The sequence below is a fragment of the Ammospiza caudacuta genome, chromosome 7 (assembly GCF_027887145.1).
Source record: "Ammospiza caudacuta isolate bAmmCau1 chromosome 7, bAmmCau1.pri, whole genome shotgun sequence".
Taxonomy (NCBI): domain Eukaryota; kingdom Metazoa; phylum Chordata; class Aves; order Passeriformes; family Passerellidae; genus Ammospiza; species Ammospiza caudacuta.
Window position 1 is genome coordinate 19,429,282 of NC_080599.1, and position 70,666 is coordinate 19,499,947.

The 70,666-nt window shown below is 48.0% G+C and overlaps 2 protein-coding genes across 3 annotated transcripts in view; both read right to left on the reverse strand.

The window, feature by feature from the left end:
- Nucleotides 1-238: 238 nt before the first annotated feature.
- PRRX1 (paired related homeobox 1) lies at nucleotides 239-39,058 on the reverse strand. The gene is made up of 4 exons (XM_058808778.1): nucleotides 38,722-39,058; nucleotides 8,072-8,247; nucleotides 6,827-7,008; nucleotides 239-1,425 (listed from the first exon to the last, which is right to left on the reverse strand). The coding sequence occupies exons 1-4, from the start codon at nucleotides 38,960-38,962 to the stop codon at nucleotides 1,287-1,289; spliced, it is 738 nt and encodes a 245-aa protein (XP_058664761.1). The 5' UTR covers nucleotides 38,963-39,058; the 3' UTR covers nucleotides 239-1,286.
- Nucleotides 39,059-62,068: 23,010 nt separating this feature from the next.
- Nucleotides 62,069-70,666, reverse strand: part of GORAB (golgin, RAB6 interacting) — a 9,493-nt gene continuing 895 nt past the window's right edge. Inside the window, exons 2-5 of one of the 2 annotated variants that reach the window (XM_058808790.1) lie at nucleotides 69,982-70,333; nucleotides 68,565-68,666; nucleotides 66,771-66,911; nucleotides 62,069-63,684 (exon numbers count right to left, since the gene is read on the reverse strand). In XM_058808790.1, the coding sequence (XP_058664773.1) occupies nucleotides 63,228-63,684; nucleotides 66,771-66,911; nucleotides 68,565-68,666; nucleotides 69,982-70,333 (1,052 nt within the window). In that variant the 3' untranslated portion in view covers nucleotides 62,069-63,227. Of the gene's footprint in view, nucleotides 63,685-66,541; nucleotides 66,912-68,564; nucleotides 68,667-69,981; nucleotides 70,334-70,666 lie in introns of those variants that run through there. The other variant, XM_058808791.1, reaches the window with a different exon arrangement.

Below are 70,666 nucleotides of genomic sequence, written 5' to 3' on the forward strand. Positions count from 1 at the left end.
ACAGCAGGTAGGGGGAATGGTTAAGGTGATGGGACAAGCCTTACTGAGCATGTTTAGGCATCTTTGGTGGGATGCTCCCTACTGAGACATCCCTTGTGCCCAGAGGGATTTCCCTGGGATATCCCAAAAGCCACATGAACCAGCAGGGGAGAGCCTTGCTGTGTTCTGGGCAGCTGCCCACGGGGAAAACCTGCAAAAAGGGAGTGTGGCTTCCCTCCAGCACCACTCCTTTGGGGCTCCTCATGGAAACTCCCATGAGCTGCCTTTCCCAGAGCTGCCCAGGGAAGAGCTCTGCCAAGGCTGAGAGAGGCTGTGGCTGGAATTTCAATGCACAGCTCCACCTGGATGCAGCACAAACATCCTGAACGTTTTCAACGGGTTTTATTTCGTTTAATAAAAAACACCAACCAAGCTTGCATGTATTATCTTATATATATAAATATATACAGTATATATAAAACAAATGCATCTGGACAATGCCTTTCCCTGTGGCACAAACTGTAAGGCATAGGAAGGAGTGTCCTGACAGTCCTGATCTTGGCACTACAGAGAGATCCCCCTGCTCACACACCCCCCATGTTGGCTTTGCTCTCTTCTTTGGCTTTTTGAGGCAGCAGTGCAGGGAATACCCAACCAAACAATGGAGCCCTGCAGAGCCCAGGGAGGTTTTCCAGGCAACTCAGCCAGCAGGAATCCATCTTGCTGCACTAAATGGGCTTCTGGCAGGCTGAGAGGAACGTGCTGCCTCTGTGGCACAAGGGACTGGAGGGATCAGGGTGGGGTGGGAATCGGTGACCAAACAAATTCTTCTTCTTCTAGGGTGAGCTGGGGCAGCGGGGAGATGAGCAAGCTTTGGATCTCAGCGTGCTGGGGCTGGGACTGCTCCGTGGGCTGAGACTGGCAGAGGTTTCTTTGTGCAGTCCCTCACAAAAATGGAAACCAGCAAGGGTGAGACTGTCCTTTACTGAAGAAGCTCGCAGTATATTGAGCAGAAGCAATAAACCCGACGATAACAAGAAAATAAAAAACGGTGGCATTATCCCAAAAGGAAGGAGGAACCTGATCACTCACAGGTTCTGTTTGCTCCCCGTGTTCAGTTCTGGGTGAGGGTTGGCTTTTTTTTCCTTCGTTTTATTTTTTTCTTTTTTTTCTCTTTTATCTTGATGGTGTTTTCTTCTTGTTGTTGTTCTCTTTTCCTTTTATTTTTTCTTTCAGCACAGACAAGTTGCAAAGCAGGACGGGTGCTGCTGTGTCTTCTCCTTCTGCAAGGCAGCTGCCCCCAGCTGTTAATTGACTGTGGGCACCTGATTCCTCTGTAAACTATATTCCTTTGCCTTCAGTCTCAGGTTGGCAATACTGTTGGCCATGTTCATGCCCTGTGCTGGGCTGGTGTTGGTACACGTGGCAGAGTAGGTGGCCATGGCACTGAGGGATGGAAAGAGAAACATCACGTCAGACGTGGCCTCCAAACCACAGCAGAGCCTAAATTCTGGGGTTTTTTCCATACCTGTGGGATGTAATCCTGCTGTGGTGTCAGCAGGGAATTGCCACTCCCCTTTATTTAGCAAATCTTTCCGCTGCTCTTCGCTCACCCAGCACCAGAGCTCAACGGGAAAAATTTCCACTTCCTATTTTCTAACCCAAAAAAAGGTTTGCAATGAGGTCAGCCTGCCAGTTAGACCATTGTCCTTAAAAGTATTCCCAGTGGAAGCAGTGTCTGTTAGATGAGACCAATTGCTGGTTTTACAGCCTGTGAAATCACGTCACTTCTGAAACACATGTTACATTAAAGCAACACTCTGGGAAAAACCCCTTTCAACAATTGAGATGTTTTCTTGTTTCAGCCTTTTGGAATGAAAATTTCCACATTTTTTCCCCCCTCAAAACTTCAGCTGATTATAAAGAGCATGTCCTGAAGGCTGAAGGAAGAAACCCAAAACATAAACCACTTTGTCTCCCCTTCAAACTGCGACTTTATTAATGAAAAACATCACTTCTGACAGCAGAGCCTGAACAAAGATCTCCAACTCCTTTCTTATCCTACCAAAAAATCTGCAAAGCTGCTTTCCAGACCACTGGAAAACTTGTTCAATCCATGTGTCCCTTGGGTTTCTGTGAAAAGCAGCTCCCCCTGCCAACTCCCCAAAACCCAGCACAGTGTTTGACCTGCTGCATTTCCTTTGCATGGCCCACAGATCACAACCAGCTGAGAAGCACCACATGAAGTGGAGGTGCCCATTTAACACAGAGTGCTCAGGAGGAACCCCCAAATGCTCTGCTGGAGGCCAGCTCAGCTCTGGTGCTGACCTTTCCCACCTGCCTGCCCTGCTGGTCACAGCTGAGCCTCCGGGAAATGCTCTGCTCCATCCACACACCAAAACACCAAGATGGGCTGGCATTTTTTGCCTTTTTGTCTTTTCCTTTATCTGTTTTCATTTTATTTCATTTTATTTTATTTTATTTTATTTTATTTTAATTTTTTAAATCGTTCCAGCACCGATCTCCACCACTGGAAATGCAAACAGCAAATCTCCCTGCAGGCACTGCTGCACAGACCCAGCCTGGAGCTGTGCCTGCTCACCCCGAGGTGCTGCTGGTATTTCTGACCTCCCAGAAGGTCAGAAAGCATTTCTGGAGTATTTCAGGAGTATTTCTGACCTTCTGGGAGGTTATCTGCCAGGAGTTTATCTGCCACCCGGTGCTGTGTGAACCCTCAGTCTGCAGGAGATCCACAGCAGGGAATATCTGCATTTCACCAGCATCCAGAACATGTGGATGTGTTGTTTCTGGAGCTCTTCTGAACCAGCTGCACCCCCTCATTCCCTCTCCATGGCTGGACTGGTTCTCTCCTCACCCCCAAGTGCTGCCTGCAGGAGGGTGCAAAGCTCCACAAGGTCTCCAGTTAATCCCCCATGCCCATCTGCTTCCACAGGGTGCATCTCTGTCACAGACATCTTTTATGAAAAATCCTTTCCTTAGGATTTTTCCTCCTGAGAAGCTGGGAGGCCTCAGGAACAAAATGTAAACAATGGTTATCTGCTGCTGTGGAATGCAACAGGTGCATCTGTGATTGGCCCACGTTGGATGTTTGTAATTAATGGCCAATCACAGTCACCTTTGTTATCATTCCTTCCTATTCTATCCTTAGCTGGCCTTCTGATGAAATCCTTTCTTCTATTCTTTTAGTATAGTTTTAATGTAATATATACCATAAAATAATAAATCAAGCCTTCTGAAACATGGAGTCAGATCCTCATCTCTTCCCCAATCCAAGAACCCTTGTGAACACAGTCACACATCTCTCCCATGTTTTTGAGCTGGAAGAAATTTGGAGACCTTCAAGGGTACTCCAAACTGGATAAAATAGGAGTTTTCAGTCAGGGAAACTGTCCCCATTCTAAACCAGGTTGCTGGCCTGAAGCTGAAACTCCAGGGAGGCTCTGGGAGCTCCCCAGACGGTGTGAGGATGGTTTCACTTACAGATGCCAAGTGAAATCCCTGCTAAACCAAAAATCTCTAGAAGTGCTTCCTTCCATCAGGTTATTCCAGCAGGAGCAGTGCACAAGAAGGCTGTGTCAAACACCAGAACAGCCTGAGGGTTGCTCCAGAGACTCTCCAGGGCCTAACAAGGGTTGAAGTCACCCTGCTGCCCCCTCCCTCCACCCCATTCACGCAGAGAAAATTCTCCTTCCTCCACTCAGCTGCCTGGTTTCATGAAACACAGAGGAGCATCATGTTTCTGAGGACTAAAATCCTTCTTTCAAACAAGGTTTTCAGTGGCCCATGGAGCCAAAGGTCGCTGGAGTGGGAAGTGTGGGCTGCCAGTCCTGTTTTCTTAGGAACCTAGGCTGAAAAATGCCTAAGTAAAACATTTCTCAACTTCAAAAACAAAAAAAGCATAGTATCTACTTGGCTGTCTGTGTGACAGAGATCTGCAAATAGCTTTGGTTGACCTGTGGCTGAGTGTATTTGGAGAATAAACACAGGGACTGAAAACTTTTCCCAGATCTGAGAGGGAAACCAGCCCTGGCCACGCTGCTCTGGGCGCTCCCCAGGAGTGGCTGCTAATCGGGGGCTGCTCCAGCCCTGTTGGGAAGATGGGCAGGGGGCAGGGGCCATGCAAACACTCCACATGGCTGCAGGGTTTCACTGTTTGAATGTCTGAATGACCTTACTGCAAAGCTTTAATGAGGCTGAGACCCTTCCAGATGAGCGTGATTGCCAGAAGAGGAGCAGAAGGATCAGAAACCCAGGGGAGCACGGAGTGTCTGAGGGTGCTGTGCACCCCAGAGTGTGGAAAGCAGCTGCTCAGCTGCAAATAAATGCCTTTGCTGAAGTATCTTGGCTGCAGACAAGACAAGGGCAAAGTGTGTCTGCATCCTGGACGGGCACAGCCTGGAGCTGAGGGGCTTGAAAACCATTCCTGAGGCTGGAAAACCATCCCTAAGACTGGAAAACCATCCCCAAGGCTGTCCCTTCTCCCCTGTTCTCATTAGCACATCCCAGGTGCTGCAGGTGACCTCAGACAGCCCTTCCCAGGTACCCTTAGGAGCTACCTTTGCAGGGGCTTCTCCTAGCAGTGATTATGGATCTCCTAGTTCATGTTCTCCTAGCAGTGATCATGGATCTCCTAGTTTATGTTCTCCCAGCAGTGATTATGGACCTCCTAGCTGATGTTCTCTTGGCAGTGATTATGGATCTCCTAGTTGATGTTCTCCTAGCAGAGATCATGGATCTCCTAGTTGATGTTCTCCTAGCAGTGATTATGGATCTCCTAGTTGATGTTCTACTAGCAGTGATTAGAATCTCCTAGTTGATGTTCTCCTAGCAGTAATTATGAATTATCTCCTAGTTCATGTTCTCCTAGCAGTGATTATGAAGCCCCCTGTGTAAACATCATCTCAGGAGGGAGGATCTCTTTTTAGAAGTGTGAGAGGTGGAAATAAGCCATGAGCACTGAGTAGGGATCTGGTGCTGTGACCAGTGCAGTCCCACTGGGCTGGGGAAGGAACTCACTCCCTTCCCTTCCCTGATCTCACCTCCCCAGAATGCTACAGCAAGGAGCACTGCACAGGGAGAAAGCCTTAATCCATAAAAGAGGGATTTTGACAGCCAGCAGTCAACAGAAAAAAATCCATAGGATAGGGGCCATTTCTAAGATGCAGCTGGTGGCCACCAAAAGCATCCTTTCCCATATCTGCAGTGGGTGGGTCTATGACTTGTTCTTCTGGACATAAAGAGTGGATGAGGAGGACCCCCCAGACCTGAAGCAGCAAGCAGGAAGACCAGACTATGTGTTTGCAGCTCTTGCTGTGCAAACAATGCTTGGAGCAAAAAGAGGGTCAAGGTGACCCAGCAAGAGAGGTCCTGAGCATGGTGTGGCTCCTGGAGGGCAGGGGGAAGCTGGCAGTGACCAGGCCAGATGAACAGGAAGAAATCCAGCCAAAGACTTCATGGGCCTGACCAACAATGAAGCCACTGTGCTAAAAAACACCCTCCAAGCTCCTTTTTAACTGCCTGCGAGCCAGCTGGCTCCCCACAAACCAACACATCCTGTGGAGCTCGTGTCCCCACCCAGCTCCTGCAGAGCCAGCGATGGCATGCATGGAGAGGACAGGCAGCACTGTGATGGCACAGACATCCCAGACCCTCTGAGGCTGGCCTTGCCACATCCCTGCTCCCTTCCTGCCATCCCTTGAGCAGCACTGAGCACAGGGGGTGGACACTGAGCTCCAGTCTGTCACCTGGCCCTTCCTGCAGGGTGACCACAGTGCAGTGCTCACACACACACCCCTCTGTGCTCAGGGAATAAAAGATCTGCTCAGCAGCCCTGTGCTGAGAGCTCCACAGGGATGGAGTGAGCTCCCAGCCTTGCTGCCATCCCCAGCAGAGGGACAGCCACAGAACTCCCTCTTCTGGCCACTGTGCGCTGGCTGAGCCACTCCAAGTGCTCTGAGCCCCCTCTCCTGGATCTGTGTCCCATGGAAAGGTTTCCTCCTTGCTATAAACCCGATGCACTGGAGAAAACCTTCTGTTTCCATGCATTTCTACCTGAGCTTCTCTAGAAACTCCCTGAATTGCAGAGAGAGACCCCCAGAAGCTGCCAGAAAGACACAACAACACCGAGCTGGGACCACACTGGCAATGGGATGGTGTCACATTCATATTTTCTGGAAAAATCCCTTTGCCCAGGATTTTTCTCCTGGGAAGCTGAGAAGCCTCAGAGAAAAGGGAAAACAATAATTATCTAATTTGCTTCTCCTGTGTTTTGCTGCTTTGGATTGTGTTTGGGGATTGTTTACCCACAGGTAATTGTTTCATTGGTTTCTGCATTGAATTATTTTGACTTATTGGATAATCAGTGCCAAGCTGTGTCAGGGCTCTGGAGAGAGTCACGAGTTTTATTATTATCTTTTAGCCTCCTGTAAGTATCCTTTCTGTATTCTTTAGTATAGTTCAGTATTCTTTAATATATTATAGTATCATAAAATAATAAATTAGCCTTCTGAGAACATGGAGTCAGATTCATCATTCCTTCCTATTCCTACATGAGATTCATCATTCCTTCCTATTCCTACATGAGATTCATCATTCCTTCCTACATCAGATTCATCATCCCTTCCTACGTCTGGGGCAACCCAAATACAACAAGATGGAGTGGGGGCAGGTGAGGAGAACCAGTGGGGTGGTCAGGCTGCTGTATCCTCCAGGTGTGGATGCATCAGAGCTGTCTGAGGGTGCTTTTGGGGTGGTGCAGTGGGATCAGTCAGTCAGTCAGTCAGTCAGTCAGTCAGTCCCTCCCTGGGTCCCTGTGTCCCTCCCTCACCTGTAGGGCGAGGCAGTGCCCCAGGACAGGTAGTCGGTGGCCCTGGGGGCGGGCCGGGGTACGATGGGCTGCTCCACGGCCGCCACGTCCCCGGAGTAGGATTTGAGCAGCGAGGCGTTCTTGCTGGCCAGCATGGCGCGCTCGTTCCGGCGGAACTTGGCTCTCCTGTTCTGGAACCACACCTGCAGGGGGACACGCAGGGACACCGACCATCACATCTGCTCTGCCACTGGCCATGTCCCCATGGGATCCCATCCCCATCCCCAAAGCTGGCTGCATCCCAGGCTGCCCCTGGGAACCCTAAGGATGGGATAATCCTGGTGCCTGCTCTGATCAAGCCCTCAGGTGAGGGGCTGGCTGAGGGACATGGCTGTGTCCCGTGCAGATGGCTGTGGCAGTCATCTTTTCTGGAAAAATCCCTTTGCCCAGGATTTCTCTCCTGGAAAGCTGAGAAGCCTCAGAGAAAAAGGAAAACAATAATTATCTGATTTGCTTCTCCTGTGTTTTGCTGCTTTGGAATGTGGTTGGAGATTGTTTGTCCATCAGGTGCGTATTTGATCAGTTTCAAGTGAATTGTTTTGACTTATTGGCCAATTATGATCAAGCTGTGTTGGGGCTCTGGAAAGAGTCACAAGTCTATTTTAGAATCTTTTAGCCTTCTGTAAGTATTCTTTCTGTATTCTTTAGTATAGTTTAGTATTCTTTAGTATAGTTTTGGTATAGAATTCTTTAATATAATAAATAACATATAGATATGATATGATATGATATATAAAAATATATTATATATATGATATATATTATATATACAAGTATATGTATATATTATATCTTAAAATAATAAATTAGCCTTCTAAGAACATGGAGTCAGGTTCATCATTCGTCCCTTCCTCTGGGAACCCCACAAATACAAGAGATGGCAGCAAGGCCTGGCAATGCTGTCCAACACACCGTGATCCACGGTCTGCTGTCACCTGCAGAAGGTGCAGGCCCGCAAGCTGAGAGATCAAGGTAACATCAGCAGCCTGAGCATTCAACAGCCTGGCCCTATGGACACAACTGGTGGGGCAGGTGGTGCATGGAGGGGCAGGTCAGGCCTGGCAGTCTCCCTCAAGGCACGGTGGAGCCAGGAGCTTGGTGACCCTGGTGTGCCACACAGACAGACCCCAAGGATTTCTGCTGCCTTGCTGGAGCGACCCAATGATCCCCTAGGTGAGGTGGGAATCACCTCAATCATGGGATTACCTGAACTCTGGCCTCAGTGAGGTTGACTCTGCGTGCAAGGTCCTCCCGTACGAAGGCATCGGGGTAGTGAGTCCTCTCAAAGACCCTCTCTAGTGCCTGCAGCTGGCTGCTGTTGAAGGTCGTCCTGTTCCTCCTCTGCTTTCTTTTCTTCTTCTCTTCTGAGTTCAGCTGATCATCTAGGAGAGACAATTGGGGATGGGAAAAGTGAGAAAGCCAAGAGCCCACAGCCACCATTGAGGGGTGAACAATCTTAATGGTTTCAAGAGGGAAAGGGCTTAGGAAGGGGCTTGCACAATTTTAATACATTAACCATGCTGGGTTACTCCCCACATGAAGAGGAGGTTGAAAGCACACCAATCTCAAGCATTCATTTTTCAATTCCACTGTGTAAGACTTGTGCCAGATCTCTTAAGCTACCCCAGCTCTCAGCTTCCTTATCTCTGAAAAGCAGCAAAAAAAGCCCAAAATGCTTCTCCCCATTCCTCACAATCCCAGAAATCTTTTCTGATGGCAAAGAATCACAAAGCCCTGTTCTCTCTGCTTCAGATTTCCAAGGAGTGCTCTGACTGGGACGTAACACAGCTCTCTGGGGTAAGAGCACACTCTTGGATGCTGCTAGTGAGGAGCAGCTCTGCCCTCTGCAGCATCCTCCTTGCCTTGCTGAGCCCAGCAAGGTGATGAACAACCACCCATAAGAGCACTTATTGTTTTGTACCAGGTTTGCATTTACTCAGAAATTAATCAACATACTGGATCACACCAGTATGTGTGGGGTGCCACCAAAAATCCACGTTACCCTGGGGGGACCTGAGCCAATACTCATGTCAGCATTAAAGTGTATTGATCCCATAATCCATAAAAATGCACAAGCTAGGGAATCATATTCTAAGTTCATCCTTGCACACCTTGGTGCAGGTGACAGTGTCACCACTGAGAGTGCTATGTACAGAAGAACACCCCCTCAACAGTCACTCCTTTTGCCATGGACAATTATGACGGCTCCCCTTATCCCTCTCTTCTCCAAGGGGGTATGTAAGGCACAGGGAGAGGCTGACAGGGAAATTAAAGTCTGCAGTTGCTGTCCTCACCACCTGTTTGTGTTGCTTTTCACAGCCCATCTGGTACCAGTTACTGCACCTGAACACCTTTGGAGCAAGGCCCATCCATTTGAGAACAAAAGGACATTCCTCTTAAATTAAAGCATGGCTTTCAAATTCTTTCAGGTTTACAGTGCCTCCATCCCTAATCCTCCTCCAACAGCCTGATGATCCCCAGAAGGTTCCTTTCCAGCCTAGGGATTCCTGGGTGCAAAAACACACCCTTGGGTTTTCCCATATCCGAGAGGAAGCGTTTGGAGATCAGTTTTTAACAGGATTGCTGAGTCGTAAAGCTGAGCTGGGAAGGGACTGGCAGAGGCAGTAATGTGCAAGGAAAACAAAGGTATGAAGGAATTAAAGCAGGGCTACAGGTGAATCTATCAGCTCAGAGGGATGGGATTGAAGTGCTGCTTGTGCAGAACGCCCTGCACACGTTTCTCCTTGCTGGGGGTTTAACGCCATCACAAGCTCCATCCCTTATAAAGAAGGAGAAAAACCCTGCATGTCCCTCTCTTGACTCATCACCAAACCCTTCTCAAAAGGGGTCAGCTATTTCCCCCTGGCTCTGCTGTGCTGCTGTGCACCACACAACACAGAAAACAGAGCCTCAGGGCACAAACGTCCCTCCAAATGCCACAAACACCGCAAGGCCAGCTGCTGGAGAGGCCAAAGACAACACGGCCTCCTTTGGAGTTACCCACTTCATGCTATTCTCTAACCTAAACCCTGCCTATGCAGAGCATATGAACAAATCAATAAAAGCCTTTGGGATCCTTTCAGAATCCCATCCAGGCCTCTGAAGCATCATTTCTGCCCAGAAGAAAACACGCGGCTGCACGGAACACGAGTTCAGCCCTTGCTTGGCCCTGCGTGACAGCTACGCATGAGGAGGGGTGAGCACATCCCTCTGGGGAGCAAGAAGAAGGGCCAAAGTCTGTAAAACACCAGAGAACAAGAATAATTCCCCCTGCCAAGCACGTTAGCACAATTTGCCTGGTTTCCTCCCGGCGTAAAGCGAGACGCCGCCGGTGATTCACGGCTCACCTCGTAATTACCGAGCCCAAAAATAGCCAGCACAGAAAGTGTCCGCGCTGGGTGACTCATGGCTGGGTCACTGCTGGCTAAAGCACCCCCAGTCTAGGCTGCCACGGAGCAGGGATGTCAGTCACCCCCTTTTTTCAGGACAGAGGTGACGGCAAAGCACGACCTGTGACAGGCAGCTCTGGAATTTTGGGATCTCCCATCACCGCACCTCTGGAACAGCACAAAATCCAAACCTCTACAGGAGTGATTTGGGTAGCAGGGGAAAAAAAAAAAAAAACCAACAGGATATTAATCCAGAGCAGCATGGGGTTGGTCAGTCCTTGTGTCTTGCCCTGTGCTGCTAAGGAGGGACTGCACACACCTAAACCCAGCCTGCCTGCAAATGTCAACTTGCTCTCAGCGCTCCCCGGCTGCCTCCAGCACATCAGCAGGGTGTTTCTTCTACTCTGCCATTATTTCTTCATCAGGAAACAACCCTGAACACTAGAAAATGGTATTCCTGAAAAATGGTATTCCTGGAAAAGGGTATTCCTAAACAATGCTGACAGCATGAGTGACTGGGGTCAGCAGAAACGGAGAGGAGAGGGAAACAGCTCTAAAGATTTTTTAGGTAGGTCAGAAGTCTTCTGTCAATGTTCTTTTAAGCAGAAAAATTTTATTACATGCAGAGTTCTCAAAAGCTGAGCAGCTTGCAAATGTGCCTCACAGAAAGACTGAAACATGTGTTCTCCTCTCAGGAACCCAGTGCTGGAAAATCTGGGAATTCCATTGCCAAATCCCAACCTTCCATGCTGGGACTACGTTTCCTGTTTCCACATTTGCCTTTTCCTGTGCTATTTCTACATTTCCAAATAACACGCAGGTCCTGGTGTCATACACAAGTGCACCAAAGCATTTTCAAGTGCTCCTAAATGATTCAGCAGGAAACATCCGGTTCTTTTTTCCTCTTGCAGCGAGGCAGATCCACACTTGCACACACTCCAATCTCTTCTCCTCACCTCACAGTAACTGTCCCAGTGCCTGTAACTATTGCTGGGGCACCACCAGGCAGCTCCTCTTGGGATGCCACATTGAAAAAAAAAAAACGCCCAAAAATACCCCCCAAAAAAACCCCTAAAACCAAAAAAACCCACAAAAATTAAATTAAATTAAAAAAAAATCAGAGTTGAAAACTAAATGCCTACGTAGGAGTTTCAAGATTGGTATTTTTTTCATCAATACTTACAACCACAACATATTTTAGATTTCCAGTTTGCAGGAATGCTTGTGCATACTTGCATTCATTCCAGGTCAGAACAAAAGCTCATTTCCAGATGGGATTTACATTGTGTGGGCAGTTTGGAAAAGTTTTGACCAGTTCTATTAAGTCCAGAACCAGCTATTATAGTTCATTAATTGGATCCGAATCGAAAGTAAACCATTGGATTTAATTAAGGGTGGGACAGAGACACTTAACCACAGTATAATGTATGGTAAGGCAGCAAAGATTTGTCACGTCAGCTATAGAAACTGTAAACTGAGAAAGGATTCCAGGAAGAAAATAAGGAATCACACTCTAATCACAGCCTTCAAAATAAGAAGCTAATGTTTGAACACAGATTTAAGAACAAGCAAGACAAATGATTTCACAGTGAAAAAAATAAACAAACTATAAATTATAAAGGCAACAACTCAAAACTCTTAAAATATAAAAAAATACTGCAAGTAAGCGAAAGTTTTATTCAGATTGGTGGAGAAAGAAAGGAAAAGGGAGAATAGAAGGGAAAGGAGCAGGACTCTTTATTTGGTTTAAACTTCAATTTCATGAAGCTTGAATATAAATATTTCTGGGTGTTCCCCCAGCTCTGGGTAGGCTTCTCTCCCCAGCATCAGCCATCCAGTTTTTAGCCCATCACACACTTCCAGTCCACTTTAACTCACGCTCTGCTTTGCTTTCGATTCGTGGCATCCCTCTAAAAACACTGCAACGCTTTGCGTGCAGGGCAGCTTTGTCAACTGGCATCATAAAAAACTCAAAACCAAAACCCAGATATGTTTAATCAAAGCAAAACCAAGGCTCCAAGCAGAGGAATGGGGACACAAAGAACCCACAGTGTGACAGAGCCCTGCCCCGCTGATTTGAGACAAAGTTCACTGATTTTCCACCCCGCTCATCCCAGGGGCTCCTTGTCCACCAGCAGCATCCATTGTCTTTGCCAGATGTGAGCAGGGCCAGAAGAGGGGCAGGGGGCCATAAATGGATAAGATTTCATGCCCAGAGCTGCCTGAAGTATATTCCTTTCTAAAATCTCCCAGGAGAGAATGAACTCCAGCTCGTGCGGATTTCTGCACGCAAGAGAATTATTTCTGAATAAGTTAAACAAGGTTTAACTTCAGGGCACACAAATGCTACAAAAAGAAGGTGTAGGGATCCCACAGCAGCCATCACAAATGTAGGCAATATGGAATGAAGGTAACAAATAAAAATAAATATGTTAAGGTAGGAGATGCCTGTTAAGTCATGTACTTCACTACAGCAGCGATAGCGAGCCCAGCTGTACAACAGTGAAAACAGCAAGTTTTTATTCTGAGTACAGGTCAGACTATAGAGATTTTTGAGCTATCATTTTCTTCTCATTACACAACACCAGCTGAGCTTTTCTCCTCACCTCTACTGGTTTTTATTTCTGCACTATCTCAATGTTTAAATTATTTCAATTACACAGAAAATTCAAGTATCCAAAGTTCCAGTCTTGTTGAGAGCATCAGGAACACAGAAAAAAAAAGTAACAAAGAAACAGATGCTCTATTTCCTTTAAGAGCCATCTCTTGTGATTATCTCGCAGTCAGGTTCAAGTTTTGCACATAAATAAGAAGTTGTTCTGTGCATGAGCACGAAGCTTCAGAAAGGCAACACCGAATTTTTCATACTAAACCTGAGTTTTAATGTTAAACAGAAAAACATGCACATTTTCAGTGTTACCCGTGGGGCTACAGCACTTCCTCTCCAAAGGGTCTGCAATGTGGGACCTATCAGGGTGATTTTTAGCTGCCTGCACACAAACAATTACAGATCATTACAGAGCCGTGAACGGCTGGGATAGCAGGGAGAGCCCTGTATCCTTTGGAATAGGATAAAAAATACCTACTTTAATAAATACCTACTTTATTCCTTTAATAAAGGAATAAATAATTTGATAAATCTCTGCTTTATTCCTTTAACACTATCTAGCCTCTGTTCTAGGTAGCCTCTCAAGGCATCACCTTATTGAATTTGGCTCTGCCTGCCAGGAGCTGCTGAGGTCCTGCACAGCCACAGCCTCACCAATGGGAGGATGAAACCCTGGCTGTCCTCCCTCAGGAGCAGAGGGAGCTCCCACCTGCACCGTGGCCAAAGGAGACATTCCCAGGTAGGATTTGAGGCACAGCACAGTCAGTGACTCTTGGCCCCTGGAATGAGGTCTTGGGGTTGTCACTTTCCAGGTGGAGAGTCTAGAGATGCCTCCAAGCTTCTGAGAAGAGTTTCCAGCATGCAAACAGTCTTCACCCAAACTTACCAGGTAATGGGGGCTTGAGTGCAGAGGCTTTCCCTGTGTTCTGGTCTGCAGGGATAGGGTCCCACCAAAACCCCAAGCTGCCCTGCTCCTGACCCACAGACAGGGCAGCACAAGAAGCCAAGAGCTCTATCCTATCTTATGTAAGCCAGAACTCCTTTTCAGGGTGGTTTCAGCTCTGGTGCTCTGTCTCTCATCTGGTGGCAACCTGTAAAGCACATGGGCAGTTACAGCAGCTAAGATGTGAGCCCTCTCTAACCATTTCAATGTTTCCACTTGCTGGAGCTGACAGAAGAAATTATATTTGGGGATAAAAAAAAAAAAAAAGAGTAATCATGATCCCGTGGAAATCCGGAGAGTCTCGCTGGAAAGACTTAACATTCAGTGTTAATTATTGGGCGAACAACATTTGTGGGGGCAGAAGTTTACATCCTCCTCCAGAAATTGGTACAAAGCCATGGAAAGTCCCCCTGCATCCCACAGACCAGTCTGAGCTCTGCTGCAACAGTTCTGCTTTTATATTCACTGGAGTTTTCCTTCTGGGCTTCCTACAGCTCATAAGGCACACGGCTTAGTCCTGCTCTTCTAACAAGCCTTTCTGATAGGTCTTAGGGTCAGAGTGTTCCCATAATACAATAAGCACTGTATGGATCTCATAAGCTCCAAGGCACAGTATGTTATGTGTTTGGAATTTCTTGTATGCTTTTATACTTTGTTTTACATATTGTAATTTTTATATGCATTACCGCATTGATCCTTGGAAAATTAATTTAGGAAAAAAAAAAAAAACCCAAACCCCAAAAAAAAACAACAGACATAATCAAAAGCAAACACATACATTTTAAAGCCTGCCAGAGGCAAATCATGTTCTGTGAGGCTGCACTTTGTAAGTGACAAAGAGACCAAACCACCAGGCCGTGGCAGAGCTCCAGCAGTGTGGATTCACCGGGGGAGCTCCTCCATGTCCCCCCCAGATCAGCCCCACAGTGCAGAGCCCTGGCACAGGAGCAGAAATGCAGAGATTGGAGCCATGGCACAGGAGCAGAAATGCAGACACAGGAGCAGAAATGCAGAGATTGGAGCCATGGCATAGGAGCAGAAATGCAGAGATTGGAGCCATGGCACAGGAGCAGAAATGCAGACACAGGAGCAGAAATGCAGAGACTGGAGCCATGGCACAGGAGCAGAAATGCCCTCACAGGGCTGTGCCAGCCAAACCCTACCATCACACCCCAAAGTGTCACACCCCAATGTCCCTGAGCTGCCACAGTGCCAGTGGCACCTCCAGAGCTTCCCGAGAGCCTCTCAGCCTCCACAGCCCCTCCCTCACTCCTGGTTTTGATGTCTTGTCAAGGCTGACCTACAATAGAGGCTAGAAAGAGTTAAATAATAAAGTAGGGATTTATTAGAAGCCCTCAGTGGATCCACCTTGGGCAGCACAAGAGCCCAGCCAGGGCTGCACCCAAGATGAACCAAAATGGTCACAAAATGCATGACTGCTCACAGGGTCCCTCACTTTTGTAAGTTCTGCTCCAGTGGCATATTGGAGTTAATTGTCCAATTCCAGCTCCAGCCCATGAAGTCCCAACTTTTTTGCTTTTCTCTCTTCAGCCCATGTTGTTTGTGCTCTTGGGCCTGAGATTTGGATCATTTGTCCTTGGTGCCCAGCTGGAGCAGGAATTGTTTTGTCTCCCTGCTCTGTGCGCAGAGCTCACCATCCCCTGATATGAAGACCAGATCTACACACTAAAGCAGCACAGAACCTGAAAAGTAGAAAAGCTCAAACCTGAGGCATTAGTTTCAGATCTGGATCAGTGCTTGAACGTGTGTGAACTCACGGCCTTGCAAGGTCAGGGGTTTGGCTTCCAACACCTCTTCCCATCAGCTCCCCTTCCTGTGTCCCGATGTTCCATCTTAGGAATGGCACAGATTCAGCACAGATCAAACTTCCCAACCTCCGCCCTGCTCCATCCGTATCTTCTCACTCCCAAAGACGCCTCTCCACGTTCTTGATCCCCTCCCTGCCCCAGTTCATTCCAGGAAAAAAAAAACCTTAATAAAAATTTCTCCTCTCTTGCTGAACATCCTTTCCCTTCCCTTCTCCACAGACTCAAAAAGCCAAGCTGTGAGACACTGCTCCCTTTCATGCACATGTGGTTGCTCCAAACTAGCACATCAGAGTGTCCTCCAGAGCCACCACTGCTCTCAACTGGACCACACAATTAACCCTTTCCATGCAGGAGCAGACTGAGGAGTCAGGAAGGCCAATATCCACATCCACCTGGATATACCCCACAAGCTGCCTCAAAGACAGGGGCAACAAGCACCACTGCAATTAGGACGAAGAAGTTACTAATTTTCCACACTCATATCCCCCTGGAGTGAGCTCCATGGGGTTACACATTATGCAAAAGGCACACAGGATTATTTCCACCCACTCCCTGTTGGATTTTCCTAGTGTCCCCTTCTCTTTATGTACAAAAGTGACCCCCCAGACCTATAGCTTGCCATGAATCATGAACAGGTGGAAGCCATGAAGTGAAAACCTGGCACCTGAACTCTGGACTACACTGCTTTTAATAAATTTATTCTCACATTTAGAGATAGTGGCAAAAAAATCCTCGTGAACTTCAGCTAGAAAAGCTTTTAACCAAGGAAAATCAGATATTTTTGCAACAAGCTGACTAGTGCAAAAATAAAAAGGAGGGTGGGGGAAGAAAAAAGAAAGGGTTTTTGTGAAGACAGAAAAGAGCTGCTTGGGGGGGGATTTTTTTCCTGTCCACATATCCCTTGAAGATGAGGCACTTGGCATTTCAGCCGGCTCATTTCCAAAAGTCTGCAAACGCTCCCTAGCAAGCTCTTCTCAGGGGGAAAGACTGACTCAAGCTGAGTGGCTCCATGAGCGTCTCTGCTTGTCCAGGTCCCCAGTGTGCTGCTGAGAAGTGCCATTTCCAGACTGGATCTGGAAATTCACTCGGATGGGGTTTTTTTGGGACCTACACAAACAGACTGACGATGACCAGGGGGATGCAAACGCCAGCTGGCTGCTCTGGTAGGCAGGAACACTGCTCCCAATGGATATTTCATCTGTGTATTCCTGGAACATCCAGGAGTGCAAACTGCATGGCACAGAATGGCTGTGCCAGGAGCAGGGGAGGCGCAAACGGCGGCGAGAACACGGCCACCAGTCTCCAAAGGCTGAGCTCCCCTTTCATTACCATCCAAGAACAAATGGGTTTCAAGGAAATTGGACCACCACCACCCCTTCCCGAGCAAACTGGACTGGAGTTGCTGCAAAGCTTCACTTAGAAATCCGTTTTTTTTTACCACTAATGGATTTTATGGGTCCCTCTTGATCGCAACTGGAAAAACGATGGCATCCGAGGTCCAGAAATAACAGAACTTGAGCCTGGCTCTCAGCATCCAGCCCACCTGCCTTTTGCAAGGGCTGAGCATCATGACCAGGAGCACACTCCTTGGGTGAGGGATAAAGGACCTTAACAGCAGCTGCAGGAGGGATCAGAGCATGTAGAGCCATTTCAGAACAAATTTCTTCTTCCCAGGTCCATAGTGAAAACGTGCTCTTCTAAGGAGAATGGACAAGGAGGCTGCTGCTGGTGGCTGGGAGATTTTTGTTGGACATCCAGCAAAACAGGAAGGCAGATGGGACAGAGCATGGGCTCCAGGATGCTCCACACCCCAGCTCTGCAGGACACAAAGGAAAACCAGCCTCAGACCCCCCACTCCATCCTCTGCCTCTTCTGGACGGCGAATGCATTTCACATTAGCTAATAAATTGCTACATCTTATGTTTCTTAGCCTGCTGGAATGATGAATATTTTGGAATGTATTTTGAATGGTTCCTTGCCAGAGTGGAACAATCATCCAGAAATCTGAAATCAGAAAGCTGAAGAATGGAAAGCCCTGTCTTTCCAGAGTTCACCGCAGTTTGAAAAGCACAACTCCCAGCAGAGGAGGCGAAATAATGATTATGAGAGATCCTGTGAATTGAGGCACACAAGGGATATGCTGGGAATGACAATCCTTAACATGGAGTAATAATTTTTGCCTCCAGGTGATGAATATATTATAGGGTATCTGTTTATTCCTGCCCTTAATCTGCATGAAATATTAGACACTCTAACCTGGAGGATTGGACAATTTAGGGGACCTGTGCAGAAATGTGAGATAGCCACAAAACACTGCTTTTGCTCTGGTGCAGGGTTAGCAGACAGCTGCTGCTGCTCTAGCAAAATTTAACACAATTTAAGCCTTTTAAAAGGCTCTAGCTAATGAATCACACCCACTGCCAGACCAGCCAAATCCTCACCTACCCAGGAGTATCTCAAGACCAGCAAAAGGTAGCACAGCTCACCCAAATCAGCTCATGTGCACCACCAGGCACCAGGCTGAGCCAGCTCAGCACAAGCCCCAAGCCTGGATGGAAAGTCTCCATGGATGAAGGAGCCCAGAAGTGGTCTGGTCTCACTGGAGCAGCTCCAAGAAATAAGCTTTTCTCTTCCCCCATAGAGATGGGCTGTCTAGACACATTGGCAAGGCTGCGCTGCCGAATTTGCAGTGCTGCATCCTTCTCACATCCAGCCTGTCAAATACAGCAAATTCCTGTCCCCCAGCCTGTTAGCATGGGCATTTTTTCAAACTTCCTTGTGTTACTCACGTCCAGAAATGCCATTATGTTTAATGAGAAGTTTTAAAACAGATTTCTCCGCACACGCAGGACGACATCTTAGATTTTCTTTATCAACCCTCTGGCAAAATGATTATTTCATTAAATATTTTTTGCTAACAACTAAACTAAAAATAAAGTAAATCGAGTATTTTTAAGCCAAGAAACACAATACGTGAATATGATTTGCAATGGAAATGTAGAAAAAAAATTGTTCTCCAAATAATAAAAAAATACTACTCAGCAAAACCTTTGGGACTTAGGTGATGTTTTTCACTGGAAAAACAATGAGAATATTTAGAGAGAATCTAGCCTCAGGGCCATGTCCAACACCATATAGAAGTGCAGATTTAAACCCATCCACATCAAAGCTGCCCTGAAATGAGCAAATTACCTTCCACCAGATTCAAGACTGCAGGGGTGATTAGTGTGGGTCACACAGATTTCTCCATCCTCAGAGGTCCTCAAAGCAAAAAGCACATGAAAATTCCATATGGCCCTGGAGTAGAGGTGCACTGCCAACTGTCCCTTTGTTCATAACACATCCAGCAGCCCCGTGCTTAAGTGGGGTGCAGACAAAAAGCAACTCAATAAAATAAATTAATAAAAGTGTGATTTCAATAAGATCAATCAAACAAATCACAAGTGGGATGCACTGGCATTACCTTCACAGCACAGAAAATAAAATAACAGCAAGTAATGAAAGCACTTTCAGTGTGTGGTATAAAGGCACACAGAGCAGCTGTTTCATTTCAGCTGTATATAGAAGTGAGAGCTGGGGTGTTGGTGAGTCCTGCAGCCCCATTTCCCAGCCACTGCCAGTGCCAGCAGGGCACAGAGCCTCAGATCCCCCCCCTGCTGCACTGCCTCGCTGACTACTGACCCCACACCTGGGATTTAGACAGATTTGGACAGAAGCACCCATGGTGTTGGAACCCTGGATGCTGAGAATTGTAAACTTTCTGTGCTTAAAGGCACAGACCCACAAGAGAACACTGCATTTGGCCTGAGGCTGTGAAGAAGGCTTCCAAAATTGATACATAGCACTGGGATTGTGAGTGTGTAGTTGGTTAGAAGTGTGTAATATCACAGGATGGAAAACAAAGTTTGGGTTTTCAGAATAGAGAAATAAATATGAAGCAAGGTGGAGGTTTGAGGGTAGGGGCAGGTTTTTCTTCTTTACCTTCCTCCTTCTTCCCCATGGGTTTGAGTGGTGTTCTGTAATTGGGCAGAGAAGTCTGCATTGTGGGCTTTGAGTGATCAGTTACTGGGTTAGAAGGGAAAATAATCTAAGTATCAGTTCTTAATTGGATAGTTTAGACTTAAAAGACCTTGTAACAAGAGACTGTGAGCCATTTTGTGCCTTCTAATGAAAAGCTGCAGAACTCATGTTTGTGAGACTTTCACTGATAAGAAATAATAAAACACTTGAGTACAAACATGAACTAACACCTCAAGTGCCTTCAATCCCAATCTAGAGAAACTGATACCATGGGATGGGCTCTCTCTGCTTCACTGCAGCATCCCTCAAGGGGACTTCTGAAACCACCTCATCCCTAGGAAAGAAAGCTCAGCTGCTCCTGGCTGCTCACAGAAACCTCAAGAGCCTTCAACTTCATTCTGCCAACCTCTGGTCCTGTGGGCAAGTGGGCAGGTGGTTCCCTGTCAGAGGAACCCTCTTCCCTCTCCCTCTTCTTCATGCAGCTCTCCACACATCTCCCAGACCAGGCCAGCCAGCTGAATGCCCTCTCTGGGCATCCTCAGGGCCCAGCCAGGCGCTGGACAAGCTGAGCTGGAACCAAGCTGTGAGCAACCAGAGGCTCCTGGCCATGGGGCACCACTAGCCCAGATGCCTGTGGGCACATCCTCCAAGTGGCCCCACAGCCCAGCACACTCACACCAACTCTCCAGGCTCCCCTGTGGTCACAGAAATTGAATTCAATTCCTTAATGGGAATTCCTGATGTGCCAACAGCTGTACGTGCAACCGGGACAAAGCCTGGGTTTTCTGGTACAGGTCAGCTGCAAATGTCCTTCCATCCCAGGCACAAGGGACACTCCAGAGTGGTGCTGGGTGCACTGAAACATCCCCCATGCAGGTCCTGGAAGATGCAAGTTGCTCCACAAAGCCCACTGCCATGCAGCATGGTGTAACAGAGATCAGAGCACCCAAAGAAGCCCAAACCAGCTGGGAGAGAACTAAAGCACCACGGGCTGGTCCTGAAATAGACTCTCTTTTTCTTTTAAGCACAGCTCATTAAATGTTTGCTGGAAAAACAGAAAAGCATTTTCCACAGAAGGGAGGACATCCAAGAAAAGCCCTTTTGGACATAAATTGGCAAGAGACTCCCAAGCATTTATCTTCAGCATAGAATGTGCTCTGTCAGGAGGGCTGTAACTAACAATACGCTGAAAAACACGCCACAGACTTCCACTGTATTTTACTTGGCACTAAGGGGTTATTCCTCAACACAAAGTATTCACAACTGGCATCAGTTAAACGAGAAATTACAACCTTCAAAAGACCTATTTAGCATCAGCTGCAGAAAGTATGGAATTTGCCATGGGCTTTGATGACAACAGATTATTCCCCATAAAACGCTGCGAAGGCACTCGGCGACAATGCTCGGCACGAGCTGCTGGTTCAGCAGGGGGGATTGGGAATTCAGCACTTCCTGCCCCTTCTCAGGAGGCTGCTGCCTGCTTTGGGACTGCTCATATCCCTCTGCCCAGCTCTCCAGCTCGCTGGCAAGCTCAGCCACAGGGCAAGCTGGTTTTTGCAAGGGGTTTGCTAAGCTATGGCTGCTAAGCTCTAAGCAGGCTACAAAAGGACCCTGAACTCATTCTCCCCACAGCTCATTAAGTTAAGGAGGAATATGAGGGAAGCATCCCATTCCTCCAGGCTGGATGGTCAGCTAGGATAGACTGAGGTCAACAGTGTGGAAGTTTAGGAGCTCCATCACCTCTTGATCCTGCACAACTCAGCCACAAGCCAGGACAAAAGGCAGCCTCCCTTCCCTGTCCCTGGATTATTCCTACCTCCCCAGCAGGAGGAAAGAGCTCTGCCACCAAACTCCTCAGGCCCTCAAGCTTTTCTCCACCCAGGCTCTGGCAAAGGAGAGCTCAGAGCTGGGAATCCCTGCTGGTGTTTCTCGGGATGAATGCTGTGTCCTTGCAGAGCGAGAGAGCATGCCTGGGGAGGGAAAGGCCATCACTGGCTGTCTGCACTGCTCCAGGGCTATCTTTAGTTGACCTGGGAAAAGTAACAGTCCAGAAACAGTCTCCACCCTGGCTCTCAAAGGGAGCTCCAGAGAGGTCAGCCTGAGCTATGTTTTCCTGCCACAAACCTGGAGCCTGCTCGGTGAGCTGTAAAACATCCCCGTCCCTCTGCTTGGCAAAAACTTTTCTGTTTCATTCCCCAGACCTACACAGACAGGGATTTATTGAATAGATACCCTTTATCTACCTTGCCCTGGAAGGAGGTTTAGCCATCCACAGGACTTGTGCAGCACCAACAGAAAAGAAAGGGGAAAACGAATCCTTTTTGCAGGCAGCTGCAGCCTGCAGCACGGAGCCTGCCTGCCCCAGCACCTGTAAAACCCAGCCTGCACCAGTTAACCCCTGCAAGGCCAGCAATTGTCACCTGGCTTCAAATTCAGGGTGTCTTACTGGGCTGGGGAAAGGGGAGAGCTTTGCCAAGGCTGTGCCACTCAGAGTTGTTCATGCACAGTAGGACCAACCTAAATATTCACGCATCCTGGATCCTCCCAGAACTGTGCTACAGGCTCCAGACTGCCTGTGCCTCCTCTCACTGCATTCTCTGCTCCTTTCTAATCTTAAAGCTGGCTGAGTCTCATCCTCCCACCGTACACACACTGACAGAGTTGTGCTTTTGTCATCCCAGGTTTTAACACGACCCCAGAATCTGAAGCCTAAAATAAAAATCATATAGATAATTAAAAGCCACAATCCTTCAAGCAATGCTGAGACTGAGCTTTGCTCTTGCTATGCCAGCATGACACATTCAGGTAGTGACAGTCTTCCCATAAAGGCTCTGGGTTCTCTGTTTAGTGAACCAGGCCTCCTGGAAGCAATGGCCTGTTGTCACCATGATATTTTCTGAAAAATCCTCTTTGCCCAGGATTTTCTCCTGGGAAGCTGAGAAGCCTCAGAGAGGAATGAAAACAATAATTATCTGACTGCTGCTCCTGTGTTTGCTGCTTTGGAATGTGGCTTGGACCTTGTTTACCAACAGGTGAATGTTTGATTGGTTCCATGTGAATTGTTTTAAATTAACGGCCAATCACTATCAGCTCAGTCACAAGCTTTCTTTATCATTCTTGCTAGACTTCTGACGCATCCTCTCTCTTTCTTTAGTATAGTTTTAGTACAGCATTCTTTTCATATAATATAATATATCATAAAATAATAAATCAGCCTTCTGAGAAGTCAGAGTCAGATTCTCATCTCTCATCTTGTCCTGAGGACTCTCACAAACACCACAGCCTGTCATTAGTCAGCTGTTTTGTTTTAATGGCTGAAGTTTATCAGCTAAATCCACCTGCAGAGGCAGGTGTTGCTCTAGGCACTACCAGTCAGGCACAGAGCTAAAGGCTGAAATGCCCAACTTTAGAAAATGCACAGGAAAATCTCAGCCATTTCCCAGTTCACAAGTCAGATGGCAATTTCTATAGGGCAGAGCCTGGAAGGCAAACCTTGGAGTCCTTTAGGGGGAAAAAAAAGCTTTTTAAATTTACTCTCCCAAGCCAAGATGATCAAGTAGGTGTCCTGGAATCCTGTTTTATTTCCCAAGCTCTGATGGGAAGGAGCCTGCCACGGATCCTGCCCTCCCAGCTCACACCCTGCTTTCACTCAGCACATAGCTCAAGTGCCCCCTGATGAACAGAGACACCCCCCTGAATGAAAACCAACAGGAACAAAACCCCAAGTCTCCACACAAAGTAAGCCCAAGTTGTATTTCAACCTAATCAGGTCCCAGCATTAGGAGCATTACAGGAGCTGGAGATGAAAATCTCCTTTTGAGCTGGAAAACTCATCCCCGATAAAGGATGGATGAGTTACAAAAACAAATATTACATTTGGTTCTGGCTAACAGGAGAGCTGAAGTACTCCCAAAGATTATCATTTATGCACAGCTGACTTCAAGTCCTCTTGCTTGCTGAGCCCAGGCTGTGATACACCCTACAGATTTCTCCCACAAACCTCTTCTGTTGGTCAGGCATTTGTTTCTTAGGCACTCTGGCAGTTTTATGGAATCCACCACCTGGGCACAGATAAAATACCAAAACCCTCAGTCCTGGGCAGGGGTTATACACTTTCCTGGTTACCTGCTAGCCTATGGCCAAAATCAGGTGTTTCATCCTCACTGCCTGCCTCGGGAGCCCTGCTGCTGCACTCCCCCAGAGAGAAGAGTGCCCACGGCCACCCTAATCACAGATCTGCCCCAGAGCTCCACCAGCACTGGCTGAAACAGGCCAGGCTGCCCCAAAACAACACCAAATCCCTGTGACTGCCCAGACAGCTTTGGGGTGTTACTGGTTACTGGGACCAGCCTGCCTCACCTTCACCTACTCCCCATGCTTCCAGTTTTCACATAGAAAGAGCTTTGACTTCTCTCAAATCATCAGAGGAAATAAGGAAATACAGGAAATAAGGAAATAAATGTCAAAGGCTTGAAACCCAAATACTATAAAAGTTGCAAATGACAATAACCACAGGGGTTAGGGGAGGAGAAATGCCTCCTGTTGGCCAGAACAGAGATGCTGCTCCTGCACCATCTCCTGCTGTGCTTCTTGCCCTTAAACTGCAAAATCCAAAGAGAAGGAAAAGCTGCTGGAAAACCCCATCAAAGACCTGTTCCTGTCTCCTGGCTTCCTGTGCTCCCTGTGCCTTGCTCAAAGCCCAGCTTGCCACGCTGGAGCTACGCGAGCCGAGGATGTGCCTTGGTCCTTTGAAGCAGCCACAACAGAGAAAGAAAGGGGACATCCTCTCCTCAGGGACCTACCACACGGGGCTGGCCTGGCCACCAGCACAGCAAGGCCAGCCTGCAGTGTGTGGCAAGCAGGAGACAGGCAGTGATGGGGAGGCAGCCATGGGGCAGAGCTCAGATCAGCCCCCCACAGGAGACGGGTGTTTTGGATTGTGCCCTCAAATCCCAAATCACTCGAGGTGCCTTCCAGAAGGGCAGCCCAGCTCTCCCAGCTGGCTCACAAGAGGAAATGTTTACAGTGCAACGTGCTCTTTGCCTCTGATCTCACGGCAGTTTTTGAGGAATTGGCCAACTTCAACCATGCTCTGACCATTTGAACAGAAATTGTGAAGATAATTCAGCTCCCGTTAATTTTTTGAAAACCTGGTGGCTTGAAAAAAGGAAAGAGGATTATTAATGTCAGCAGCCAAGACCAAGCAGCTGGGTGAGCCCAAACTTTTACAAGACACAAGAACCCAGAGTCTCACCCTGCTGCTCTAACAAAACAAAGGAAGATGCCAGCAGAGCTCAGCCCAGGTGGGCATCCCTGGAGGTGTACAGTGGCAGGAGCAGCATTGCCACCTCCACATAACCCCCTCTCACCTTCCTGGTAAGACCAGGAGTGGAGGAGCTGACTGAGCAGACCAAGCTCCAGATTTTGGTGTTTTTAACTATTAGTCGTGGGGAAAGCAGACCTGGAGACGATGGGGAGTGCAGCTCCAACTGTGCCTGTGTGCCCTGCAGGGAGGGAATGCAGCCCCTGCTCCTGGGGGGACATTGGCCACCCCACCCCGGCCATCCGTGCTCCAGTCCCCGCTGCCACAGACCTTCGTGTGGGCTTGGGCCAGTAGATGGCACCAGAATAACAGAGAATGGCACCAGAATAACAGAGAAACCCTTCTGCACCTCCCCACAGCTCCGGCAGCCCCATCCCTTCCTCAGCACTGGCACCAAACGATGGCTCTCAGCTCTCTGTTTTAAAAGCCTGTTCAGAGCTGACTTCTTCAGGGCTTCAAAAGTTTAACCAGTGTCTCTAGGAGAAAAAAAGAGATTTCCAACTAAGAGATACCCTGCCTTTCGGAGGGTTATAAAATCTCTTTTTTTTTTTTCTCTCTCCTGCAACTTAGATGATGCTTTTAAATGAAACACAGAAACAAAGTATTTGCCCAAAGCAGCTGCTTTCTCCATAATTGCTTTAATTTGGAGAAGGCTTCCCCTATCCAGCCAGAACTGACAGGAGTACTCTGCCTGCTGCATTTGAATAGGATCTGCATTTCTTGATGCAGAAGCAATTCACTTGAGAAGTGCCAGGCTACATTTTTAGGTAGGAAAGTCCCCTTCACTTTGGCTCTTGTGACTGTCAACACTGTTAGAGGACAGGCCAGAGCTGCCTCCCCAGCAGCTTCTGCTGTCAGATAATTACAACATCCCTGATTCCAGTGGTTTCAGCATCATCTCAACCCTCTCAAAACAAGCAACAGGACTGGCCCAGGCCAGGGTTGACATTTTCTGCAGGAGGTACCCACCTCTCTCTTGCACACCAGGTGTGCAAAGATTTCTCTCTTTACAAAGAAGATGCCCCAAAACAGAATTAACAGCCAGTGCACATCCTGCAGCAAAATCCATCAATGTCACAGAGAGTTAAGGATGATCCTATTCCCACTCCTGCCTTGTGGCACCTCCTGATCATCAAGGTGGAATGTTTTCAGAAGGACCTGGGCAAAGATGATGGTGGTCTCTGCAGCACAGACAGGATTCTCCCAGGGAAATGCATTTTTTAGCCCCTGTCTCAGCTGTGACAGGTGACAAGATGTGTGTGGGCACTAGGTGGTGGCACCAAACAGCCTGGAGCTGCAGCCACAGCTGTGCCTGGGGCAGGTCTCATGTGCTTAGGGAGGCACCAGGATAGACTCAGAACCTTGGATCCTGCTTGGAGGATCTGGGACACATTCAGAGACCACCTGGCTTTTCACACTCAGACTGAGGTTTGAACATGGCCCAGCCCAGCAAAGCCTTTAGAGCAGTGGGATGATTTTGATCTTCCCCCCACATCCCCGTTATTAATCACACTGAAGAAAAGTGCAATTCCTCCAAACCAAACCATTGCCAAACCATTTCTCGGCACACTTTATACTCCATGTCCCTTCTAGGAACAGAGCACATTTGGAAACCTCCACAGCTCCACACTCCTTGGCCAGCAGCACATCCACGACCACATATCCACAAACACTGAGCTGTGGGGCTGGAAAATGACCACCCCAGCCAGGTGGAGAAAGGCTCCCATTTCCATGGGCTCAGTGATGGAGCAGAGAACCAACCATGAGGTCTTTGTTTCATGAACCTTCCTGGAAGAGCTGCCCTTCTGCAGCTCTTTGGGCATTCCTGGTTCAGCAGCTCTCTCCCTGCTGGTGACAACTGAATGCACAGTGGGGTGTGGATGCAAGGGATGGGTGACTGCTCTGATCATCCCAACCCTGCAAACCGTTCTGCTGCCTTCCCTTGGTGCCAGCCCTGCACACCCACCCCAGGGAGCTCACCCCACCACTTCAGAGATGCTCTGTCCCACGAGGATACTGAGCACGTTTATCCCTCTTCCCAGCACTGATTACATTTGCAGCTCTCCCTGTTTTCCTCATTTTTCCCAAAGCTGGCAGGGATGCAGCTACAGGAGACACTGCTCACTCAGAGCCTCAAGCTGGCCAGAAATAGCAGAAATCACACACAACAGCCTGCTGCCTTCAAAGCTGCAGTAAACTCCAAAGAGCTCCTGAAATACAAGAGAAAGCTGGGCTATTCCCAACTGCAGGGCTGATGTTTGCCCTTCACAAGTTTTCCTATCTCTGTTATTCCTAATAGAGAGATTTTGGAGATTTGGGATTTTGGAGATTTGGCATTGTCCCATAAATGTGAGGCAGCCGGTTCACATAAGGGCCTGAGTTATGATCAGAGATGAGGACATTGCTTTCCTGTTGTGTTTCTTGCTATGTTTTGGTTCAAACCTGTAAACAGACTCGTACCAAGTGGCGATCTGTGCTCTCCATCTGGTCCTGTGCTCTGGTTTCCTGGCAGGAACATGCCTGCAGCACATCTCCCATCCCTCAGCCCAAGCTGAGCTCTTCAGTGTCTGTGTGAGACTCAGCCACAGCATTTCACCCAGTTACCCCACTGGTGAGACCAATAACTCATGGCTGACAAAAGCTGCTCTTCCAAAAGGGCTTCCAGACATTCATGGATGCAGCAGCCAGCGCTCTCCTTTGGAGTTATTTCTAGTGATTACACAGCATCTCACAGCTAAAAAATGCATTTCCTACCTCCTCTGAATGCACGTCTGGCTTTTGCTCACAGCCATTGGCTCTCATTCCACCTTTCTCTGATGGATTAAAGGCAGGGGGGAGAAAGGCTTCTACCTAGAAAGTCACAGAAATGTGGATTTGGCAGTCATAGCCACAGGATCCACAGCACTCTAAAAGAGCCTCTATTAAACAAGTTCCTACTAAAGTCACACAGCCTCTGACACTTGGGAGGATTCCCTTCTCAAGGTAGGATGAGCTGTATGCTGTTTATTCCTTGCTTGTCTCCATCAGATCTGTGATTGAAGTCTCAACAAAGTTTCCTTCCAAGGAAATCTCTTCCAAAGCTTCCTTACCCTCTCTAGACTTGGATCTCCCTACTGCCTCACATCTGCAATGGCAGTAGGTGGGCTTGGAATTCAGTTTTTACTTGAGCCTGAGCACCTCTTCTGTCCTTCCAAACTGGAGCCAGAGCTCTGTTTAGCTTTTCTCTGGACTCTTTTTTACTCAGTTTGCACCTTCTTGGCACACAGAGCCCACCTGGAGCCCTCCCCAGCGCAGGGAGAGGATGCCCCACAAACGAGGCAAAGCTGTAGGACATGCTGGGGGTGAAAAACATCTGCCTCTCATAAAGATGTGGTGTTCTGCACTGAGCAGCAGAGCTGGTCCAAGGCCAGACAAGCAGATTTGCAAAAGGCATGGATCCACAGCGCTCCAAGGGAGCCTCTGTGCTCCCAGTTCATCCCAGATGCCATCCTGCCCTCCTGTCCAGGGAGAAACGCTGCACTGTGACATGGGCAAATCTCTGTGATCTCACCAGAGGAGCATGGGCAGCCTCTTCCCCAACTTGTCCACTGGGAATCAGTGGTGGAGAGGAGAGGGATCCACCCTGCCAGGGCTCCCCCCCAGCTGGAGGCCCTGGCTGGTGCCAGGGCACTGGGCAGGAGGCTCTGCACCAAAATAGGTCATTAGTGAGCAACTGGAGCTCTGCATTCTTCTCCAGGCCCTGCATTTTCCTAACGGGAATGCCTCAGTGGGGGGGAAAGAGGAATTTACAGTTCCCTTCCAAAAACCATTCTTTGTTTGTTTGATGGTTTTTTTAAATGATCGAGTAACTTGTGAATACATTTTCTGATGATTCCCACATCCTCCCAGCTGGAGAATGGCTCATGAACAGACTCCAAGCTCTGTAAATGAGCTTGTTAGTCATAAGTCTTCAAACAGGCTTGATAAACAACTTTCAGCCTGCAGGATATTCATCAACCATTCTGTCTGCCTGGTCTCCTGACACTAATTTATTATTTACAATGAGAGATCCTTCTCCTAAATCACAGGTGATTGTTTCTTTTTACTGATTAGTTGATTTTTTTAAAAAAAATTTTTGAGGGGAAACAATGAAAAACAAATCACAAACAAGCATAGTGCTGCAAGCACTTATTCCTGAGCAGTCCTCCTAGTTTCCATGACACGTATCAGAAGTTTTCCAAATGAAACAAACTCTCAGTAACGATCCTTTTTGGCCAAACACTCAAGAGCAAGCTGTAGCCAAGAAAAAGAGTGTGACCATCCCAAGCAGCCGCTGGGAATTTCAGTGCCTGCCACCAAACACTCCAGGGACCTTCCAGCTGATCAGCACGTGCTGCTCCTTGCACTCCTTGGGCTTGTGGAGAGCCCAGGCACTCCAAGATGTTCAGGAGATTCACATCCATGTGTAAAATATCTAAACCTGAAAAGCCATGCCAGCCCATCGGTGGGTGCACACAGCAAACAGCTCTGGCCCCGAGGGCATGGGGTGCACTCAGCAGCACCAGGTTGAGTTCCCTGCAGGAATAAACCTTGCTGAGGTTGCTCCAGGTCTTGGAAGGGGATATTCTCAATGCTAACTCCACAAAGACAAGCAGATGGAATAGCAGTTTGCTGGGGATGGTGCAGGAGGAGGAGAATCTTCCCAAACTGCTGTTACATAACATATATAGCCAGAAAATTCCAAAGCCCCTCACTAGGGCTCAGGGTTGTACCCAGTTATATTGGTAGGAAAACTGAGGCATGGCAAGGTAATCCTGGTCAAGTTATGGCAGTGAGTATAAAGTAAAACAGACCTCAAGATTCTGTGGCCAACACACAAAGGTGCATTTGAGCAACAAAAGACAGGCTGGGTCATCTGGTCTGATATTTGGAGGGAGAAAATCCCTTCTGTTACAACTGAGATTTTGAGTGCAAGCCTTTTCTGGGCAGGCTGCTCCAGCACCAGCACACACTCGACCCTAAAAACCTGCCCTGCAGTTGTCCCAAATGGAGCAGCTCTCCTTGCCTGGGGAACACGGAGCAAACACCCTCCTCCAGGGGCTGCCTGCTGTGTGTGCATCAAACCCACACTGCGCTTCCACCCTCACCTCAGCTCCCATGGACAGACATGGACAGAGTCCCATCAGCAGTCACAGTAAAGGCAGCAGGATGCAAAGCTTGGCTTGAGAGCTTTTTCCTCTCCCTGAGTGTGAAATCACCAACACATTTCCTCTGACAAGCTCAAGTACTCAGCGCTGGACGGGCAGCGCTAGCAGCCCGTGCGTGCCTACAGCCAGCCTTCCCTGGGACACAGCCTGGTCTGCAGCCTTCCTGGTCCACAGGGACCATCCACCCTGAGCAGGAGCTCTGTGCTGGATTCACAAAGCCCTGCTGTGTGCCGGATTCACAGACCCCTGCTCTGTGCCCTCCACCCAGGGCACAGGTGATGCTGCTGGCAGGACGATGAGCACAGAGCGCTGCCGGCACTTCGGGCCACAAGGCAGGGAGAGGGCTCTAAAGCTTGATGGGGGGACACAGCCTGGCCTGCAGCCTTCCTGGTCCACAGGAACCATCCACCCTGAGCAGGAGCTCTGTGCTGGATTCACAAAGCCCTGCTCTGTGCCCTCCACCCAGGGTACAGGTGATGCTGCTGGCAGGACGATGAGCACAGAGCGCTGCCGGCACTTCAGGCCACAAGGCAGGGAGAGGGCTCTAAAGCTTGATGGGAAACCAGCCCAGGCCTGGTGGGGACAGGAGCTGCCTGCAGAGCCACAAGCAGGGCCAGCCCTTTGCAACAGCAGCCCCAGAGCATTAACACTCTGTTTTCACTGTTACGGCTCAGGCACTTTTCCCTTTTAAGTCCAATCCATCCCCACCGAGCCCCGCCGTGGCTGAGCTGACACGGGGAGAAGTGACAGCTCTTTGAAAGCTGCAAGCATCCCTGGTTTGGATTTTTTTTTTTTCTTTAAACAAATGTGGATCGTATTAGTGACACTTCCAAAAAAGAAGACGATTTCCAGAGGCACTGAGCAGGTCTGAGGGCCTCGCTGGCACACCGGCTGCAGCTCAGCCCAGCTCTGCCACCACTCACTCAGCACAACAAAGCCCAGAGCAGACAGACCACTCCAGGCTCCCCACGAGCTCAAATCCTCAACCTTCACTGCTCCAGCACCTACACTGAAGGGCTGGAAGCTGCTGCCTTCTGCAGCCACCCACCCTTGCTCCATCAGCACCAGGCACCCTGCTTTGATCCCCGTGCCCTGCTGCTCCCTCCAGAGCCTGATTCCATTCTCCTTTCCCAAGCCTGCCCACTCAGCAGCTGCTGCTGGCAATTCCCTCTTGCCCCAGACTGGCAGGACCAAGAGAACTTTGATTTGCTTTGGTCAAGGAAGCCAGAGAAGTTCATCTGCTGGTGGGCTCAGAGCAGGAAGCAGTGTCCCCACGCTGCTGATGAGTTCCAGCCCTTGGTGCAAGAGCAGTTTTGCTGCCTGAGCAGCTCATCAAGACGTGGAGAGGGTCCCAGCCAGATCCTGAGCGTCTCTTTGGATGTTTGCCCTGCCCAGCAGTCTTGCTGACTGGCTGGAGTTTCTCCTGTAGGAAAATTTCTCTAGCCAGAATGGGGGAAAAATTTGGGTGGAATATGAACTGGATGCTGCAATAGGATGTAGTGATTTGTTAAGAGTGCAGCTGGCTCCCTTTGCCTCTCATCTAACCTTCCCTTCCAGGAACACGAGGCACCAGGATGTCCTGGGCTGCCACCCCAAGGCAAACGTTCACTTCACATGGGCACGTATGAAATCCAGACTGTCTGGGGCAGTGCTTTAAACTGTGCTGTAACCTCTTCTCGGCCCCTGGAGGTGAGAGAGGAGCCCAGAACGCTCTGTAAGCTGAATTGGATGCTCCCTGGCTTGCTCATCAGGCCTCTCCTGGCCTTCACAGACTCAACCTTGCAGATGCTTTCCACTGCAGGAGGTGCCCTCAGCTTCAACACCACTGCTCCCTTCCTTTCTCAGCCAGAATCCTCCAGTCTCTCTCACTGGAAAGAAACTTCTTTTTAATGATGCCCCCAAAGTGCCAGCAGAGAGGCAGGGCAGCTCTGCTGAGCTCCCATCCCCACCTCACAGCATCTTCCAGGGATCAGGAAGAGGGCAGGAAAAGAAACATGGATTAGGAACACAGCACAGATTTCCAGGGCAAATCTATATTAACAATGCAAAGGTGAGCAGGGCCATGAAAAACTTCAAATTATCTCCAGCTAAGGAATGAAATGGATGGAATTCTTCCCTGTGAGGCCCTGCACAGGTTGCCCAGAGAAGCTGTGGCTGTCTCTGGATCCTGGGAGTGTCCAAGGACAGGATGGACAGGGCTGGCAGCACCCTGAGATGGTGGAATGTGTCAGGGTTGGAACTGGACGATCTTTAAGGCCTTTCCAACCCAAACCATTCTGGAATTCCATAAAACCAATCAAAGCTGAGGTGCTGAGGAGCTTTGGGAGCTGTGCTGGCCCTGGACAATGGGAAAACTGTCCCAACACAGGGTGACAAAGGACAAATCCCTGCATTGTAGGGCTGCTACATCCACACCTGTGAGTTTCCACTGAGTCTGTAACACAGAGCCTCTGTAGAGATCTCCAGTGGGTGGTAAGAGGTTGGATTTGTGCTGCATCTCCCCCTCAGGAGGAGGCACTGCTGCCATCCTTCTCCATGCCCTCCAGACTGCCATCTCACCCCACCTTGGAGCAGTCTGCTCTCCCACCAGAGCAGCCAGCAGGTTCTGAAGACATTTCCCACATGCAGCGACCAAACAACAGGTTTTTCTTGGGGGAATCAGACTAAAAACCTGCTCCACCACCCAAGCAGAAGCTGAAGCCTTTCTGTACCCTGCATGTAAAGTCAAGAGGACAGTTCAAACATCAGAGCCGTGGACAACAGCTCCTCCAGCCAGACTGTGCTGAGTCTCGCTTCAAATCTCCATAATCCGCCCCAAAATCCAAGGCTCCTTTAGGAAATGCAAGCAGGGTGGGGAAGCAGCAGTGCAGTGATTCATCCTCCCCAGAAACAGAGGCCCAAGGCTGGAATACTGTGACACTTGGTAAATATTCGTGATGTACTTCATTATGCAACAGAGGCCCAGCAGGAACACAGCTCCCTCAGGGCTACTTAATATGGGTTTCAAAAACGATTAAATATATCATAAACAACTCCCAACCAGGAATAAACACCTATAATCCCATCAAGTCATTCTGGTGATGTCAAAAACCATGGGAGTCAACTCGGTTACCGGGGGGAAAAATAAAAATAAAAATACATCCTTGAAGGAATTACAGCCCTGTAATTCTGTGTCTGCCCTGTGAAAGACCCAACTCTCCCAGCCCCTCCTGCTTTTCCTCTGTCCGTGCTCTTGCTCTTTTCCTTTCAGATTTTGATGCATTCTCCACTTCTGCTAAGGAAAAAAGATCGAGCTCCCAACTGCAGACTGCAAAACTGCTCCATGCCTGCACAAAATACTCCACTGGCCGAAAAAAAAGACCTTTTTTGCATGACTCAAGGCTGCTGGTCAGGTCTTCAAACACTAATACTCATCAACTGGCACACACATAAGTGGTCCATTGAATCACATGCAGTGACTCGTGTGAGTAAGGCCTGCACAAATTAACCCTGAGATAATATTTTCCCATGCAATCACTGCTTTATACATCATCAAAAAGATGGAAAATAGACTGGCTAGCAGTGGAAACTCAGTGCAGATGACAGAAAGCTGATGTTCATTAAAAGCGTTCGAGCAGTTTAGACCAAACCTTTCAGTTTTATGAGAGATTTCAAAATCTAATTTTCATGGAAATGTTTTCATTACATTAAGGGGGGGAAGGAGGGAAAGTAAAAACCTTCGGCAAAATCTTTTTCAAATTAAAAAGCTGGAAGCTCTGAGTGGATGGATTGAAAACACAAATACCATCAGCAAATTATGAGACCATGAGAACCAGGAAGCAAAACTGATTATGATCAAAAAAAAGTGAAATTCACAAACAAATAGAAGTTTCTTTTCACCCCTCAAAAGGAAAAGCACTCTCAAACAGAGCCAGCTCCCCCCTCTACATTCACATGGCTCTTTTTACTTTGTTTATATCAGTACCTTGACCACTTTTGTTTATTTCTTTGTGCCTTTTTTTTTTTTAAGACTCCAGATATGTGGCAGAGCCACATTTCCATCTTCTGTCTTTGTCCAGAAGCTGGAGAAATTCACATAACAAGCACAAAACACTTTCCCACTTCAAACTGCAGGATTCAGGGATGTAAGAAAAGTGTCTGACACCGCGATACTCGCTGCAATAACCACGCATCTGCCAGCCTGAGGCCAAAATTAGATAGATATGCCCAAGGAACATAAGTGGAAAGGAGTTATTCAAACTTCTAACAACTGCTTGGTGTTAGTTATCTGTTACTCAACCTTTAGTCAAGCGAGCTCTCCTCAAAGCCTCGAGGATACGCGCAGTAAAACCGGCACGCGCAAAGATGCTGCCGACCAAGAACTGCGCTTTTCACACAGATCATTTACAACAAGCGCCTTAAAAACAATAATGATCTGATCCTGGCTTTTCCTACATCGGTTTCTGGAAGAGGAGAGCTCTGGAGAGTGTTTCTTGAGGAAGATTTGCCGCTGTTGGTGGGGACTGAGGCACTGGTGGCTTCCCCGGCTCACGGCGCTGTAACCTGGGGACACCAGCACCAGCTGCTGCCCCAAGACTCTCTGTCCATCAGCAGGACAAGACAGGAAGAAAACTCCAAGGTTTAATCAATTTTCCCCTCCTCTATCTATCAGCTGTACATCCCCTGTCTACGAACTCAGCATTTTCGGGGAGTAAGCGCTGTGATTTGCTAACAAAAGAGATGCTCAATACTCCGAGATAAAGCAGAGGTTTGCAAAGAAAACTCTGCAGATGTCCCAGGTGCTTCTTCTCACCTTCATCCTCAGCAACTCAGCAGCCCAAGGAATTGCTTTCCACATTTCCACACAGTGGCAGAGCTTTTCCACCTCTTCTTACAATTTTTTTTTTTTGGTGAAGGATGGGGAGGCACAGGAGCACAGACAATTCAGGACTTAGACACTCTCTTTTTACTCCTGCAGCAACCTCACTTGTTCTGATTAAAAAGAGGCAATTAAAGCGAAATGAATAGCCATGTGGGAGCAGACCCAAAGTCCTCCAGCTCAGGATGCTGTTTCAGACAGCCAGGAGCAGCAGTCAGAGGGTTTAAGCCCAGGCAGCAAAGGAGAGATCTCTGCCCCAGCTCATCCTTGCAGCCTGTGACTGGCGGCTCCCTGAGCCGGACAGTACTCCAAACACTGCTGCAGTGAGCAGCCATGCTCAACCCTCCCTCAATCTGCCAGTTCTTTATTGAAATAACACCTATTTCTGAGCTGTGCAAAATCCTGGGGTGACAAGCCCCATCACCCAAGAGTGAGAAGGCTGAAAAAGCCTTCCTTCAATCTGCTGCCAGAGCAGAGGGGCTGCAGGCACAGCGATGCTCTGCCTGAGCAGGGAACTCACTCACCTTGTCCCAGCAGAGTTTTCTGGGATTTCCTTCAGAAGGAGCAGCAGCACTGAGGGGTCACAATGCTCACTGGGACAGGAAAAATATCATGGAGGGACTCAGGCAGCCTGTGCCCAGCTTTAACTGGGAATCAGCCTGATATAACCTGCCAGCCACCTGTGTGCCAGCACTGTTATACTGAAGAGAGATTAAAGGACAGCAAGAACCCCAAAACACAGAACTTGAGCGTGTAATGGACTGAAGAATGTTTTATTCACTCCTTACGAAAGAAATCCCAGCGTAACAATTTTTCTTCTGCTGTTCATGCTTTCTCCACACCATTTTATGAGCCATCAACAGCGAGCCTCAAACAAACCAACCAAAAAATAAAAAAAGCAGAAGTCAAAAATGCCCATCTGAAAAAAAAAAACAAAAAAAAAAAAACAAACAATAATTGAGAATTACCCCAGAGCCACAAGCTCTGGGAAGCCACAGGCAAGTGACAGGTTTCTGTCACCCTCATAGGGCACAAAAGCAACAGGAGATCATTGCCCTTTCTGGGAAGTTTGGGGGATCCCCTCAGCTCAGCATTTTCATCCCAGCTTTAGCCGGACTTAGCAAAAGCTGCGCTACCACAGCAAGAGTTGGTTTTATCTTAACAGGTTATTTTGTGACAAATTGAAAGTGGGATTGCAAAGCCCTCCCAGCCAAGCAGCAGAGGCAGGGAGGTTTGCCCTGATGTTTATCAGCTTTTAGGGTAAGGTGTTCAGAGCTACGAGTTGAAGTGAACTTGGTAAGAATGACAGCTCTGCAGCAAACTCAGCTCCTTAACCCACAGACAGCTCTCCCTGCAAATATTACAATCACAGCTGCTCCCAGGAATTTTTTTTCTTTTTAATAAGAGAAATGCTTTATCCTGAACCTCTCTCAAATAAAACAGTGGTGAAATATTTCCTTCAATCTCAAACATCCAAATAAAACCTTCTGTAATTTCTGTGTCAAACTACTTATCTTAATTTTTGTTTACAAAACCAGCACCAATAATTTGGTTTTTCACTTCAGTTTGGGATAAAAATCAGTGGCAGACCAGCTGATTTTCCTTCAGTTTGGAAGAGCATTTTTCATATTCTTGAGAAATCCACAATTTCTTCAAACGGCTTTTACCTTTTCTCACTTAAAAACAGGAGAATAACTGAGCCCTGTGTTAGCTTTTCCACTGAACCAATTCTCATTTTTCACCGAGAAAAGCTCCTACCTCTGCTGCACTTCTAGCTCCAGCACAGTCCCTTTCCTGCATGGACTGCACATTTCACAAAGCACACCCAGCAGGTAGGGAAACTGAGGCACAGAGACTCCTGAGATGTGCTAAATGCATCCATGAGAAAGCCAGAAAGCCCAGATGACAGCTCGGCCCAATAAACCTGGTGGAATTTATTCCTCTCCCTTTCTTTTTTTTCAGTCGCTGCTTACTTTAGAATACTTCTAAAACTTTCTAATTCACCGCAACGGTATTACAACTTTTACAGCGTTCAGAGAATTTCTAAATTATTTGAAGCTGTAGTTTGGTCCCTGCTCAGCAGTGATGGCTAGAAAACAAGCCCTTGGACAGCTTTTTTGGGGGGTTTTTTTCCTTGCTTTTAGAGCAAGGTGAGTATTGGTGAAACACGATTCTCCTTTTCCACGCTTGTAGTTGGCAAGGGGCAAGATCAGGAGTAAATCAGGAATAAATCTAAAGAAAATATGATAAACTAAATTGGGTACAGAGCAAAAGTAAAAAAAAAAAAAGTTGTCTGCATTTGATATCTTGCGGATTCTCCAGCGGCACAAGTTGCTGAATCGGGGCAGCCGCAATCACTGTTTTCCCCGCTAAAATACACACCTGTAGAGGCAGAAATCGCAGCTTCTCGGGTCCTGGGAAGGAAATATTTTTAAGCCCTGTCGCAGCGGCGTTGGATGCGGCTCTCGGGAGGCAGAGGAGCCGCTCGGGCAGCCGCGCTCCGTTCCGAGCGCTCCTGGAGGATGCTCCCCGCCGGGACCGCATCCGGCCGCGCCGAGCCCGGGCATCCCGCGGGCGCTTCTGCAAGGAGCGGCTGCCTTGGGGAAGGCTTCCCTCCTCCCCAGCTCTCGGTTCCCTTCGGAATACCGAGAAAACCACGTCGGATCCACGGGGAAAAAGAGTGTCGGAGGCGGCTCCGGCGGGGGAAAAAAACTCACAGAAAACCAAACCAACAAAAAATCGAAAAGCGAACGAAAATTGCAGTTGGCATTTTCGTTCGCTTCTCGTTTTGTTTGGTTGCTTTTTTCCCCGGGAAGGTCCCTCGGAAAGCGAGCCCGTGTCCGCAGCCGCGGCCAGCCCGGACCCCCACGGCCGGGGATGTAATTATTTTAACAGAGAGAGGCTAAAGGGGGGTTACTGACCCTGCACAGCCCCTGCACAACCCCCTCAGCCTTTCTGACAGCGCTGCCCTTGGAAAATAACATGCGGCGCTTGGAAAACGCCGCGCAAGCCGGCGCCCATCCCGCTGCCCGAGCTGCGAGCTCGGAGTGATCCGGACGGGCACTCAGAGACCGCTCTGGCCCCTGTCCTGCCCTGTCTTGTCCTGTCCGGATCGGGAAGAAGCGGGGCTCGGGGGAGCGGCTGCACTCGGGAGCCGCGCACGCACCCTCGGGCTGCTGGCGAGCCCCGGCACTCCCGGCAGGACCCCATCCAGACCCCTGAGCAGCCTCCCGGTGTCGCGCTAAGCACGGCGCCGTGCCCGCTCTGACGGGCCGGATGGACGGATGGATAGACGGGATTGATAGATGGATGGGTGGGATGGATGGATGGAGGCTCAGCGCCCACCGCGCCTTGCCCCGTCCAGCCAAGCGCCGTTCTCAGTGCACCCTCGCACGGAATGGACGAGGGGGCCGAGCCCGCGGGCCCGCTCCTGCTCCCCGGTTCCCCGCAGGGTGCAGGAGCCACGGCACCGGACCCGACGGGCGCGGCGGCGAAGGGCAGGTCGCCCCTTTGCCGGGAAAACAAGGGTTTCACACTCCGGCGGATGCCGAGCCCGCCGGGGTTCCCTGCGCGGCGGGGAAGGGCGGCTCGGGGAGCGGGGGAAGCCGGGCTGAGCACCAGCGGAGCCCCCTCGGAGCCGGCACCGCCCGCCGCGGCCGGCCCGGCGAGAGATGGAAAGGGAGGATGCCCCCGCACTTACTGTCCTGCTGCGGGGTGTCGCTGCCGCTGGTCAGCCCGGGGGACTCCAACAAGCTCCGGCCGGGCTCGCCGCCGCCCTCCTCCGCCTGGGCGGCCACCATGTCGCCCGCCTCCTCCAGGTCTAACAGGTGACTCACGGAGAAGTTCTTCTTGGCTTGTAAATTGTCCAGGCCGGCGGGGCCGTCGAGGCGGGCGGGCAGCAGGGCCTGCCTGTCCATGGCGTGGGCATAGCTGGACGCCATGGTGCCGAGCGGGGCTGCTCTGCCCTCGGCCCCCGCGGGCGCCCACCGCCCCCGCGCCCCCCCAGCCGCCGGCGCTTCCAGGGGGGGGAGTAGCGAAGAGCGGAGCGGGGCGAGCGGGACGGGACCCGACGGCAGCGGCACGTAGGGAAGCCCGAAGGGGAGCGGGCAGGGCCGGGCTTAAAACATGCCGGAGGGGAGAGGCGGCGGCCGGCTCGGGGCGCCGGGGCGGCGGCGCGGGGAGCTGCCGCCGGCCGAGAGGCGCAGGGCGGCTGTGGGGCCGCTGGGGCGGGTGCGCCCCGTCCCTCCGCCCCCGCTGCCGCCGGCTCCGCTCCCTCCGCCCCTGCGCTGCCCTCCCCTCCCTCCCCTCCGCCCCGCACTTCAAACGGCGGGGGCGGCTCCGGGCACCCGGGGGAGGGCGGCCCGCGGGGCCCCGCCGGGACGTGGCACCGGGCCGGGGGTGGCAGCGCAGGCCCCGCGGCTGAGGGGGGAGCCGAGCGGGCCCCCACTGTGGGCCGGCGCTGCACCTGGAGGGGAGGGTGGACGCGGCCCTGAGAGGGAGGGAGTGAGCGAGGAGAGGAACGGCGAAAATGAGAAATGCAGATGAAAAGGTGAGCGAGGGTAATGGGAGAGAAAGTGCGAACAGGAGAGAGGGAAGGAAGAGGAAAAACCAGCGAAAGAGGAAGGAAAAGTGCAGCGGAGAACTGGGAGAAACAGAGCGATAGGAGAGTAAAGTGAAAAGAACAGAAGGAAAGGGAAAAAACAAAAAACCCTGAGGACACGGTCGGGGCTGCTGCGGCCGGCAAGCACAGCGGTGACACAGGGTGTGGTGGCCCCGGTGGCCGGGGACAGGTGACAGCCCTCGGCCCGTGCCCAGGACAGCGGGGCCCGTGCGGGGCCGGGGCCGCCTCAGGCCGCTGCTCCCGGCGGCCGGCGCTCCGAGCTGCCACAGCCAGCCCTGAATTTCCATCCCCCCTGATCTGGGGAAAGAACATTTGATGCCATCAAAGGGCTCCAGATTGAAAACAGATGTGCTTCCCCGAGCCTCTCCATGCATTTAATTAAGGCACAGGCATGGAGGAGACATTTCCATCATTAGTTTGCTTTCAGGCCCCCCCCTCCCCTCTGGTCCCAGTTTACCCTTTGCAGTCTCAAAAACCCAAATGAGCAGGGAGGGCTTGCAGAGCTCTGCTGTCCCCGGTTTGGGGGGTAGACAAAGGTGGAAAGACCAAAAAAAAACCAACTTTGGGGCAAGTTGTGCATGTGCACAGAAGCATGTGGGTGTACACCCAAAATGCTGTGGGTCCATCTGTGTATGCAGCACAGAGTGACTTCTTCTGCATCCAAAGGAGGATTTGTGTGATGTCCTCTGGTACACGTCCACATGTTGGATGGGAATGTTCAGGCAAGGCAGGGTGGGTGATCACCTGTACATCCCCTGATCATGAAATGCCCTTTTCTCTGCCTTTCCCAGATATCTGTCTGCTGCCTCCTTTCTTGGTGAGCTGGGGTTTCCCCTCTCTCTCCCTGATCTGCTTCAAATGGATGTTTGCAGCTGGCTGTCCTGAGTGGGTGCTGGAGAAGCCCAGCCATAAAAATCCCTTTCCATGGGCAGTGGGGTGTGCTCTTAGCCTTGGGTGTCAGCAGGAGCCGCAGAAACCGGCACGAGAGGTCTCTGTGACAGCAATGCCCTCACTGACATCCCTGCTGAGATCTCTCCATGTCTAAGTGCATCCCTCAGACCATGCTCCCTGCCAGCCCTGGGGTTGGGAATGCAGCCTGAATTTCCCCTGGAAAGGAGAAAGAGACAGTTCCAAAGCCGAGGGTTCACCCTGAAGTGAGTCCTGGCTGCTCCCCTCACCCAGAGGCTGAGTTCCAGTACAGGGTGTCTGATTCACATGCTGAACGTGGCCTGAACCCCTCCTACAACTCAAATTTCTGGATTTCTGTCCCTGGGTGGGAGGGACAAGCTGAATCCAAGGGCAACTCTGACAACTCTGTCTGTCCCAAAAGGAAGGGGACTGGGAGCAAGGCAGGGCTGCAGTTCATCTCTCAATTATCCCTGTCATGGCCAAGGCACACCTAGGATGTGGAAATGAATGCAGCAGGGACCTCCTGGGCTCTGACAGGGATTGTGCCTGTGCTGCCAGCTCAGTTTGTGATGCACAGGTGACAGGATGCCCCAGTTCTCACAATCCTGAGGCTGGGGAGGGCTGCCATGCCGCAGATGGCCCTTTTAACATCCTACAGGCCATCAAGAAGTGATCAGACATTTATTTCCTCCCTCACCACTGCTCTGGTGTCAAGCTGAGCAGGTAGCTCCCCTTCCCCCCATCCTCCCATCCCACTTTTCCTCTCCAATGTGCACCTGCCCAGAGCCTTCTCACAGCCCCATTCTCCCTCTCCCAGCTGTCCAGCAAATGGTTGCCTTCTCCTCAAACTCAGGGCAGGAGCCTCTAAGCCACTTCTGCCAAGGGAGAAGAATTAAAAGCCCTGAAACAGCCAGAAGTCTGCCTGGTGAAGGACCCACAGTGAAAGGCTCAGCCTCTCACCACAGCCAGGCCCCAGTTTTGCCCCTCCTGCTCCCAAAAGTGGTTATCATGTTGAAGGACATCAGTGAGACTCACTAGCTGGAGCCTTGCCTCAAAACCTCCCTCCCCTCTGCTGTGACCATGGCCAACGCTGGGAGAAAGTGCAGCAAAAACCACAAACTCCCCCATTTTCCCTTCCCTACTTGCATTTCAAGAAGGGGAACCCCAAATATATGCATCTCTGCAGATGAGCAGCATGTTTTGCTTCTGCTTTCTCTTCTCATAGAAAATCACAAACACCCTCCAGAGAAAGCCCCTAACTGGAGTGTATTTTTGATTCTTGAAGTTTCCCATGAGGTCCTGCACTGGCAGCTCCTGTGGTTCCCAGCTCCAAGGATGTTCTAAACCCTCAGAAACATTCCCTTCACATCTGTCTGAACAGCAGCTTCAGAGCTTCACAGTTTTGGTGGCACTTTTCAGGTACAACAAACAGGACCTGATGAGCCTCCCAGGGGTATTGGAACCAACAAGAAGCAGCCAGAGCAGATGAGCAGCTGTAAAATCCCCGGGGCAGCTCACACCCCTTGGGGTTGGCATTAGTGTCAGAATGGCACCAAAAAGAATGGCATCCCATTCTTTCAGGTGCCCTAAATATCTTTTCTTCCACCTAGGTTTGAATAAAAGAAATAAAAGAAGGACTTTGAATAAAAGAAACCATGCAGAAGAACCTGTGGTACCCAGGTGTGTCCTCAGCTGGCTGATGGTGTCATGGCATTCAGGTGAAGGAGCATCTTGCTCAGTGAGGGAAAGTCCTTTGGGTCTCCCCTGCTTCATTTTCAGTGTTTAAATTCTTAGAGCATTTTTTTATCTGCCAAATGTGTTTCATCCTAGAAATTAAAGAAAAAAATAATGCAGGGGGGCAGTGAGGAGCAGGAGCTGACAGCCAGAGTGCAGGAAGCCTGAGCAGAATGCACACACCATCTATTCCTGCTCCTTGCAGGGCACTCAGGTATTTGCAGACATGCTGAATGCCCTCCAACTTTGCCCTTTACAGATTTTGGGGGTCTGTGCTCATATTGGGGTGTGCAGCCAGGGCTGGGTGAGATCTGCCTGGAGCTGGGCACAGAGAGCACCTGCAGGGACCCTTGTGTGCATCTCACATCCCTTTACAGATTTTGGGGGTCTGTGCTCATATTGGGGTGTGCAGCCAGACCTGTGCCCCACAAACTCCTGCTACACACCTCCCTCTTTTCTTCCCTCCCCACACTGAGGTATGTTATTACATCTGTGGGGATCAGGTAGTCTACAGTCCTTCCAAGCTGTAAACTCAACATCAGGGTTTCTTTTAATCCCAAACATCTTGATGTCATCTGGAAATGCCATGAGCAGTTTATAATTAGGGTTTAGCATGCAGATTAATACCAGCAGCTCCAGGGTGAACAGACCATCAGAGTCTAATCAAAGCTTAAATGGGGCAGCAATTTAGTACTGAGATTTATTATTCCTCTGTACAATATTTTGAACCAGAGGCTGAGTTCACAGCACACACAATCATTCCTGGAAGTGCTATCACATCTCCAGTCAGAGCAAGGTGCCTTGTTACTGGTTCATGGGGGTGATAAAGACTTGGCTCTGGGAACTTATTTAGGAATATCACAGCACTGACACTGTACAAGATTTAAAACCTGAGGCAGGAGAACACTTGCACACACGCTCCAGCCCATGTGGATGCTGGGGCAAGGCCATGCACTTACATTTTTTCCTTTTTTTGCTGTGCACCAGGTGTAATAAGGGAGGTGTCCCAGGACAGCCTGGGCTGGAGCCTTTCCCTTGCCTTGTCATTTATAAAACAAGTGGAGGAGGGGGCTGAGAGAGTGGAAATTTGTTTATCAGTTTGTCTGCACTAGTCCCAGTTTTTAGATTGCAAGGCAGAGCTGCCACAGCTGTCACCCAGCTTTCAGCAGGGATGACAGGCACATCCACCAGCTGCCAGGGGCAAGAACTGTTTTTCTGGTTCCTTTTCCCATCATCTCTCCACCAAGTGGGAGAGGGGCTGTGAGGAGTGTCCTGATCCCAGCCTGGCTGGTTGTGGATGTGAATTGAGTTCAGCTCTTCCCTCCCTTGGCTCTGCACTTGCCAGGGATGCCATGGGGCTGGCACCACAGGGCTGCAGGGGACAGATGTCACACACTGTGGCCTCTCAAGACAATCCATCACCGTGGGTTCCACCAGGAAACCACATAAATGTCAGCACAAACACCTCCCTACCTCAGCACTGTTTGTTGCAGTGGCTGTGAGCTGCGTGGGCACAGGGCACAGTCCTGCAGTGGATGGTGTCTGTGTTAATTGTTCCAGCACCAGAAAAGCAAGAGCTGCTTCTCTGGTTCCTTTTTCCATCATCTTTCCACCAAGTGGGAGAGGGGCTGTGAGGAGTGTCCTGATCCCAGCCTGGCTGGTTGTGGATGTGAATTGAGTTCAGCTCTTCCCTCCCTTGGCTCTGCACTTGCCAGGGATGCCATGGGGCTGGCAGCCCTGCCTCAGGCCCCAGAGCTGGCACCACAGGGCTGCAGGGGACAGATGTCACACACTGTGGCCTCTCAAGACAACCCATCATGGTGGATTCCACCGGGTACCAGCACAAACAGCTCCTCAGCACAGATTTGTTGCAGTGGCTGTGAGCTGCGTGAGCACAGGGCACAGTCCTGCAGTGGATGATGTTTATTGCTCCAGCACCTTGGAGGCTTCAGTGGATTGACCTGCCTGGTAAGAAACCAGGCTGTGCCCCTTCCAGAGTTCCTATTCCCCTGTGACAGCGACCTGGTGGCACTGGACAGCCACCAGGAGCTGCAGCCACTGCCCCCTGGCCCAGGGCAGCTCAGCAGGGCTGGCCAGGCTGAAGGAGGGCTAAGCTGCTGTTCCCAAGGGCTCAGACTGGAGCTGGCTCCAGAGCTGGCTGGGTAAGGAGCCTGGGTTTGGATAAGCCAGCCGTTTAACCGGGGTTTTATTACCAGGCAGGGGAACAAAAGCACTCAGAGGTCACCCGGGAACTTTAATCAGCACCGAGGGTCATTGGATAGCAGGATAGGAGGGAGGAGGGCAGGGCCCAAGGCACACAAATAAATAAATAGATGTATTGAAACCACCTCCTTCCTCCAAGTGATCCCTCTCTCTCTCCCTTTCTTCATGTACACACTCTGCTCCTTACAATCAGACCTTCAAGTGGCCCTAATTTCCCCAGCAGAAAGTCCAAGATCTCCTGCAAATTGAACTAAGACGTTTATCCACAAGGTTTGGTTGGTTTTTTTTTTTTTTTAAATCCCTTGCTGCTGGAGATGAAAGTTCAGTCTGCTGGACTGCTCTTGGGCTGGGTATCAGATATCCCTAACCCTGGAGAGAGAAAATGTCCCACCAGCTTCTCTCCCCTGCAGGAAAGGAAAAAAAAACCTCCACCACCTCCCATAATCAGAGTCTGGGCAGACAAATTGGCACCACTCTTTTCTCCCTCCACCCCCCTTTCTGGAAGAGGACTAACCCTTCAGAGCACAGTCACAACTCACAAATATTTGTGGGTATTATATTGCAAGAGGGGAAAAAAAAATCCAAAGGAAGGTAACTGTTAAAAGCTTAGTCCTTCTCCCATGGAAAGCAGCTTTATGCACGTCCATAAATCTCCTTTGTAAGTGGCCATTAAAATTGCGTCTTGTTTAATTTTCTTTTTTAATCTCGTTTAAACACTTTTTCTCATCTTGCAAACGAATGATGTCATTGGCAGGCCCAGTAATGAACTGAAAAAAAAAAAATAAAAATCAACTTTCTAATGTTTTGGGGGCTCTCTCTGAACGCAAACCCTTCAAAACCAGTTTGCTAATCCAGCCAAATACTTAAGCACGTGCTTAACAACCAACTTGTGTTTAAGAGCTTTGCTCCCACATCTGTCCACACTCATCTCTGGGCACAAATGATGTGCCTGAAGGGAGGAGAGGGTTTAAACTGTGGCAGGGTGAGAGTCCCTGGCTGCTGAACTGTTGGGCTGCTGCTTGCATGGGCAACACAACAGGACAAGATCCTCACTTTGGCTGAAAGGCTCCTTGCTGGCTACTTCTGTTGTTTGGGTTTGGTGTGTGGCTGGAGGTTTTAGTTTATTTTTTAATTTTTTTTTTTTATTATTTTTTTTTTAAATTTTTGGAAGCTGTTTTAACCAAGTGGGAGCAAAACCAAATAGCAGGCTGAGCAAACGGGGAAAAATAAATGTGAAACTTGCAAATGAATAATTGGTGTGGTTTTAATTAAAAAGTGGTTAACTGTTTCGGGGTGAAGAGCAGGGGTTTGGGTTGACACCATCTGAACCCTGGAAGGAGCACGTTAAGCTGTTCACCATACTGTGGGTTAAGAAAATGGGAAATAAATACATCCCAGCCCCTTGGAAAACTAAACCATCTTTAGGGCTCAGCTGTAAACTTTCTTCAGCAATTTATTAGAGTTCCAGAAAACACTTGTTGAGTAGCCTCGGCCTGTAATAAATATCAGTCCTTGTTTGTTTGTTTTTGTAATGGGAACAAAACCACATCTTTTTCTTTCTCAAGTGGATAATTTAATTACATGGCAAGAAACACATTCATTGTCCAAAATACCCAGAGAAGATTGCCACGAAAGTCACAGTTCTGTGGTGAGAGGAGGAGAGCAGAGCCAGCTGATACCAGAACTGGTTTCAGGGAAGGTTTCTGTGGCCGCACATCCACTTTGGCTGGAGCTGGGCTTTGTAGTGACACTGGGCTTGTCACTACAAACAGGAGACAGGCACCTCTGGCAAGGCACTTCTTACCCTACATGGAGCACCAGAAGGGAAAGGCAGAGGGAACCAAAGGGAATGAGGGCAGGGAAGAGAAGGGAAGGGACCTGTCTGGGCCACACAGAGGGTCTGAGGTGGCAGTGGGGAAGAACTGATCCATCTGTTCTCATGCACTCCCTCAAGCCCAGCTCTGATCTGAAAATATCCGTGTTTTCTTCAAGAGGCTGAAATACTTGAACATTTCTTGCTCTTCCATGGGGACTTGTCCTGGCCTTGGTGATAGGAGCAGAGAGGGATCCCCAGAATGTGTGGAGGTGACCCCTGTGAGAACAGGGAGTGCTTGGGAGCATCCATCCCCTTGTGTGCCCCCATTTCTGATCCTTTAAGATCAGTCCTTGATGGGCTTGGTTCACTCATTCCCTGCAGGCAGCTTTGGGTTTGACCCTGGAAAAGTCTGAAATAGCTGAAGGGAGGCACTATCCAGATAAGCAATTACCCCGTACTCTTTCCCAGGGACAGCCTGGCAATTATGGTCAGAATCCAGGGATCAGATGGTTGCAGAAAGACAGACCCTGACTCCTCTGAGCTCATCTTGAGGGGCACAATTAACGTGCTGGTGTGATTAAAGCCACACTCAGCTCTGGGATACGAGAGCCAGATGCACCAGGTGACTCCTCTGAAGGTGCTGCTTACCTGATTTGTAGCAAATCAAGTAGAAATCAGCCATTCCTGTCCACACAGCTCCACGGTGCTGTTAAACAGCCAAACCCTCTTCTCTTACATGTCTTTGAGGGAGATGAAATCCATATGGCCCAGAGAGTGAGCACAGGCCAGGGATGGAAGGAAGGACAGAAACACCATTTCTTCAGGACAGAAGACAATGGAAATGTTTCCACTGATTCCAACAGGTCCTGAGTCAGCGGCTGCAACCAATTTTCCTCCTAAATGGACTTCCATATGTCTAAAAGAGTCTTGCAAGTGCTGGAATTTGTTACAGAACAAACCTGTACTTTATTACTCTGCTCCCTGATTCCCAGCGTTTCTCCCTTTAAATTCCTTGCTCAGCCATTTCTGGGCTTGGGGGTTCACTTCTGAGAAATGCATTCATTTCTAAAGCAAACATTTTCAATGGGACAGGCAGACTGAAGCCTGCCCCCTCTGCTCCCAGATTTCACTTGGCTTTGCTGGGAACTTCAGGTTCATTAGAAAATGATGTGTTTCTCTGTGAAGAGGGAAGCAAGGTGAGGAAATCAGGCTCATCAGACCTGAAACCTTCTGTATTTTACAGGTTTCCTCTGAAATGTAGATATTTGGGCAAAAGTTGAGCCAGGCTGGGCTTTACCAGAAATTTTCTGTTTGTCACATCTCTTAAAACAGAAAAGGTTTTGCCCTCTTTGTGACAGGAATTTTTAAAGATTTTTCTGTTTCCTTCTTTCATTAAATCAAACACTAATTGGCAAAATGGACTTTTTCCTTTTCATCAAAGGCTGTTTTTTATGGAAAGAGAGTCACTTTCCTGCCCATGGTACCATTTACTACATTTAAAGGGATTTAGGAACCATTGTACCATTTTCAGTAGTGGTTTAGGGACTGCATGGGACACTTGCATGACGTGCTTCATATCCATATTTGAGAGCTACCAGTAAAAGTTAAGCACTTAAATACCTTTTATCTCATCCTGAGGTGTCAATAAAAGACAAGCTTTCTACAATGTCTTGAAAATATGCTCAAGTTTAAGTTCCTTAAACTGAATATACTTTTCAAACTTACTGCTAATGCCTCACTGAAACAGCCATAAACATTGCAGTTTTCAAATTCATCTATGTAAGCAAAAATATTTTCTGTTTCCCTGCAAGAACAAAGACACAGGAAGAAACTTTCAAATCAACTCGCCCAAGGAACATCTCTAAGGCCCCATTTAATTCAGAATTTTAAGAAGTTTCTCAGTTTCCCAAGTTTTTTTTTGGTTCATGCTGACCTTAGTTTAAGGGTGTTGGTTCAGAATGAAATCTGAAAACTTTTCATTAGAAAACAAAGCCAAAACCCTTGTATTTCTTTTTATTCCTTTGCCAAAACAGTTCTTCAAGCTGATGTGAATTCCCAAACATTTTCAGCCAACCTAAAGCACAGCCTCTGGCAAATACATAATTTGCCTCAAAAAAGAAGTAATTGTCCCGTTCTATGAAAAAGGATAAAATCCATCCATGATTTTAAGTGCTCAGACTGAACAATGATGAAGTATTTGCCCTGATGATAGGAAAAAAAAAAGAAATAAATTTTGCTTATTACTTTGCATATATATTTATACATTTCTGAAATTTATATACGCGCACGGCCCTTTCCGTCCAACATGAATATTTTCAACACAGCAAAAGTAAAGAGAAGAGATTTAGTGCTGATTAGAACAAAAGTTGCACTGTACCTTACAGATTTCAGCATGTCTCATTAAAACTGGGCTTGTAATATACATATCCTTTAATAAATAAAGCTTAAGGTACATAAACACTGCAGCGGATATAAATTATTTTAACCAAAGTATGTAGGGATGAAAAAAAAAATTACTGGAACACCATGATCCAGGGCATTTTACAGTAAATTGGACTTCATCAGCGGTTTTGCATTTTTATTTGATTTTGGAGTTCCTCCACTAAAGCTGTAAGTTTTGTAGAGTTTATTTCACACCTTGTAATTTAGAACGTTACACTCCATCGAAATTCCTCTCAAAAAAAGGACCCGAGTAATTAATGTCTTTGGGTTCAATGTTCATTATATCCCACTAGTGTGAAAATTCATAAAAATAAGACATGGGATTAGGAGCTTAACAGCCTCACACATTTGCAGAGCTGCTGCATTGGCAAATATTTCCCTGCCCTTTCGGAGCAGAGCACTCTCCTGGCTGCTCTCATTTGTTTCACTGGATCATCCAAATCATTAGAAAGTGCCTGGAAATAAACTTCCATGTCTCACACTCGTATTTTTTTTTTTTCTTGGAAGCAGATAAATAAGATGGGTCAAAGCCATTTCTTCCTGTGCTCCTCTCCTTTCTCAACTTGGTGTTTTCTTCGTGTCGTATTTTAACTGCTCATGGAGACAATGGGAATTTTGGCCACGTGGAGCCAGGGGACTCCAGATGCCCTTGGAAAGGAAGCAGGAGCTGGGGTTTGATTGCAGAGAGCTGAATCATTCCCTTTGTGCAAAGCCCTGGGTTCTCCTCCCTGGTTCCAGCAGCTCCAGGTTGAATCACAGGCTCCCTTTTGCCCTGGGTAGATCCATAGATACAGTGGGTGAATTTGTGCAGCAAACTGGAATTTTGACCAGAGTTTAATTTTGGAGGGATATAAACCACTCACGAAATTGGGCTGAATTTGACAAGCACTCTTTCCCAAAAAACCAAACAAAACCAACAAGCCTAATACAGGAGGCTCTTTTTTAAACTTCAAAACATTTCATTCCAAAGCGTTTTCAAAGCAAAGGGGTTGACTTCACGTAGGTGTTTCTGAAATGAGCCTTTTGGAGGCTTTATTGAAAAACCCGACTTTAGGGAAAAAAATTAAATTCAACTCTAAAATGGAACATTGTGTTTCGGATCAAACACCATGTCCCAAGTTGACTCAAGATTTCTCGTTTATTTTATATATATATATATATATATATATATATATATATATAAAAATATATAATTTTTTCCCTCAATTTCTTTTTTTTTTTTTTTTGAGACTGTTTTGGTTCAAAACAAACAGAATTGCTTCGTTCCCTGCTCCCCTCCCCCAGGTATCTCAATCTGGCACAAAGCATCCTTTATCCATCCAGGTTGCTGTTGTTCACCCCAGAACACGCTGGCCAGAAGCCCTAAGGAGCAGATCAGATCAGATCAGCCTGGCTCTCCTCGCAGCAAGAACTGCACAATTCCCTTCCAAACGGGCAATTCCCATTGTGCTGAGGTTCCTTCCACATCCCAGCCTCTCATCACGGCTCCCTCTATGGCTGACAGGGAGGAATTCCAGCCCAGGATGCTCAGGACCAGCCACATTCCAGGGAACCGAGCTGCCCAGTTTGGACTCGGAGGTGCTTTAATCGAGGAGAAGTGAAGCCTGCAACTGATCTGTTCTTGGGCAGAAATATCAGTGCAGATTGCTGCTTTCATTGCTGCACGTGGCTGTGCAAAGGAAAATCTTTGTCCAGGATGGATCAGTTATTGCATCTGTCCTGAAAATTAATTTGGAGACCTGCAGCAGCATTTGAGGGCTTCACTGCTGGCTGATACATTGAATTTACCTTCCTGCCAAACACTTTTTGGCACAGTCACCAATCCAAAAAAGGGGTTTTCAGAAAGTTCTCTAAAGAAGAAATAGCATGCCAAAGGAAAGGCCCCTTAGGTTTTACTCTGTACATTTTTGAGCAATGCAATTAACTTTTAGCATCTTAACTCAGGTTTGCACATTTTGCCCCATGAGAAGTTCTTCTAACTGAGTGTAGTTAACACACACTTTCAAAAACATGAAAAATACAGATATTCTTTGAGCTTAAGGAAAGGAGATCCTACTTCAAGCTTGATCTGGAGACTCTGCTGAAGCCTCCCTTTGCTCTCAATCCCTAGAGAGCAGTTCTGCCCTCAGAGCAGCCCATCTTTGCAGCAAAAGGGCAAAGGGATTCTAAGGAAACATCAGGGCTCCTCAGATGGGTGAAAACTGGGAGATCTTGCTGCAAAGTTATTCTCTGGTTCAATCAAAAAACCTGTCATCCTATGCTGGGGCTGGTGAAGGGGTGATAAAATCATTCAGCTTTGGGAAACGAGCAGCTCTCTCAAATTTAAATCAGATGGAAATGGAGTCAGTTTGTTTGGAGAAGTAGCTCAGCTCTCAGCAAGGATTATGACTCTTATAATTTTCCTGTAGCTGAAAATGGAGTGTGTTTCAGAGCAGTAAACAACCACCATGCTTTCCTTATGAACTTATCTTGCATCATGGCCCTGTCCCCTCATGAGGACAAAGCACCAGGAATCCAGGGCTGGTTTTGGGGCAGCAGGCAGGGAATCAGAGCCTGGAATCAGATCCTTGCTTGCTCTGAGGATCTCTCCATGAGCTGATGCACAAGCACAGGCATGAGTCACAGATGGCTCGGGCGCTGCTGGAATCTCAGCAGATCTGAGGGAGTTTGGGATGCTTCCCACCACGAATTCTTCACTCCCTGCCTCACTGCAGAGCCTGCTGTGCACGTGCTGTAAGGGGGGAACACAGAGAAAGGCCTGGGCCTTGGCAAGAGGAAAACCATTCTGCTCAAACACCAGCTCATGGGGCAAGGAGAGCCTGGTTCAAGTGTGGCAGTGGAGTTTCCAGTTAAACCTTGGGTTCCACTCAGCTCTTGGGTTTCTGTGGTTGAGATGATCTCTGAGATGTTAGAAAGTTTTTTTTTTCCCAGTCCCACAACTGAAGAAGAAGTGGAGATTCCTCAGTTCTGCTTTTCAAGGTTGTTTATTTTCTCTTATCTGTTCCGTTCTTTCTCTGACCTGCTGAGCTCTGTCCAGCAGGTCAGGTTGTGGCACAGTCCCTGCCCTTGGGGTGATGTTGGCTTTTTATACTAAAAACTACATGTACAATATTTACCATAACATCCCAATATCTATCACCAATGTTAGACAGTCTGTCTCTACTCTAAACCAATCCAGAAGTGTCACCATCACAGCAGAAGATGGAGGACAAGAAGGAGGAGAAAGGCTGGACATGCCCAGATTCCTCCATCTTGCCTCTTGAACCCCCATTCTATACCCACAAAATTCTACTTTTTCACCCTGTGACAAATTCACTATCATTCTACTCAAACTCTTGTGGCTTGTAACTCTTCACACAAAGTTGGTAATTGTTTCCATGGGCTAAAATGAAAGGCACAGGTGTTTGTGACTCTGTGCCAAGGTCTCTGAGCCCCCTGCCAGGGTCTGGAATCACCCAGGGCAGCCAGAGCAATGTCCTGGGTTCCAACATTCAGCTTCCACTGCTGAGAGACAGATTCTCCATCACTGCAGGAGGCAGGAACTATCACTAAAGGGGTATTGGAGACAGACAAAGGTGAGACTGAGACTCCATCCTCAGAAGGCATGAAAAGGCACTTTATTATTAGAAATACACAGTTCTTATAGAAACAATGGTGGACCTAAGACCTGATTGAACTTTAGGAATCTTCTCTCACCTATTGGTCAAGAAGGGGCAACTCCTTCTTGTAAACTTGTTTGACAAACAGAGATTGCCTGCCAGGTGCAGAGATTGAGATAATAATTGCTTTAATTCTTTCTCTGAGCTTTCTCACAGCTTCTCACAGCTTCCCAGGAAAATCCTGTGAGAGCAATGTCTCTCTCTGTTCAGAGGATGTGTGATTACCACAGCAGGAACTATCAGACACCTCTCAGGACACACAGGGTGGACTTGGTTGTGGCTATGAGTTGGAGGATGTCTGGAGATCCTTTCCAATTCTGTCATTCCAGAACAGGAGATCACCCGAGCTACACCTTAATCTTGCTTGGAAGGTGCACCCTGAAAAGACAGGCCACAGGACAAGTCCATGCACAGCAGCTGCTGAAGTAGCAGAGTGAGAAATAACAGTAATGCAACCTTTCAGCAGGAGCAGAGTCATGTTTTTCAAGGAAACATCATAAGAATAACACATACCAGCAGAGCTAGGCAGTACTGAGACAGAAAATTTTGTTTGAGGGTACCCAGGATGTGATTAAAACTGTTGTGATCCCATGCAGCAAAACACTGATGGAGTGTATACCACTCTACCTGGTCCAATTAATCCTCTGAATTGTCACAAGGATTTATGCCAGGTGGGTTATAATGTGTCTTCCTGCAGTCAGTGTCCAATGTAAAGCCAATAAAAACATTATGTACCATGTTCTAGCTAATTCAAGACAAAGAGCAGCGTGCACCCACCTGACATGGAGCAGATTTGTCCTGCCAGGTGATTTTGCAATGAACAGCCTGAGTGTTACTGAGGTGGAATCCTAGCCCCATCTATTGTCCTTGTGTTCCCTGCCTGAAGAACCCTCCTGTCAGTTCAAGCTCATGTGCAGCATTCAGGCACAGCAATTCTGTTCTGACAGGTTATTCACTATGAGCCAAATCTGTCACTGCAGCCTGCAGAGAGCTCAGCAGAGAAGGAATATTGATGTTTGCTTTGTTAAGCTTTGGGCTTAACACCAGAGACTCTCCTCATGCCCCTTGGCCTTGAGATAAAGGGAAGGTCCAGTGCTGCCACAGTCCCATCTCCTCAAGGCACTCTAATTATCAGCTGAAGGCTTGATTAAGCTTGACTAAATTTCCACAGAAGGAATGCTAACCCTTCCTTACACAGAAATCCATCGCAAATGCAGAGTCACTGGCACAAAAAATGAGTGGCCACTCAGAGTTAGCTGGTCACTTCTACCACAGAAACAACCGTGCCAGCATCTGCAAGTATTTAAAATTCTCAGGCTTTCTTGTTTTTACCTGCCTTTTGGGCTTTTTTGAGGCTTTATGTCAGATGGTGCTGAGTTTTCAAGCTTTGCTCCACAGGGATGAGGCCATTGGGTGATGCACAGCCAGATCCTAATCCTAACCCTAACCCTAAACTTAAACCTAAACCTAAACTTAAACCTAAACCTAAACCTAAACCTAAACCTAAACCTAACCCAAACCCTTAAACTGGGGAGCTGTGGTGGGAGCAGAAAGAGTATGGGGAGAAAATCACAGAAGGAAGAGGGAAGACCTGGCTGTGAGAGGTTTAAAATAACCCTGAGAAAATCTATACATTGAAAGTTTGTAAAATTGAAGGGGTGAAGAGGAAGGAAAATATTAGAGAGGAGGAGGAGAACTTCCTTTCTGTCTGAAGAGACACCTGAGCAGGGAGTGGAGGTGACACCTGAGCAGACACTGGAGGAGACAGTGCAGCAGGTTTCCATCTGGGCTCTACCTGGTCACCAAAACCACCCCACTTTAGGAAAACAGGGAGGCACAAATTCAGCAGAGGGGAAGTACTGTCAGTATTGTCTCTTAAGGACGTGTCCCTGACAGGAAGTTTGGCATCTTTCCTTCCTGACATAGCTGAGAAAAGCAGACAGAAGAAACCCAAAGAAATGTCAGCTGTTCTTCAGGTCCAAAGCAGAAGCAGGAATCTTTGAGGCTAAGCAGGACAGGGAAAGCAAAGCTCAGAGTTGCACGAGCTCTGTACCAGTTGGGGCTGTGTTTCCGTGCAAGTTTCTCCCTTGCATGGATTCCCCGTGCTCTGGTGTGCAGCTGAGCCCTGGCCGTCCACAGGGTGGATGTTTTAGTGCCTGGCTCTTTTTAACTGGCACATGTTAAGAGCTTTGAATTAACAGGTGCATAAAAACTGTCAAAAAACACTTAGCTCTCAAGACAGTCTGTCGGTTGTATTAAAAATATGGTTTTATGTAACCACATTCTCTCAACACTTGCTGGGTATTACGGCATGGGAAAGTCACTCGCCCTTTCCAAATGAAAGCAGCGATGTTTAAACTCTCCTGCAGGAAAAAAAAAAAAAAAAAAAAAAGGAGAAAAAAAGAAAGAAAATGAGAAAGACTACAGTTCTTCTGTTCTTGCCAAGGATTTGCTCCTGTTTAAAACACTAAAGGTCGATTTCTTGCAGCAGAACAGGACCGGCCTAAAGCTCCAGACTAGGGGCAAGCACCCCAGCAGGTCAAAAGGCCAAGGTCTTGCAGGCTTAGTGAGGTGGAAATGAGGGGTTTTTGACAACTGAATGGGAAGATGTCTCTCTTGCTGACTGAGGAGGTGGTATTTACTGTAAGCATGGCCTGGGTTTAAAAAAAAAAACACCTGAGTTTAACAGGGGTTTAGAGCTAGGAAAAAATGCCAAACTATTTGTGCCCATATTTCAGAAGAGGTTTAGAAATAGTTTTAGTTCTCAGTCTTCCCTCAGTCATGAATCCAGAACATCTGGGATCCCAGAAACAAAAGCATCAGGTTTCCAGAGTGGAAAGAGCGCTAAGACACAGGTCCAGAAGAATTTTTAAAACTCTTGAAAGCATTTCTGAAATCCATTCCCTTTCAAATATGTGGCAAACACATTAAAGTGGGCTTTGGATTAGTGTTACTGCCTCTTGATAAAAGCCATTCACACCTTTGATGTGTGTGAGGATAGCAGCCATCCCAAATGCCTCCACCAGGAAATCTCCTTCTGGCTCTCCCCAGGAATGCCCAGCTGGGTTGTGATTTGTCACCAACTCAAACCAGCCACCTGTGGGGTTTCAGACACTAGATAGGTGAAAGCAACGATTTCTGAGTGTTTAGGGTGAACATGGATATCCCCACAGCCTGGGAGAAGTGGGAAGAACAGCAGGGATGCGGGCTTCTAAAACTGGCTGTGAGCTTAATCCTCCTGAGTTTTAGTTCTATGAATTAAAGCATCTCCAGTACCACTCTGTGCTCACCCATCTCCTGGTGGCTCTGGGGAGCCCTGGTTGTTTGCCTGGCCTGGAGGACAGATGAGTGCATGAAATTTATTGGCAGCTGCTGGAAGTAGAAGGGGAAACTGTTTGAAAGACAGAAGGAGAAAAGAAAACCAGTGGCTTGGAAGGGTGGAAGTAAGGAAAGGCTCCAGTGTGGCAGGCAGCTGGGGCAGAGGAGACTGAGTAGTCCTTGAATAGCAAATGGTGACTCCCTTCTCTGAAAAGCAGATAGAGCTTTGTTAATGTTGAGGCCAGAAGGAGCACCATGAGGGCCCAAGAGCAACTTGCAAGGAAAGTATTTTCCAACAGCTTCTCAAGTTCTGCCAGCAAAAGCATCATCCCTGAGAGACTCACAGGGGGACTGTCACTGACAGTACCAGATACTGTCCAGGAGTGGAGCCTGCCTGCTTGGCAGTGCTGCTTTCCTGCAGAACTGGTTAATGTCAGTGAGACTGATGAACACTCCACAGTAGTTAAGGGATGCAGTGGGATGTCATGGAGAAAAGTCCACTGCTAAATATTTTGATTTGAGGAATGAAGAAAAGAAAACAACTGGCATTTTAGCAGATGGGGGGAAAAAAGAGATCTGGAAGCAAGAAGAAAATCCTGCAGAGAACGAGGCATGACTTTTTAAAACAGCTGCAGGATGTTCTTCTTGGAGGCTCAGAGAAGCACGTTAGCAAAACCCTGGAATGGACCTGGTTCTTCATGAGCACATCCTCACGCCAAAGAGAATCATCTTCTCCACGGAGCAAACCACCAAAATGTGGGAGCAGCTGCAGCTCACACGACAGCCAAGCCAGAGAGACAACTTCTAGGAGACCATCAGCACCACAGACAATGAAAAATGCACCCTCAGCAACCAGAGTCATCACCTAAACAGCTACAGAACTATTTAGGACGTGATGCAGGTTTGGGGTGATGCTCAGAAACCTACTCCAGATGCAAACTGGGAAACTTTGAAGAAAATGATATCTGAATTGGATTAACCCCTCCTTGGGACAGGGGCAGTGTCTGTCTACAATGGAATGGGGAAAGTGAGTTCAGCCTGCAAAGGCAGAGCTGTACCCAGCTCATGTTCCCAAGGCAGTGAGTGTACTCAGCAGAGATGTTGGCAGGGGCTCACAGCATGGCTCTGCCAGGGGTTTGTTACCCAAGCTAACAATCCAGGGGACAGCCACTTTGGGACTCTTAAATGCAGCCCACAAACACCTCTAGAGAGGTATCCCTGATGGGCTGATGGCTCATGACCTCCTAGGGCAGTGAAGTACAAAGGGCTTCCCTCCCACATGGAAAAAGGAAGGGAGCAAAATAACACGGCTTGCTGAGACAACATCTGCAGGATACCAGCTCCTACCTGTGAAGGAGCCACAACAGCAGGGAGTTGCTGGTACCTGTTGCCTAGGAATGACTCCCAGAGCTCTCCATCCCTTCACTTCTCCAGGGGATTCAGTGGTCCACATGGAGGCAGTGGCCAAGAAGGTCAGCTGCTATTTAGCTGCCTAGCAATGACTCCCAGGGCTCTCCATCCTTTCATTTCTCCAGGGCACTCAGTGGTCCTGGGGAAGCAGTGGCCAAGAAGGTCAGCTGCCCTTTAGCTGCATGGAAGCTCCTGTTTGTGTTGTTTCTGGATTTAGGAGTGCAGAGCAGCCACAGCCTCACTCAGTATCCATCACCAGCCAGGCACCACTAGGAGAGCCACTCCATAGTTCATGGAGTGACCCTGTGCTTTGCTCTACTCCTCCTTTACTGGCTCCATGAAGGAGGAAGCTGTGGAGGTGAAATAACTCAGTGGGGTCTCCTTCAGGACCCTTAGGGACTAATGCAGGAGCAACACAAGGTCAGCAATTGTGCATTTAGAGTTGCTCCTGCTGCATCTCTTTGTCTGCAGCTGTTCCATTACAAACCCAGCACAGTATTTGAGGGCTCCCAAGGCACAGCAAGTTCAGAGCAATGCTTTCCCAGGCTGAGATTTGGGGCTCAGTTTGGCCCTGCATAACCAGGAAACACCAGCAAAACAGAACAAAGACCAATTACTGCAGAGAAAAATGTCAGGCAGACATTTGAAGGGTGGGATTCAGCCCTGGTAACCTGGACATGAGAGGATCACATCAATTAATCATGCTCAGATACATCACCAGCCCTTACCAACTGCTAGAGTGAAGAAACCTTGTCTGGCAAAGTTAAAAAGGCCCATCACTCAGGCATTTATTTGTGACTCATGTTTCACTTTTATTACCCACAAAGCTTTTTGTTTTGGGGGGGTGTTTTTGTCTTACTTGGCTCCAGCCCTTGCAAGCTGACTGAGGGAGGGCCTATGCATGGTCTGGGTGAAGTGACACTGTTCCTTCATCCTGCCACATCCTCCCCAGTTCTGAGCAATGTAAGAGACTGAAGGGATGTCCCCAACACTGCTGCTTTCCCTTGGGATGGTTTTTATCCACTTCACTGGCATCACAAATCCTGCAATGGGTTTCATTCTTTGCTGTGAGGAACCTCCAAGCTTTTCTCTTGTTGCCTGCAGAGATGGATCCCAAGGCTCCACCAAAGCACTGGGCTCAACAGGGTACAGGGCAACCCATCCCATCCCAAATTTCCATCAGTCTCCAGAAAACAGCACAGGGCAGAGCCAAGGAAAAGGCTCCTGGGAAAGGAGTCATGTGTGCTTTCCAGTCCCAGATATCACATTCCTGTCCTCCTGTCACCACCCAGCACTGCCTATTCAATAGGACACCATTCCCAGCCCCTGAAGGATGGTGTGGCTTGGAGTGCTGGGACTGTTGAATCCCTGCCACTCATAAGAAGTTGTTTTACTTTCTTGCCTAAGACCAGTTTCTCCCAGTTCTCCCCTCCTGCACTCATGTGTCAGGTGTGAAAACCAGCTCAGACATCAAAACCCACTGCTCAGCACTGGCAGCATGGAAAAATAAAATCACTGCCTGATTAGCCAAACAAGCAGGTGGGAGTGGTAAGGACAGAGGCAGGAGAGACAAGGTACTAAACCTGCCCAGTGCTCCCAAGTGCCTCGTTAGACTGATTTATGTTTAGCTAATTGAGAAAATGACCCTAACTACACAATCCAGGCCCTAATTCAGAAAGGCCCAGGCTTTTTAGTGTCTCTACCTGAGCCTTAAGAGGCATGATTTAAACCCTGTAGCTAACAGGCTGCCAAAGGCAGGGATTTGAGGGATCTGATGTCCTATCATGCCGAGGGGGTGAGGCTTGGCTCGTTTCTCTTGTTACTTGGTCTTTCCCCACTGAAGTCCAAGTTCTCTGCTGGGACATAAATCAGGGAAACCATGAAGGAAACCATGAAGGAAACCATGAAGGAAACCAGTCTTGTGCCCCATCAAAGCAGCCAGCACTGGCCTTAATGGGACCATGCAGACCAGCCTGAACAGGGCACTTAACAAGCATGTGGTTTCTATAATACCAGCCCACGTCCCTGCACCCTGTTTGCACTGCCACTGGCAAAACCCTTTGTCCATTACATGCCACACCTGCTGATATCCATGGAATTAGGGAAGGGATTGTGATATAACACCATATAAATGCTGAACATAGCATTTCTGGGATGGATCAGGCCTGCAGAAAAATTTTAGAGCTCTCTCAGCAACTGCATGAAGCCTTGTACACAGCTATGTGTGTAGAGGCATGTGCAGGAGAGGAGCACAGGTACCCAAGACACTGTGACACAGAACCTTGGTCCAGGACATGCAGATGCTCCAAGATCCCACACAAGGTGCAGCTGGTGAAATTCCAGGCCTCAGGTGTGGGTGTTTAATCCAAACTTGAACCTTGACAGAAGGGAGTTAGGAAGAGTAAATGTTGAGGTCCTACTGTCCTAAGCAGAAAATACAGACTAGACGGGAAGGGAAGGGAAGGGAAGGGAAGGGAAGGGAAGGGAAGGGAAGGGAAGGGAAGGGAAGGGAAGGGAAGGGAAGGGAAGGGAAGGGAAGGGAAGGGAAGGGAAGGGAAGGGAAGGGAAGGGAAGGGAAGGGAAGGGAAGGGAAGGGAAGGGAATCAACAGTGCTCTGCCCCTTTCTTGGGCTCCAGAACTTCCCCAGAGGTTAAGCTGCCATGAGCATCCCCCTCTAGCATGTTCCTAATGCAGCTGATCAGGTAACAGAGTACCCCCAACCATTAGGCCAGCCTCTGCATTTCTCTCTTACTAGTTTTTCCTCATTCAGTTCAGATGGGATCCAGGCCCAAAGGAAGACTCCACTGCATCACAGTGAGTCTTATTAGGAAGAAAAATGGCTGATGGAGAACCTGAGTCCCTCCCCAGAAAGCTCCCCTATGCTCAAAGCTCTGGGGAGCCCAGCTTCATCTGGCTGGACACACAATCAGATTGGGGCTTGTCCAAGTGTTTTACACCATGCTCTACACATCCATGGGAAGCCCAGGCTGAGTCATGACCATCTGTGCTCATTTAAACATTTCTTGACAGAGGAGGGAGTGCTAATCCTGACATCCTGGCCAAAATGCAACATGGATAATTATACTGTGCTTTGTAACTTTCTCAGTGGTGAACATTGGTGTTTCCCAGTCCTTCCCATAATGGCAATGTGGTGATCCAACACAGGAATGGCCACGTTGCCAGAGCAGAGTGCCCTGTGCCAAGCCCTGCAGTGTTACTGTCAGACATCGCACATCTCCATTTTCCCTGCCATGGGTGTCCAACCCCAGCCCACTTCACACTCAGACTTTTACCTCTACCTGTGCCAGAGGTGCTCACTAAAAATCTGCCCACTCATTCCTGAGCTGTGCTGAGCTTTCCATTCTTCTGAAGAGACACAAAAGTTGACAGCACACCTGGGGCAGCAGGACTAACATTGTGACATCAGCTGCCACAAAGGTAGACATGGATTTGCTTGAAGAGCCTCAATTCCAACAGTTCTTTTTCCTTCAAGGAGAAACAAGAAAAAAAAACAACCCAAAAGCATCTCCTGGCATTTCTGACCAGCACACATGTTGTTACAATTAGGACTGGACTCCTTGGCTCCGGCACAGGGGGAATTTTAAACCGGCACACTGGCACCCATCAAAACATTTGTGAACTTCCAAAGTGGAACTGACACCGTGGTAGTGGTTTATATCACACGTCAGAGAAAGGCTTCACAGCTGAGATCAAACAAATTAACTCTTCAGCTCCCTGCCCAGCCAGAGCAGCTATTGTTACTCCATGTGGCTGTTCCACGTGGCTTCCAGCCAGTCCACTTCACTTTGCAGGCTCAGAAGTTAAAGACAAAGAGAACTGGCCACAACTTCAACGGGAGACTTGTAAGAAAACAGAAATTGCTGAATTTAACAGCATCTTCCCTCTCAGGCAGAAACAGCGCTATCAGAATGGTATACAAGAATGTTTCAGCCTTTAAGCAGTTTTGTTGCATATAAACTTATTCCCTTTTAGGAAACTCATAACCTTAAGCAGTTGTCAAACAGTCTTTGGACTTGGAATTTTTTGGAACACCATTTTCAGAGTTCGAACAATAATCTTACCTGTGACAACAAGGTGTGGAAATATTCTAACCACAATTTAGCCTACCAGAGAGCCATAAATTACATGCAAAATGGTGTCTGTGTGATTTCTGTAAATACCATTTGCAATTCAACTCTTCTGTCAGAAGCTTTTCTGTGTGTCCCTGATGAGCTGAACACAACTGTAATGAGGAACAGACCTATCCTCCAGGCCTTTGAGTCTCTTGAGGAACAACTGGGGACAGCTGCAGAGGATGGAAAAGGAATGGTACAATTAAATTATTGCTGCACTTACTGGTATCCCATTCTGAAAACCAGCAGCAGGTCGCTACAAGGTGTCCTGCAACAGCAGACACAGCAAAGGAAGTAATTTTAAATTTTTTCACAATACCATCAAATCTCTGCTTTTAGGTCAGGTTTTCCAGCAAAATCACAGGCAATGCAGTGTACCAGCAACAGAGCAATGCTTCACATGTATTTCTAATACCACTTTGGAGTTAGATTCTAACTCCACTTAGCCCAAATTATGAGTGGCTGCTGTAGGAGACGTATTTATCCCACTTTCTCCTGTGTATGGAAGGCACCAGGAGAGATTTTCCACCGCTGCCCTGAGCCAGTTAGTTGAAAAGATTCCTGCCAAGCTGTATCCTGCCATGTCTTCACTTCATGCATTTCCATATTTTGGAGCAGCCTTTTTTGAGGTTTTATTTTTGCCCAGCAGAAAGTTGCCAAAGAACGGATCTGATTCTACCATTTATCATCTCCTGTGGAAAATCAGGCTTGGATCCCTGTATTAGGCTCAGATATCACAACTGAAAGTAAACACACTGCACACAAGATGCACTGATTTATTAATAGGATAAAACTGAAATGTAGTGACATGTTTTTCCACTGTTCAAGCCATAGAGACAATCACTGTCCCATTTATAGACTCGGTGGTGTCATTCAGCAGCTCATTCATAAACTCACACCCAGCACATTCAGGTATTCCAGGAACCATTCCCACACTTCCCTGGTATCCAGAGGTTAACTGTGAGTGCAGAGTTTGCAGCTGCAATCAGTCTATGGGAGATTTTCGTATGTTCTCTTTTAATTCCTGAGGCTTTCTGCACCTGGAATAGCTTTTTAAAGCCTTTCAAGAGCAATAGAGCAAATCAGCTGAACTTCTTTGGGGTACTAACCTGCTCTTCAGGCAGGAAAATGTATTAAATGTTCTACAAAAATAGGTTTATTTCCAATATAGTGTGGGGATTATTCATTACAAAATGAATTATTGGCTAATTATTGGCACTTTGAGGCAACTACAACAGAGAAAAATCTCTGCAATGGAACAGCTTTAAATGTAACACACTCTTTTGTGTGTTTCTACTTCTACATTCTGCAATGTCTTAAACTGTAACCCATCCTTTTTGTTAAGCCCTTGCAGCTGTGATTTCATAGCTAATAGTGTTATCAATGTACAGCTTCATGATTCAGCACTGTCTGAAAGGAAGTGATAAATATGAGGTATTACAACTGCCTCAATATGCAAATTTCCCTTAAATCAGGGAAGAGTAACCCCTAGGAAGGCAATTAATGTAAGCACTTGGGTTTGACAGCAGGAGAAACCGTTGGAAACTAATCCCTTATGGATACAGAGGAAGACAAACATCCTATTGCAGTTGTCAGAACGTGTTCTGAAGGAAACCCAGGTATCTTTCTCTTGCTCAGAACAGGCATCCTGGAGTATCAAAAAGCTGAAAACATTTGGACAAACCCTACTGTTCACTTCCAAGTGTCCTGATTCAGGAAGGCACAAAAGCCCATGAAGAGCTGGGCAGCAGAACATGAACATACACCAGAATGATGATAGATGATGAATCCCAAATGGGTCTTGTGGCAAGAAAAGAGCCTTTAAAATTTGGAAACAATAAAAAGAGAAATGAAGTGCATTGCTGAAGCCCAGATACAACACACAGCCACAAGCCTGCAGAGTACCTCATCCACAGCCACTGGCTTATCTGCACCCAGCAGTCATGTGGCAGAACAAGCTGGGGAGTTTCCTGAAGTCACATTTACTGCCTGAGTTTGGCTGTCCATGCTGGAGAGGGATTTGGTCCTGGGGTTTTGAGATTGTTCAGAAACTGCAGGAGAAGCAGCAGCAGCATGGTCAGCCTGCTGGCTCTCCTGCCCCACACCACTGGCAGCAGGCTTCTCCTGGGCTGTCCCAGCGTGGCTGGATTGTCTCCCTGCTTCTGCCTCCTGCTGCTGCAGCAGCATCTGTTCCACCTCAATCTCCAGCTCCAGGTTCTCCTCATCTGCCTGCACGTCCAGCTGCTGCATCAACTCCTGCAGCTTCCTGGCCTTGCGCAGCTCGTTCTGCTGGATGATGGTGCACAGGTGCTCTGTCAGGTGCTCCTTCAGCTCTGTCTTGTGCTGCAGCTCCAGCTTGGCCGCCACGAACTCGGACTCGGCCTTGTCGTAGCGCTTCCTGCAAAAGCAGCACATTTCTGGAGGGTTCATTCTCACTGCACCCCACACTGACACAGCAGCACATTTCTGGAGGGTTCATTCTCACTGCACCTCACACTGACACAGCAGCATTTCTGGAGGGTCAATTCTCACTGCACCTCACACTGACACACACAGCAGCATCTCTGGAGGGTTCATTCTCACTGCACCCCACATTGATACAGCAGCAGCATTTCTGGAGGGTTCATTCTCACTGCACCTCACACTGGCACAGCAGCAGCATCTCTGGAGGGTTCATTCTCACTGGAGGGTTCATTCTCACTGCACCTCACACTGATACAGCAGCAGCATTTCTGGAGGGTTCATTCTCACTGCACCTCACACTGATACAGCAGCAGCATTTCTGGAGGGTTCATTCTCACTGCACCTCACACTGATACAGCAGCAGCATTTCTGGAGGGTTCATTCTCACTGCACCCCACACTGATACAGCAGCAGCATTTCTGGAGGGTTCATTCTCACTGGAGGGTTCACTCTCACTGGAGGGTTCACTCTCACTGCACCTCACACTCTGGCACACACAGCAGCATTTCTGGAGGGTTCATTCTCACTGCACCTCACACTGTGACACACACAGCAGCATTTTTGGAGGGTTCATTCTCACTGCACCTCACACTGTGACAGAGGCACAGGTACTTTGAGAAGCCCTGGAATGCAACGTGCTGTGCAATGCATTGTGCCAGCTGTTTGTGACATGCTGCCACATTAGCAAGCAGGAAGAAAATAAGAAGGAGTTGATCAAAACTTCTCTGGGCACTGAGGGCTCTGTTGTGTGTTCCCAGAGTTAAGTTGCTCAGGTTGCATCTCAAGCACCCATTTTTACTGCTGTTTGAAGAGATGCATCACTGGCAGCAGAAAGAACCCACCAGAAATGGCAGTGTTTTCACACTTCTAATGAACTGAAACACCCCAGAGCAGTTGGGTGTTTTTCTAACCCAACCACCCCTACAGATACAGATGCTCCATGGAGCACGTTGACATTTGGATCATGTGCTTTTCTGGCCACCCATAGCCATGCTCAGAAAATCAGGGGCAGCACAGACTGACACAGCATGTGACATCAACACAGATGTAGAATTTTACTGCAAGCATCTGTCCTGACACTCACCTCCTGCCAATGTGCACTCCCTGTCATGACAGATTCAGCAAGAAGGGAATATCTGAAGTATTTATTGAGTTAACAGAGAATTTCTAGCACTTTAATGGCTGGTGTCCACATTAATGATGCATCTTTCACTACATCAGTGAACCTGTGTATTAATTCTAATTAAAAGATAGATGCAATTTTGCTCATCAGGGAAGGGAACACACAAAGGCTTTTGCAGCCTCACAGAACACTCACAAAACCAGTATTAGTAAGGTGGTTGAATAAATAATCCAGCTCTTTTATAAGATCAGATTCCAGTATCTGCTTAAACAAAGCAGCAGAAAGATGGGAGAGGTCCTTCACTTAGCGACACAGAAATAAATAAGATACAGAAAAGCCTTCCCAAGTATCTTCTTTTATATAATAACTTTTACCCAGCTGTAAAGGCAATGTCTGCAGTGGACAGAAGATGCCCACTTATGTTTCCCCCTCAAGAAAGTCAAGATTTCTCTGGGTCAGATACCTGAAGTGGCAAAACCAATGCTATGCTGGAAACATCTGCACAGATAAACCTCTGGGCTGAATTCCCACCTATTAGTCACATTGTATTTACAAAAATTCTATTCCACAGCAATTGTTAAATGCTGCTAACTAGGTATGTTCTCAAGACTATTTAATATTACACTTCTGAATGCACTGAAGTGCTTTGTGTTTTATCCTTAGAACAAAAGGCAAATAATAATAAGCTGCTTTAAAAGACTCCACTTAAAAGTAAATTGGCTTTGGCTCATAAGAACTACAACACTGGAAGTATCTACCTCACATTGTCAAATCCCTCCCTCAAGAAAACACCTACTAAATTAATGAAAGTCATTAAGATTTTGGTGAAGTTTACCTATTTGTCCTACTAGCATCTCCTTTTGCTATTGTCATTAAAAACAGCTTTCCTCATGTCAAGGGCTGCTTGTGCTCTTTAGCCAGTAAACATTTCAAATAGATATATTATTACAAAACTTGGGTAAGAAGATTTCAGGAGCATTTAATGTTTTTGGAAACCAGATGAAACCTAAAATCCATTGAAATGTTTTTCCTCTTGAGGACGTGAAATTTTGCAATCAGCTACACTAACTACAGTTAATCTCAGACATTTCAGATTATGATTACACCAAAGACATCTTAATTATTTTAGCTACCACTGCTATTTTTTTTCAAGACTAATTACCAGCTTTATTGGCCTGTGGTCAGGATGGTATGGCAGAAGTCAGAAGGAGAAATGAGCATTTAGCACATTGAATGGTGAACCCAAAACCACGGGTGACCGTTTCTGCTTTATGAACTGGCTGCACAAACATGCTGCTGTTTATCTACTGATGTTGTGGTTTACCCACAGCTCATGGGGTGCTCCCATTCATTTCTTGCCTTTAAGGAACTCATCACACCCACAGTGTTTAAAGGCACATTGTGAAGGGTTAAAAGCTTCCCTCTTCCTTCAATTTTTGGTCCTAGTTGCAAAAATGCTTCAGCAGGATTATGTGTTTTAAGCTTAATGGGTCCCATTGATTCCAGCAGGACCAGAGCTGTCATGAACAAGCAAATTTCCCTGGACAGGATTTTCATTTCAGGACTTTTCAAGAAAAACCTCTTTCCCCTGAGACAAAGCAAACAACCTTGAAACAATAAAGCAGGGCTTTTGGACAACTGCACACTTAAAGCAGGACCTGTGTCTCGTGACAGCAGTCTCCAATCAGAAAACCCACTTCAGTTCCCAGATTCCAGGGGAAAAATTAGGAAATAAAAAGCATACTTTTACTGCCAGAACTAAAAACCCCCCAGACTGTGACTGTTCCAGCTACAGGTTATCACAGTGACAGGAATTCATGAGTGCCCAGTGAAAGGAAGCAGCACTTTCCCCTCCCTCAGTCAGGGCTGCTCCCTGAGCCCTCCCTGGCTGCACTCACCGTGCATGGGAGTACTCCAGGCTGGCCTGGTCAATGCGGTTCCTCAGGATGCCGATGTCAGCAGACACCATCTCATCCAGAGCCTGCAGCTCCTTCTGAATCCTCTTCAGCTTCACTGCTTCAGCCTGGGTTCTTTTGGATCTGCAAAAGGAAGATAATTTTTTTTTTTTTTTGGCTGTTGTTGTTTTAATTTCCTTTTCAAGCCTCTCTTCTTGACATACTGGGCCCCGTTTCACTTGCAGAGCAAGTGACCTCTGTAGGACCTATTGAGAAGGTTTCTCCTTTATGGTGTAGGGCTTTTGATCTTTTTTAGCATCCACAGGGATCTAAAATGCCTGCTATTAAAGGAGCAGGGCAAAATTATGTAATGACTATAATCAAAGTGCCTAAAATGGATTGTGTTTCTTCACTGTGGAAACACACAAGAAGCTGCTGTATCTAAGTAGTTCTCAGTGTAAGGAAACAGGAAATGGCTTGGGGGGAAGTGAGAGGGGGAAGGGTTTTTAGTCCTGCAAATATCCCCTTTCAAAGGAGCCCAGTTAGCAGGGGCCAAAAAGTCACCTAACCTAAGCTTGATTTCCATTTTGTAAAATTATTCCCAAAAGGCCCAGCCAAACCCCAATGAAGTGAATGGAAAGTTTTACATTAAACACAAAGGATTTCAATCAAGCCTTCTGTAACCTTTTTCAACTAGGCCATTCATTCCTAAGTCCTGAAAATGAAATGTTACTGAGGGCAACAAGCTTTGATGGATTTCACTCCCAAGCCAGCCAAGTGACTTTCCACAAGCTTTTACACCACCTCACTTTGCCATCATTCATCACCACCAGCAAAATGGTGCTTCTCAGCCACTGCTTACACCCAGGGCAGGTCCCTGAAAGCAAGGCTGGGTGTGCAGGCAGGGCCAGCATCTCTCATTTGACCAGCTGGTGCAGGTGGAGGGAAACAGCCAGCCTGTGGTATTGCTGGGAGCCTGAGGAAGGTCTTTGAGTGACACAGGTAACACCTGCTTTGTTTGCAGAACCAAACCTGGTGGCCACACCCATGTTTGATGCCCTGCAGTGACTCAGAATAAAGGTGCTTGTGTTTTATCCCTGCCTGGCAAAGGAAAATGAAATTTTCCTTTGTTCACCTGTGCTACACAAGGGCTCTGATGGGCAGAACATAACACATGCCTGGGAGAGCACTGCAAGCCTGAAAACTTCACATCACTGTCCCTGATCCAGTGTTATCAGCTGTTCCAACATCCTTCCCTACAAACTTTGCCCTCCTTAGACTCTTAAACTACCTCAGTGCCATAAAGCCTGGTCCCCTGAAGAGCAGGAGCTAACCACTGTGAGAATATGTGCAATTTTATAATTTCTAGTCACCCAGTGGTAAAACACTTCTTAAAGCTGGTCATCTCCTTTTTTTAACATTTTCACACACTAATGAGCCAGAAGTCCAAACAGAAACAGCTTCTTCTCACAGGTTACAAATCAAATAAACATCCCTTACAACCAGCAAAAACAGATCAGGACCAGAGCATGGACAAGCACCTGAGCACCCCAACCTTCCAAACATGACCTCACTAACAAATTTAAGGACTTCAGCTACTCCTCCAGTTGTGTAATCATTTGCACACAGAGCTGCAGCTTGGCAAGTGTGAAAAGCTTAGTGACAACTTCTTAGCCAGCACTTGTCATCCAAGGGAAACGTCCATCACAGCTGCTCACAGAGCAGAGAGGAGAGGAAAAAGTGAGATTCAATTCAAATATGAAACTGGTTGCAGATGCAGAGTCAGCCCAGCCCCACCTCTCAGCAATGGCTCTGGCCAGCAGTGCCTTCTTGCGTTTGTTCTTCTCTTCTATCAGCCGCTGCTCCTGCTGGAGGATCTCCCACCGGGATTTCTCCTGCCTGCTCATGGACAAGAGCATCAAAATCAACAGAAAGTTCATTTCTCTCCCAGAAAGTTCATTTCTCTCCCTGCTGCCCACACTGCAACACAAATATTCACCACCACATATTCTGGAGCAAGCTCTTTAAAAAGTCGAAGGAACAATAAACAGGTTTTGGTTCTGAGGAAAGAATCATCAGACCAATAAAGCATTACCAGATCAAATCTGCTGATCAGAACTAAAATCTGCATAACCAAATAAGTTGCGTGGAGCACTTTTCCAGAATTTTTCATGTACAGGATGTGCTTCCCTATCAGGTAGAAGCAGTTTCAAGTTTCTTACTGGGTGCTGTCACCATCTGTTCAGTCTGCCAACACAGCCTCTTTTTGGAAATGTTTTTTCCCATAAAACAGATTCTTTCCCAGGTCTGCTTTACAGTACAGCTCCCAAATAATTAAATGGACACAAATGAAAGGTTGGTAGGAGTTATAATGAAAACAAGCAGCAGAGAAGAACAAGAATTTCCTTTTGCCACCAGTGAAAGACTGATACAGTTTCCATTTTCTAGGCTACACCTCCTCAGAAATAAAACCATCCCAGAGATGGAAGGCCAGGTGTCAGTGAGGGGGCACAACTTGTGGCAGGATTTAGGAGAAACAAAGAACCGTTTGCTGCTTTCCACCTCACCATGTTCTTCATGCCCTCACTCAAGGAGACTGAACTTAAAAATGCCCAAATAGCTCAGCCATTAACAAACATTTCTGCACATCTCTTCAGATTTGTCCTGATCCCCCCATTCCTAAGACCTCACATATACTCAGAAATACTTTTAGTGAGATTTAAATTCAAGTGTCCAGGCTGAGAAGAATCCAGCAGATTCAGGAGGTGACTGCTGCACCTAAAATGCCATTTGCTTTCAGCAGTGTGAAAAAATCCTCAGCAAAGCTCCAGCTGCTTTCTCCCCAGACAAGCAGTGCCTGTGTTTTTCCCACCACAAAAATGAGAGGAACAGCCAGTCCTGCTGGTGAGGAGCAATCTGAGCTCTCAAGGTGCTGCTGCCCTGGTGCAGGGAGTGCAGGCAGGTGATGATCTCAGCAGCACAACCAGCAGCCTCTCCAGGCCCATCTCTGCAAAACACAACCTCCTGCATCCTTCTGAGTTTAGCATTTCAGAGAAGCCACTGGTGCTTCTCCACAGAGATGCTGCCTGGTAGAAAATGGAATTATTTCATCTCCCAGAGCTTCCTGTCAGACACACAGAAGTTGACTCACAACCAAAGAACGAATCAACAGAGAGCAACAAACCCCACCCCACGATTTCACCGACTTACTAACAATTCCACTTTCTTCCTCTCCACGTGGCTGCCGGGCTTTGCAGGGCAGGGCTGGCCGCTGTCCCTGCCATTACACGACTCTGCCGCCGTCCCTCCCTCCTGCTGCTCCCGGCTGTCCCTCTGCCTTTCGCCCCCATGGGCCGCCCCGGGCTGCTGGGGGTCACCGGGTCTGGCTTGTGGAGCAGAGAGCAGCTGCTCCGGGGTGACGGAGGCTGCTCCCCCCTGCAGCCCCAGCCTCTGGCTCTGCTGCTGCAGCGCTTTTTCCCGCTGCAATTGCTGCCGAGTCTTGGGCACGGCCTGGGGGCGAGGCGGCTGCTGCTGCTGCCGGGGGTGGGCTGAGGGCTCGTACAGATCTGTCAGGATTAAAAACAAATGTCAGTATGGTGGAAAACGCTAACATTTTAAAAGTTTAATAGTTATCAAATGGTTATAAAAATAGTAATATAATTAGAGTAACAAGTATTTGGACAATTTGGATTAGGGCAATTCGAGACAATAGAAACAAAGAGTTACAGTCTGGGTACCTCTTTCAGGGCAAAATAAGCCCGAAAGAGGACCCACGTTAACAGAGGATTAACCCTTAAAAACAACAGCCTGTCGCATATTCACACACCTCATCCATGATGCATAAATTCCATTCAAATACAGGATTCTGTCTGGGCAGTGTCAGCTTTTTCCTCATAATC

Coding starts and splice junctions, on each gene's coding strand:
- PRRX1 (XM_058808778.1), bottom strand. CDS start 38,962: ATGGCGTCCAGCTATGCCCACGCCATGGACAGGCAGGCCCTGCTGCCC. Junction 8,248..38,721: donor CGACACCCCGCAGCAGGACA/GTAAGTGCGGGG, acceptor TGTCTCTCCTAG/ATGATCAGCTGAACTCAGAA. Junction 1,426..6,826: donor GGCACTGCCTCGCCCTACAG/GTGAGGGAGGGA, acceptor TCCATCCCTCAG/TGCCATGGCCACCTACTCTG.